Source organism: Solanum tuberosum, unplaced genomic scaffold, assembly GCF_000226075.1.
Source record: "Solanum tuberosum cultivar DM 1-3 516 R44 unplaced genomic scaffold, SolTub_3.0 scf00266, whole genome shotgun sequence".
NCBI lineage: Eukaryota > Viridiplantae > Streptophyta > Magnoliopsida > Solanales > Solanaceae > Solanum > Solanum tuberosum.
Genome location: NW_006239201.1, coordinates 273,483 through 337,907, shown reverse-complemented (window position 1 = coordinate 337,907; position 64,425 = coordinate 273,483). Strand labels below are relative to the sequence as shown.

The following is a 64,425-nucleotide window of genomic DNA, read 5'->3' as shown; positions in this document are numbered from 1 at the left end:
TATATATATATATATATACGGGTCAATAATCAACCCAAACTTAAGCGCGTTGAGCCGATTATAATTTCATGGACTAGTTTTGTCACTTCTACTTAAACCTTATCTTTTTTCAAAAATAAATCCAGCAACAATGTATATAACTTAAGCTCGTTAAAAATACATGATGGAAGCCCGTTTCTTGAGTGAGAGAGACACCTAAATCAGCCACACATGACTGCAAAATATGGTCACCTTTTAATACAAATATCCAAATTATCAACCATAGCCTCCACAAGTGCATAACTAAAAGCATAACCACCACCACCAAAAGCCATATTAAATGAATGTGCAACATTTGATGCATGTGTTTCTGAATTCATCCCAACATAAAAATATTTCCTATGATCATACTTTGACAAAACCTCAACCAAATTATCTATGAAAAAAATTGTGTCATCACCAGCCATAATGTACCATCTAGCACTCTTGTTATCCATCTTGAATGCCTCGTCTACAATGCGAGCCATTCGTATGGTTTGTTGAATCGAATGTATTGGAATGTATGCGTCCACCGATTTAGATGGGACCGGGTCCTCAGCACAATTACAATGACAAACAGTAAAATAAATGTTGAAAGTAAAGATTGCACAAACAACTTTACATGGAAACCTCCTTGCTCAAGGGAGTAAAACCACGACCTGTTCTCAACAGGACTTTTCAAACTGCTTCCACTAATCTTCTCAAGCAAAAGTAAATAGACTAAGAAATACCTCCTATCACTTAGCTAAGCCAGAGCAGATACAACACTGCCCACTATACTAATCCTAACCGATTAATATAGACTTTAGAGTAAGAAACTAAGTTATCCTTAACCTATTTCTTACAATGATTCTCACAAGTTTGAAACGTTTCTTTCACAAGTGAAACGAATCCTACAATATAAGAACTATTACAAGCAGACAAATGCAGCTGGTACAGAATGCAAATAGAAGAACTTCTATCAGGTCCCTTGCTATTTTGAAGCATGAAAATATCTCTCTTTGAATGAATGAATGAATGAATTGTTGTTTGTATGTTGAATATATTAGACAAGAAGAATTATTGTCCAATATACAAACAACCTCGTCGCTCCTGATTGGTGAAGTACTCTGTAGCTTCACCAACTTCCTAACACGGACAACTTTTACAGCTATACAACACTTTGACAACTGGACAGGTATTCATACTCTGCAGAGGATCAGGTCCCTGCACTTGTGAGGAGATCATAAAAACATCTAGGAGCATAAGCACCTATCAATTTCCCCTTTTTTGATGATGACAAACAACATGCATTATCTCATCTCATGAGTGCAATAACATTCATTCAAATAACAGTGTATGGGAACTGGTATTGCCCCTTAATCAGTTATATTCCCCCTTAATCAGTTATTCCCCCTTAATCCCTTAGCCAATTGCAACCAAAACTTCCCCCTTTTGACATCATTGAAAAGGTGAAGCAGTAAACATATCCAAGTTAAAATGTAAGGCAGTTAAGAATTCAAGGCATCAAGCCACACAAAACATGCAGATGAGAGCAGGAAGAGATCATAAAAGCACACATGAACGAGGCACAAAATAGAGAAAACATCATATTACATATACTGACCACTGTCACTTAGTCAAAACAGAAAGCCACAAGATTTTAGATAACATGAGTGAACAAAATAAAGGGAATTATAAGTAAGACACGTTTAGGACGGAGAGGGAAAGGGAGAGAGAGTGCGTATGAACAGAAGCATCCGCTCATTAGCATATTCATGAGCCTTGATAATCTGCTTATTGAGGGCCTTAATTTCCTCACTAAGTGAGGCATTTGACTTTAGCAGTAGTACATTTTCATCCCTCAATTGTTACAACACTCCCTCATCAGCATGACTGGTACCAGGTCCCCCAGAGATTGCCTTTTGAAGTTCAGACTTGAGTTTAGCAATTTCAACCTCCTTGTCATTCAGAAGACTGGTGAGATCATCCACTTTCCGTTTGAGAGTAGCCTGTTGCTCTAGAACCGCTGCTACTTGAGACCTGCCCCTAGCTGGTCCCTCCATGCACTCACATTCCAGTAGAGTGGATTTAGTGAACATCTGTTTGGTGGTACCTGGTACCCCCTTTCCTAATGGTACCTCAAAATGATTGAAAACAAAGTTCAGCAAGTACCCATATGGAATGCCATGCTTAGCCTGTTTCCAGGTCATTACTTTGTGCATGTGCTCCAACATGATAGCAAGAAGATTGATTTCTTCAAGTTCAACCAGCTTCTCCATAAGAAATAAGTCAGCAGCAGACGCAACTGTACGTTTTTCAGTCCTAGGCACGAGCACTTTGTTAATGAACTCAAACACTAACTGATATTCCCATTTGAGGTGCTTCTTGGACAGTCTTGCACGCTTAATCTCTCATCGCTTGGTGGCAAGCTTGGTGAATCCCCAGATGGTTTACATCCTTCAATGGTTCTAACTCCTTTTACAGGCACCCCAGAATGATCCCAAGAGTTTCCTTGTCCAAGCATATTTCAATGTCCTTGACAGTGGTTGTGATTCCTCTATCTTCTAGAAGTTCCATTTTGTAGAAGAATTCACGTACCTCAGGTTCATGTAGATACGAAGCAGGCGGTTTAAACAGATGACTCCATTCTTGAATGGTAACAACATCAAACAAGGTTGCCATACCAAACTTTGTTACAATGTCAGTGTCAAAGACTCTACCATTTAGCACATTTTGGTGTTCCAGTTTTGCTATTCTCTCCTCCCTCGTCATCTCCTCCATTTTGCTTTGATTTTGAACCTTGGGACCAGGTCCTTTTACGGGTTGTTCATCCACAATCTTTTCCACTTTTTCCTTCTTTACAGAAAATTTTTGTTTTGTCACTTTCACCTTCTTTGCAGGAGATTTTCTTGCCCTTTTTTGCGTTCCTTTGGATTTCACCCTTTCCTCCTCAGCTTCTCTCTTTTGTTTTGCCACAGCCCTAATAATATCCTCAGATTGGGTCTCATTGTCATCAATAGGCACATGAGTAGATGAGGATTCTACAGTCAGTGATCCCTCTTGTCTCCTTTTCCTTATTCTCTCAGTTTGAGCAGCATTTGCCTCCATAGCACTTCCTAGAACCTTTTGAGTGACACTTCTCGTTCCATACCTCTTATTTTCACCTTTTAGGTGAGCCTTGATAAGTTTTCCCTTTCCCTTTCTTTTTCTATCCTCTGCTCTATCAGCGCGTGTAGCAGGAGATATATCTTTAGACAACATTTTGGCAGTTTCCAACTCCTCACCCCTAATTTGTGAAGGGTTTATTCCTCTTACACCTCTTCTTCTCCATCTTAGTTGAGGCTCTTCTTATTCCTCCTCATCATTCTCAACACCCAAGGAAATTGGAGTTTGGTCAAACACAGGTTGACTTCTGTGTGGGACCTGATCCGGCGACTGAAGTTCTTGGTCCAACAATGTGGGTTGAGTATCTCCTCTTAGTGAGGCTGAACTTTGCACAACCACTAGTTCTGCCCCTGCTGTTAGTATACATGAGTTAGGACCATTTCCTTCTGGCAGATCTCCTTCAAACAGCCTTTCAGATATGGTAGACGACACAGCCATTTGTCCAACTTCTATTTCTTCAGAGAAAAGTTCAGCACCAGGTTTAGTCACAGATTGAGCCTCTGATTTCTGAGATTTGTTACCAGACAACACTAGAGTGGGGGTACAAACCAAGACCTTGTCAGAAGAGGGAATATGAGAGGCTACGAGTTCCGTCTGAGGAGTGAAAGACTCATCCATTTCACCAGCCGCGCAGATCGGAGTTGAGGGAGATTCCTCAGGAGTAGGAATGGAGAAGTTGAATGAACTAAGGTTTTCAACTTCTTGGGAGAGTGGAGTCATTGAAGAGGAATCTGGGTTAGACATTGTTGAAAGAAATAAAAGACAGATTTTCAGAGAGGGCAAGTGAATCTTCAAGGAAATTTGTTGAAGAACGATGAATTTGATTTACTCAATTGGGGATTTTATAACGAAAAGCTAAAAGGGTATCGGGTCCCCAACAGTGGTGATGGTTGGATTTAAAATGAAAAGACATATGAAACTAACGCGATGTATGGGTGAGTGACATGTGGCAATGATGTTGACATTTAGACAGTGTAGCATAGGTGATACTAACCTCGTGAGGATCAGGTCCTTCTTTTAGTTTGTAACTCTGTCTGTGTGATTAAATCATCCCTTCAGCTAGACATATCATGAGTGTATACATGTATTTAGGTACCTAAGACGAATCCTTTTCTGACCAACATTAAAACAAGTACAGATACCTGGCCTTCTTAGCATAGTCAGCAAGAAGGAAATTTGTACAATCTTTTTAAGGAATCATGTGATTTTGTGCATCCCCAGCCTCATCCTGTTTTTGATGAAGGATTCTTTACTTAGAGTCTTTGTAAAGATATCAGCCAGCTGATCTTCAGTCTTACAGAACTTCATCACCACATTCTGGTTTTCAACATTGTCCCTCAGAAAATGATGCCTCACATCTATATGCTTTATCCTCTTATGCTGGACCGGATTCTTGACCATATTCATGGCACTGGTGTTATCACAAATGAGAGGAATGGCGTTTGAGAGTACACCGAAGTCTTCCAACTACTTCTTGATCCACAATAGTTGTGCACAACATGATGCAACAACCACGTACTCTGCCTCTGCAGTAGACAATGCCACGGAATTCTGCTTCTTTGTTCCCCATGAAATCAAAGTTGATCCTAAGAAGTGTGCCATGCCTGATGTGCTTTTTCGATCAACTAGAAAATCTGCATAATCAGCATCAGCATAACCTACAAGATCAAAAGAGTCACCAGTAAGGTAGAAGAGGACCAGGTCCTGAGTTTCCTTCAAGTATCTCAGGATACATTTGGCTGCCTTCAGGTGAGACTTCTTTGGTGCTGCTTGAAATCTTGCACACATCCCTACACTGAACACTATGTCTGGCCTGCTTGCAGTGAGGGACATGAGTGAACCAATAATTCCCCTATACATGGTCTGATTGACCTCCACGCCATTTTCATCTCTATCAATTTTCACACTTGTGCTCATAGGAGTATCCAGCACCTTTACCTCAAGACGATTAAATTTCTTGAGCATCTATTTGATATACTTCTCTTGGCATATTGAAATGCCTTGAGAGGTTTGTTTAATCTGCAAGCCTAGGAAGAAAGTGAGTTCACCCATCATGCACATTTCGAACCCACTACTCCTCAACACAACAAACTCTTTGCACAGTGAGTCTGAAGTAGCTCCAAATATGATATCATCTACGTACACCTGCACAATCAGCAATTCGTTACCTCTAGATTTCAAGAACAAAATGTTATCAATTTTACCTTTCTTGAACCTATTGGCTAGCAGGAATTTTGATAGGCGTTCATACCAAGCTCTAGGAGCTTGCTTTAACCCATACAAAGTTTTGTCCAGTTTCAACACATAATTGGGTAGGTCTACTTCTTCAAAGCCTGGGGGCTGTTTGACATATACTTCCTCCTTCAGATTTCCATTCAAGAAAGCACTCTTAACATCCATCTGAAACAGCTTGAACTCCATGTAGGCGGCAAACGCTATTAAGATTCTGATGGCTTCCATTCTAGCTACAGAAGCAAATGTCTCATCATAATCAATCCCTTCTTCTTGGTTGTAGCCTTGCACCACAAGCCTTGATTTATTTCTAATAATGGTGCCATGCTCATTAAGTTTGTTTCTGAAGACCCATCTATTCCCAATAATAGTTCTGTCAATTAGTCTGGGGACCAGGTGCCACACATTGCATCTCTCAAACTGATGAAGTTCCTCCTGCATTGAAGTTACCCAATCTACATCCTACAATGCTTCTTTGATGTTCTTTGGTTCAATGGATGATATGAATGCTGAATGAGCAACTAGATTCCTTGATTTAGATCTAGTTTGAATTTCTGAGTCAAGTGGAGAGATGAGATTGTCCAGTAGATGTGAAGATTGATACTTCCATTTGGACTTTCTTGTAATCTCTTCTTCTCTGTCAGCATCAGAATCACCTTCACCTTCTTCAAGATTTTGAGACACTGTTTCCTATGATGAACCTAAGGGACATGTCCTCCTGAGTGTTCTGTATCCTTCTCTTTTGTACCCTGATCATCCTGCTGCTTGTTCATCAGATCCTCAAACTCATAGTCCTCATTGTTCTCATTTCTTGTACCCAATTTATCAAACTTAATGTGCATGCTTTCTTCAATACAACAAGTTCGTTTGTTAAACACTCTATACGCCTTGCTTGTAGATGAGTACCCAACAAATACACCTTCATCACTTTTGGCATCAAACTTGCCAAGATCATCATTTCCATTATTCAACACAAAGCATTTGCACCCAAATGGTCTAAGATGTGCAATTGAAGGTTTTTTTGTTATTTAATAGCTCATAAGGTGTTTTCTTGGTGATAGATCTGATAAGACACATGTTTGTCACATAGCATGCTGTATTAACTACTTCAGCCCAAAAATTCATTGCAAGTCCTGAATCGATCAACATAGTTCTAGCAATCTCCACCAGAGTTCTATTCTTTCTTTCAACCACTCCATTTTGCTGAGGAGTTCTTGGTGATGAGAAGTTGTGATTGATTCCATTTTCTGCACAAAACCCTTCAAGTAGAGAGTATTCAAACTCCGTATGATCAGATCTGATACTGCCTATCTTGCAATCCATCTTCAATTGGATGGCTTTGGCAAATGTGATTAGTTGTTCAGCAATCTCATCTTTCGTTCGCAGAAACATGTTCTAAGTGAACCTGGAAAAATCACAACAATGACAAGAATATATTTCTTACCTCCTCTGCTTTGGATTCTGATAGGTTTACATAAGTCCATGTGAAGCAGCTCTAGAGGTCTCGTTGTACTGACTCCCTTTTTGGCTTTGAATGATGACTTAGTTTGTTTCCCTTTAGCACATGCATCACAGACTTTGTCATTCGAAAACTTCAGTGTTGGCAATCCGCGGACCAGGTCCTATAACAAGTTTGTTCAGTAACGAGATACTCACATGACCCAGTCTCCGATGCCACAGATCTGCATCATCAATTTGAGCACTTAAGCAGGACAGATCATCTCCCTCAATGGAATCCAGATCTACAACATACATATTTTTAACTCTAGTGGCAGGCATGACAACCCTTTTGGTAATGCGATTTGTAACCAAACATTTATTAGCCATGAACTTGACTTCATTTCCTTTATTACAGATTTGTGAAATGCTCAAAAGATTGTATTTTAAACCCTTCACATAGTGTACATTGTTTATTGAATTATCAGCAGATCTCCCTATCCTGCCAATACCAAGGATAGGGCCCTTCTTTCCACCACCAAATGACACACCACCACCTTGGTGTACTTTCAAAGAGAGGAAGTTTGAAATGTCTCCAGTTATGTGCCTTGAGCATCCACTGTTCATATACCAGCACTGACTTATTCCTCTCTTCTTCATAAGAATCACTTGTTAGATTTAGGAACCCACTTCAAACGGAGTTCCCAATAACTATCAAAATGCTTGATAAGAAACCTTTCTGTCCAGGAGGGCAAAGTGTTCTTACTAAAACGATAACGGGGACCAGGTCCCCTGTGTTCCTTTTTATCATTGTTTTCAGATCTGACAAATTTCACATGCTTTTCTTTTGCTCTTCTCAAATTCTCACAATTTTCTTTTAGATGACCATTATGCCCACAGTGAGTGCACAACAGATTGTTAGATATAGACACATATTTGCTATGAGGATTATAGGGAGGTTTTATTGGTCTGCATCCCAGCCCTTTCTTTCCATTGAAACTTTGATTAGACAGATTAGAGAGTATCTTAGAGGAATCAGTCCACTTTAGAGAGTGGCTTAGCTCCTCCTTGATCCTACTCAAATCCTTTCTCAGTTGGGAATTAGTTTCAAGAGAAGAAACTAGCTTAGACTCTGAAATTTTAAGTTTTTCTTCCAATTCTTCCTCAAAGATGCTAAGCTTTCTCTTTCCACTCTCTGAAGTACCAGGATCCTCCTTAGGAGTTATGTTGCTAGTTTCTAGAGTACCTATCCTTACACTCATCTTAGAAACTTGAGACATGAGAGTTGAATTCTCATCCTCATACAAACTTAAATTTTCATTTAACATTAAGTTTTTAATGGTTCGTTCATCAACAGAATCAATAAGTAGGGCAGCAAATTTCCTCAATTTTTCAACATGAAAATTATCTAGATCATCCTTAAGATCAAAAAGGGTTACCTCAGCTGGATCTTTCTCATCATCAGATTTAGTCATCAAGGAGAAGATGGAGTTGAAAACATTTTCGTCATCTTCAATGGCCATCATTGATACATCCTCATGGCTTTCTGCATCTTCTTCTGAATCACTTGAATCATCTCCCCATACAACAAAGGCTTTTCTCACCAACTGATCAGCATGAGCCTTTCTCCGAACATTGTCTGGGACCAGGTCCCTCTTACGAGGTCTGGTGTCATGAGTTTCTTGCCTTTGATAGGGACAGTCCCTCATAAAGTGACTAGGCTTGCCACATTTATGGCACAGATCATTTGCAGTAGCAGTTCTACTGGTAGAGGCTTTCTTTTGGAAACCCCATGCTTCTTTATGATCTTTTGAAATCTTCTAGTGACATACGCCATCTCATCCTCTTCCTCAGTCACCTCACTTTGAGAGGTTTTCAAAGCGATGGTCTTCTCCTTATTTCCTTCCTTCACAGTCGTCCCCTGTTTCTTGTTCATCTCGTAGGTCTGAAGATTCCCAATTAGTTCATCCATGGGAAAAGTCGTTAGAACTTTGGCTTCTGTTATGGTATCCACCTTGATTTCCTAGGATTTAGGAAGCACTTTGAGGATTTTGCGAATTTGCTTGCTAACAGGAATAGGCTCACCCAGGCCTCTCAGCTTGTTGGTGATAGAGGTAAATCTTGAGTTCATCTCAAAGATGGTTTCACTTTCCTTCATAATGAAATTTTCGTATTGAGTGGTGAGCATATCAACCTTAGACTATTTCACTCGTCGGGTTCCTTCATAGGCTGTTTGAAGACAGTCCCAAATCTTCTTGGCAATATCACAAGCAAATATTCTGTTGTATTCGGCTGCTCCAATTCCACATACTAGAATATTATTTGCCTTGTAGTTCTTTTCAATCATTTTCCTATCTGCCTCATTGTAGTCTTTTCTGGTTTTGACAACAGTAGTGGTAAGCTCCCCATCATTCACCTCCTTTGTAGGAATATATGGTCCATCAAGGATAATGTCCCACAACTCAGAGTCTTCAGCGTTGATGTAGTCGTGCATTCGATTCTTCCACCATCCATAGTATTGACCATTGAAATGAGGTGGCCTGGTAGAAGATTGTCCTTCCTCCATATTGGATGGAGTAGTCATTCCTTCAGGATCTTTTCTATTCTTGGTGTTAACCAAATGAAAAGTCAAGCTCTGATACCATTTGTTGGAATGTATGCGTCCACCGATTTAGATAGGACCGGGTCCTCAGCACAGTTACAATGACAAACAGTAAAATAAATGCTAAAAGTAAAGATTGCACAAACAACTTTACGTGGAAACCTCCTTGCTCAAGGGAGTAAAACCACGACATGTTCTCAACAGGACTTTTCAAACTGCTTCCACTAATCTTCTCAAGAAAAAGTAAAAGCCAGTTTACAAAAGAAGATTAGCCTGTTAATCTCCACACTAAGCAATACCTCTTATCACTTAGCTGAGCCAGAGCAGATACAACACAGCCCACTATACTAATCTTAACCGATTAATATAGACTTTAGAGTAAGAAACTAAGTTACCCTTAACCTATTTCTTACAATGATTCTCACAAGTTTGAAACGTTTCTTTCACAAGTGAAATGAATCCTACAATATAAAAAGCAGCTGGTACAGAAAGAAAATAGAAGCACTTCTATCAGGTCCCTTGTTGTTTTGAAGCTTGAAAATATCTCTCTTTGAATGAATGAATGAATTGTTGTTTGTATGTTAAATTTATTAGACAAGAAGAATTATTGTCCAATGTACAAATAACCTCGTCGCTCCTGATTGGTGAAGTACTCTACAACTTCACCAACTTCCTGACACGGATAGCTTTTACAGTTGTACAACACTTTGACAACTGGACGAGTATTCATACTCTGCAGAGGACCAGGTCCCTGCACTTGTGAGGAGATCAAAACATCTAGGAGCATAAGCACTTATCAGGATGCCTATCGTACATTTTGTATCTCGAGGTGTTTTATGAGACCTTGAAAGAAGGACAAGAAGAGTAAGGCCATGGAAGCAATTGATGATCTTTTGGGAAGTTCTCGAGGATCATGAATACACGTGTTATGTTTGGTTTCCACCAGGATTCAACGTACAATATTCTGTTCTTCCATGTTCTAGACGAGCTTGTTATTCTGAATACTAGATGGCTAATACTGGTAGCAATATCATCTTGTGTAATGTCATGACCTTTGAAAGTCATCAAGTTATTGAATATAGTGATTGAGTTGCAACATGGATGGTTAGATAGCAAAATGTGGATTACATATATGATTAGTCCTGAAATTAACAATGATTTGCATAATTTTCCACTTAATAAAATGGATAATTGCATAGAGAGTAAGTGGTAATCGATTTGAAGGACCTGTTCCTGTGTCGTTGCTCAAGTGTAATGGTCTAGAAGTCCTTGATGTGGGGAACAATGCTATAAATGACACACTTCCAGCTTGGCTCGGAACTCTTCAAGAGCTGCAAGTTCTTATATTAAAGTCGAACAAGTTCCATGGATCAGACTAAGTTTTGCTTTCGCAAGTTACGAATTTTTTATCTTTCTCGTAATGAATTAAGTGGCTCACTTCCTGCAAAAGTTTTTGGAAACTTCAAGGCAATGATCAAATTAGATAACGAAGACACAAGAGAGATCAAGTACATTGAATCTAAGTCGAATTTGTCATTTGACACATCGTATAAGGATTCAGTGAGTTTGGTAATCAAAGGGCAGGATATTGAGCTACAAAGAATCAGCACAATTATGACAACCATAGATATCTCAAGCAACCATTTTGAAGGTGTCATTCCGAAAACACTAAAGGACCTTAGCTCACTTTGGCTACTCAATTTATCCCATAACAATCTCATAGGTCATATTCCAATGGAATTGGGGCAATTGAATACACTTGAAGCTTTAGATCTCTCCCGGAATCGGCTTATTGGAAAGATTCCGCAAGAATTGACAAGAATGAACTTTCTGGCCTTCTTAAATGTCTCTCAAAATCATCTCGTCGGACCAATTTCTCACGGTCTACAGTTCAACACATTTGAAAATGACTCGTATGGCGGCAATCTTGATTTATGTGGCCCTCCTTTATCAAAGAAATGTGAAACAAGTGGTTCATCACATGTTCCTCAACCATTGGAGTTTGAAGAAGATGAAGGTGAGTCATATTTTTTTAGTGGATTTACATAGGAATCAGTAGTCATAGGCTACAGTTTTGGACTAGCTGTTGGAACTGTCACGTGTAGTCTCATGTTTAAATATCATAAGCCAAAATGGTTTGTGGAATTTTTTGATGGACTCATGCCTCACAAGAAAAGAAGGTCAAAGAAGAGAGCTCAGAGACGAAGGACTTAATGGAAGATTGAGAGGGCTAAATTTTCTTTGTTTGATTTTGTGGACTAATAAGTGAACTGTTCTGTTTTTGTCTTTTTTAATTTTCTATTAGTTGTTTGTATATGTTAGAAACATAATTATATGTGTGTTATTTTAGTATCAATGGTTATTCAAGTTATGTTAGTTTGTTTCTGTTTCAAATTGACAGAAGTGATCTACACAGCCACTCATTAGCTATGTTACTTGGATTTTTCAAAAATGTCAACGGGTACGTGTTGGATTCTTCAAAAGTTATATATTTTTTAAGGAACCAACATGGTTGCAACATCATCATATTTTAGGAGAGTCCGAGCAACATAGCTCATTAATACAACAAAATTGGAAAAAGCAGTGCAGTAAGCATATAGAGTTTGGTTCATGATTGAAATTAGTTGATATTAGAAAGTTTATATTTGTGAAAATTGATGTAGAAGAATACTCAAAACTACAGAAGTGGCTAATAATTTTGTGGGTACTTCATCTTTCTAGTCATAAAACATCCTTAAAATGTTCCTCGTCCATTGGAGTCCGAAGAAGAAGAAGAAGAGTCGTATTTTGCTAGTGGATTTACGTGGCAATCAGTGGTCATAGTTGTTGTAACTGTCACGTGGAGCCTCATGTTTAAAGTGGTAAGCTAAAATGGTTTGTATAATTTTTTGAAGGCATCATTCCGCACAAAAATAGATGGCGAAAGAAGAGAGCTTTGAGATGACGGATTTAATTAATGGAAGATTGGAAGAGCCAACTTGTCAAGTAATATCCATTGTTGGAATAATCTCATGAATATTAGTCTTTAAATTTTAGTTGTTTTACTTAGTCTGAATTTCTCTTTGTTATTTTCATCTGTTAGATACCTCTGAATTATTTTTAGCATTTGCTTCGACTACTGAATTGAAGTCATATATTAGCTTAGGTACAAATAACTTCATGAAAGTCAAATATATTCTTAATAACAAGCTAAAAGAAAGACATATCTGCATTTGAAGTTCGATTTTTTGTGTTTAAGCAGTTGCTGTAGCAGTGGACTGTTATGTTGGATGAGTAATACGGGAAGATGTTATGTTCCGACATATTCATTCACTTCGACTTAAATGCGCGTTCATCCTTGTAATGAAAATTGAACATGAATGCTCAAGTGATGCCTGAACCTCGAGGAAGTGGCAACTTTGTGATAATGAGTTGATTTTAAACATCAAAGCATGAGTTGATTAGATCATCGCTAGATCTATAAAGGTGAAAGACAGAAAAATGTGATCCTTCAAATTTCAATACAATTAGTCTCTCAGTTTTCTTTGCTTGTGCATCATTTTTTTATTTGATCACTACACCTTTATCTTGAGTCGAGGGTATATGGAAACAGCCTCTCTACTACTTTCGTTATTTTCCATCTCTTCCTATTTGAACTGTATCATATAGAATGAATTTCCCTCATTAACTTAATGTGAAAAGTCTTGGAAAACAGCACAAGAGACAACTAATCGGAAATTTCTCTGCAGGTGGAATGATCTTCACCAAGTTATTCAAAACATAATAATTAAGCAGGAAATGAAAGACTTAAATCATGTCTTTAATTATTGTTCATTTTTTTCCTCACTTGACTTAGTCAGGCAATAGTTTCTACCATTTGAAATTTCTAAGAAGTTCTGCAGAAAATTTTTCTACATAATAGGACCAATTTCACATCATCTTGCGTAACACACACTGCAGAGATAGTTAATGAATTCGAAATGAACACAACATCTAAAGAAAATTAGAGGACATAGAGAGTATTATTTTGTTAAGTCTTCTCCGTCCTCTAACAACTCTTGTGGAACACTACAAAATATGAGTAACAAGTTAGAAGTGAGTAGTACTCATCTTGTGATTCAATTATTCATCAGTCCCGATTCATCATAATCTCTTTTTTCCTCTAGTCTTTGTGGATATTGGCTTAAAGTCTTAACAAGTCATCGTCCGCTAGTTACAATACTGTATCACTTTTTTCCTTAGGTGTAATGGAATATTGATGGATTTTCCCTTATTAACTTAATAATGTGAAAAAATATTGTGTACCTAACAAGTTTGAAAATAGCAGAAGAGACAACTAATCACTCACTCGGATTGACTTTTTCTGATTGTATAGATTTCATGGAAAAATTGCACCAAAATTTATTGTATTTGTACAACTTGGTTTGGCTTGATTAAAGTGTTCCTTCTTGTCATATGGAAGATGAAATGGAGTAACATCATCATGTCATTAGTATTTTCTAGATTGAAGTGTGTCATATTTGTCCTTTTTCCCATCTGTAGTCTTTGTGGAATCGGCTTAAAGACTTTGGTGGAATACTGACGGAGTTTCCATCAATATTCCTTACAAGTCTTGTGGAAATCATCATCAACATATATATCATATCATATATTTCTATCTATTATTTTATTATTATTATACATATATATATATTATATAGAAATGTGATGAAGAGGACGACATGGGTAAAAAGGTAATTTTATCTTGAAAAAAATTTAAAAAAAGCACTCTCTCCTTAATTTTAGAACCATCCAACGCATGATATTTTAACCCAGACGAAATCATCGGTATACAGTTATTTCTTTCCAACTAAAGCTAAACATATGGATTCTTCCCAACTCTTCCAGGTATATTTTCTTTTAGATTTTAGACTTCGCTACAAAAATTCTTTCAATTTTTACAGGCTTGAATTTACGACTCGATTTCCGGTCAGGTCTTCATAATTCTGTCTAATTCTCTTCCCAAGCTGAAATTCATGGGTGATGTGAAGGTTTATACTAGAAAATAACTGATTAATGTCTAAAGATTATCGAACATTATAGTCTGGGTTCAGTTACTCTGTACTATTGCTCTTCCTTCTCTTTGTGTCACTCCTCTGTATTTATGATATCGAAATTCTCTCTGGTTGGTTTATAGTGATTTGACCTTTCAGCATAGATTGAAATCAATTGAGGGCTCCTCTTCTGCTCGCTCTGTGGAGCTAAAACCTAACAACAATGAACAAAAAAAAGGGAGGATAGAGTGTACCCGATCTTACCTCTAAATTGTTAGATAGGGAAATTGTTTCCAATAAACCCTTGACTTAATGAAAGCAAAATCACAACATTAATCTCACGTCAAAAAAAAAAAAACTTATGTGAACTCACAAATTTGTTTTTGATATTCTCCTTTACGATAAGAAAATTATTGTGGCTAGTTCTCTTCATTACTTTTTGCTATTAATTGCTTAAAACAAGAATGTTAAAGATGAAATTTACATTCATTTACATTAATTAAGTAACAATATTGATGAACAAATTTTCCATTTTTGTATCATTTGACATTGGCAGATAGTGATGAATTGTTGGTAGCATAACATTCCAACTCAACATTTTGTCAGACCTTTCTTTAAGAGAACATGAAAGTCAAATATATTCTTAAAAACAAGCTAAAAGAAAGACATATTTGTTCGATTTTTTATTTTTTTTTTGTGTTTAAGCAGTGGACTGTTATGTTGGATGAGTAACACGGGCAGATATTATATTCCGACATATAATCTTTGAAGAAATTGGCTTAAAGACTTACAAGTCATCGTCCGCTAGTTACATTACTGTATCCCTTTTTTCCTTAGGTGGAATGAAATATTGATGGATATTCGCTCATTATCTTAATGTGATCGTAAACTATTGTGTACCTAACAAGTTTGAAAATAGCAGAAGAGACAACTAATCACTAACTCGGAATATTAACCTTTCATGATTATATAAATTCCATGGAAAAAATGCATCAAAATTTAATGTATTTATACAACTTGGTTTCCTCTATTCCGAATGTACACTAATTGTCCTCACAATTGGTTCAATGACGTGTCTTGACCTTTTATGATTATATAAATTCCGTGGAAAAATTGCACTAAAATCCTCAATTGACTTGATCATATAATAGTTTCTCTCATTGAAAAGTATTGTGAAAACAGAAGAAGAGACAACTAATCACTAACTCGGAATATTAACCTTTCATGATTATATAAATTCCATGGAAAAATTGCATCAAAATTTAATGTATTTATACAACTTGGTTTCCTCTATTCCGAATGTATACCAATTGTCCTCACAATTGGTTCAATGACGTGTCTTGACCTTTTATGATTATATAAATTCCGTGGAAAAATTGCATTGATCATATAATAGTTTCTCTCATTGAAAAGTATTGTGAAAACAGAAGAAGAGATGTTGATGGAAAGTTGGACTAATCATCATATATCTATCTATCCATCTATATTATCTTTAAAACAATATTAAATTATTATAATATTTTCAACTTAAAACACTCAATTTAGTATATTTTCTATATACTATAATATATTATATTTATTTAATTTAAAATATAGTGTACTACATGATTTGGCATTCACGTGCAATGCATCAAAATTAGTACTATCTTATAAATATGAACTATCTAACTTAAATGTTAAATTACTATAATACCCCAACTAAAAATATTCAATTTAGTATATTTTCTATATTTTATATTTATATTTATATTTATTTATTTGTTTATTTATATTATATTAAAAATAAATTTTGTTGTGACTTTCCTGATGAGTTGTGACTTTTTCGAAGAATTGTGACTCTTCTAAAGATCAGTTTCTCTATTATGATCAGAATTTCTGTTGTGGATATTGATATTTCTTTTTTAAAATCAAGAAAAAAGTGTAGACTCACACATTCTACGTGATATAATACATATATATAGGACGTTACATAGGACACAAAATTGTCATGTAGGATGAATGTGTGTATTAGATCAAATTTATATAAATTTAGTGTTTACTTGTGCATACTCAAAGTTAAAGAACATATATGTCAACTGAGGTCAAGTTAAATGTCATATTTATTTATTATAACTTTAGAAAGTCATAAACCATTTTATTGTGATCACTAGTAATTGATGAATCACACAAACATATGATGATGCTTCATCTACAAATATATAGACTCACACATCCTATATAACATAATACACATGTATAGAACGTTACATAAACACAAGGTAGAAAAACTGAAAAATGTGTACTACTCCACTAGAACTGTATCATATTTGTCCTTTTTCCCACCTGTAGTCTTTGTGGAAATAATTGGCTTACAGACTTTGGCTTAAAAGAACAAAATAAAATTCCACACGATATTATAACTATAAATGTTAGTAACACGTTTTTCTATTTTCGGATAGGAATTATATTTATAAATGTATGTCACTAAATTATTAATAAAATAATGTTCTTTAATAACATTGTAGTATTTTTTTTTCTCAAAGTATTTCTCTCTTATTTTCTTAATTTCTTTATTAAAGAACCAACATGAACCAATTTCACATCATCTTACGTAACACACACTGCAGAGATAATTAATGACCTCGAAATGAACACAGCATCAAGAGAAAATTAGGACATAGAAAGTATCATTTTGTTAAGTCTTCTCCGTCCTCTAAGAAGTCATGTGGAACACTGCTATAAATGACACGTTTCCAACTTGTTAGTTTGTTTTTCATGTTCTCTGACGAATAAAGCTCGAATATCACTTGATGAGCTTCGCTATCATTGTTCATCTTTGTTCTTCGCAATCCAATTTCAGTGGATTTTGGTGTTTAAAGTTATGGTAAAGTTGCTTTAGGAATTTGAAGGAAATGGAAGAAGAGGTTACTTTAGGATTTGAAGAAATTGGGAGAGTATAGGAGAAAGGGGAAAGGAATTATAAAAAAGATTGAAAAAAATATTAAATTAATCAAATTTCCATGTGTCAAGCGCGTGAAATTCATAGATCAACATAGATGTGGTTGTGGCCTTTTAAGGGTGTAATTATTTCAGTTTTAAATAGTTCAGGGGGGTGATAGAACTCCCGTAAAGTTAAAGTGTGTAGTTGGAAATCCGGATATAGATTAGGGAGGCTTTTGACTATTTTCTCAAATATAAATGAAATAAGAAATAAAATATAATAATGAAGAGAGAGAAAAATATTTTTTTTTGGTGTAAAATTTGGTGCAGTGGGTTGAAGTTGATTTACACTAAAATAGTGCTGACACCAAATTTGGTGTAAAATTTGATGTTTGGGTTGAAGATGTCCTTAGTCGGATTTTTTTTTATTTGACTCAATTTGCAATTTGATTTGATTTTCAATTCAATTTTGTACCTACTTTTTTCTTTTGACAATTTTTTTGTTTACTTATAGTTTTTATGTTGCAATTTTTGGGATTCGACTAAAATATCTAGTACTTTTAATTTTAAAAAGAATATCATTGTTTCAATTAAATTCTTCTGACAATTGTTATTTTTAGATGATGTTTCAGTTTACTTTGTGTAATCTTGAATATATAAATTATTGGAATTTTTTTTTCTACGCTTTGATAACATATGAGTTGAACATTATATTTTAATTAATTAATAGACAAGAAAAAGGAGGAGAGGAACATGTTTGTCTAAAGTTTACCTACACTAACTCATGTTAAAATATATATTTTTAAATGTCTATAGGTGAAACAAGTACATCCAAATAGGGTATTATCCCACAATTTTTACAAGAAAATGAAAATCAAGTCCTTACAACTCACAAATTTAGAATATTTTTTTTTGTTTTCTCATTTTATTTTATTTTTAAAATTTGTGAATTTAAACCTAAATGACATTTGTATAGCTATACCATTTCTTAAAAGTTAAAAGTTATATTATTTTCCAATTATTACTCTTTATTAGAAGTGGCACTTGAGGGTGTACGAACACTGCTATATGCAGTTGTACAAAATGCACCAATAGTTGTATTTTTTTTAAGGATAATTTCGTAATTTTATCTTATCACTCTATATTACTTTATGTCAACACCAATAGTTTGGGCTTTGTGGGCTTATTTGATTGGCTATTAGACACGTAAGTACTTCTCTTTGATGTTAGATTTTTGAGCGACTTTCACATATAGCAAACACAAAATTTATATTTGTATGTTATAGCAAAATTTGCATTGTTGTGCTCCATAGCAAACATATATATGTATAATTCGCTATACATATACAAAAAAAAATATACATATACAAAGAAAGCAGTTGTATAAATTCGCTATACATATACAAAAGAAAGCAGTTGTATACAAAAGATCAATTGTATAATTTGTGTATGTATAAAACGAGAAAGAGAGAAAGGCAAAAGAAAACTGGACAGGGAAAGATTTGTATTGTATAATTATAAGTGTATAGGACGAAGATATATGTATTTGCATGTGTATATACAATTTTCTCTCGCTTTATACAAACAGAAGCGCAATTTATACATTTCGTTTCTGTTTGTATAAACGAGAGAGGCGAGGGTGGCGAGCGAGATTTGGGAGAGTGGCGAGCGAGATCTGGGAGAGGGGAGAGAGGAACGAAAATATATGTATATATACAATTTCCTCTCTCTTTATACAAACACAAACGCATTTTATACATTTGTGTTTGTATAAAAGCGAGAGAGGCGAGCGAGACAGCCACCAAACGAGAGTGGCGAGCGAGATTCCAACAGGGAGAGTGGTGAAAATAGCAATAGTTTGCTATAGGGTACAATTAAATCAAAGTATATTTATAGCATTTAATTTGAATTAATAGTTTGATATTATATATAATTTTCCCTAGATTTTTCTCCGCACAAACATAGGTCTATTGAGGGCATCTTCAACCCTACACTCTATTTTACTCTCCAAATATAGAGTTCTCTATTTTTCCAGCCAACCAACTCCAACTAAATTCTTTATTTTACTCTCTAAAAAAGAATCTTTTTTTCTCTCCTTGATATTATATTATTATTTCTATTTCTATTTCTATTTCATTTTCTTATTTCACAATATAAATCCCTTCTCTTTTTTTTTTCAAAATAATCACCCTATATAATTTTCATGTAATATAAAATTATTATTTTTTAAAATTCTTTATTTAATATAAAAATTATATTTTATTGTAAATTTTAAAGAACAACTACGAAAAACTGAAAATAGAAATCAACAAGCACAACCGCAATCACAAACACAACAATTTTCTAGATCATACATTTTTTTTTCCAAATATTGTTAAATCTAAAAACGACCTGCCGGATTACTAAATTATTGTTGTGATTTTAAAAAACATTATGTTATGTATTGTATTGCTATCTTGTATTTAAATTATTATGTCATATATGGTATTTTTAAATTAAATTTTCATTTTATCATTTAAATTTTGTGCATTCTTCGTAGTGAAAATCAATAATAATATCAAATTATCTCTTAGAGAGCTTAGTACCAAGAGTTTGCCGCTTTAAAAAATGTTGGAAGTTTAATGAAATTGAAGTATGGGCTTCCCTCCGCTTATTGTTATCTTTTGCTTTTTATCTATAATGTTTTGTTCCCGTGTGGAGAAGGGGTTACCAGTTAAATGTTTTTTAGAATTTTATTGATCTTTTTGTAATGGTATTTCATTTACTTGCATGTGTAATTCTACAGTAGCATTACTACTATTTATCTAACTTTTTTGTCCTTCTGTTTCAGAGAAAAAAGTGGCATTCAGCACTCTCTGCATTAAGAAACATTCGGTGGAAACCATTTTTGATCGGTGGAGATAAAATTTTGACACTCAAGTCAAGGTACATGACTACATAATGACGCTAATAACTATATTAGTACTATTGTTTTCTGAAAATAATCTGAAGATCTTTGAACTTTTTTATGTTTTCGCACAAGATTGAATCAAATAGCAAGGGATCATGAAATTACTTGATCTCTCGAACTCTTTAGTGTTTGTGAATAGTAAGAAGAATGGAGTAAATGTTGCTAGCAATGCTCTTGTGGAAGTTCCCAGCTGCACCCAGGAAGCTATGATGTACACTACAACTTGCATTAGCTATGCGTCCTAGGCTCGATGTGTGAAACTACCTGTCATGGAATCTTAAGACACTGAAATGGCTGAATTAAGAATCTCTGAGTACTTTCAATTGAAAGAGGTACTCTACGATTTTGCAGTGTATGAAGTTGACAAGTCCTACATATTTTGATACATATAACAAGTGAGATTTTGAGGCAAAATATGTTTGAGTCACAGGAGACTGGTCAAAAAGTTGCAAAATTATTGAAGAAGTATATTTTGCTCTTATATTTCTTTCATGGCACGAATTGGAGTAGGTAATTGCATCCTACATGTTCTATGTTGGATTTCGCCTCATGAATCAACAATCGACTTCCCCATGTGTATGGTAAATACATTTTGATTATAATATGTTTGCGATTACATATGAATGAAGCCGGAAGGGAAATAAGGAATCGAAACAAAGGGCCCATATAAGAGAGATCACCATTAGTGGTCTGGCTAAACACAAAGCCTTAAGAATACGTAGATTCGTCAAATGAACTTTACATAAGCATCCTTATAGGTGAATTGATACTCATAAGGTTGAGATGTAGGTATTTTTATGAGAAAACCAGATATTAAGAGAATACAAAAATTACCCATTCGTCTACATTTTCAAACAGTTGTAAGGTGTCCATAAGTACAGAACATGTTTGAGGAAGAACATTGCATTAAACTATTATAAAAGTTTTACAAAGTCTGCTCCACATTTGGCCTCGACTGAATAAGCATAGTCTCTTCCTCTTTCTACTAAACTGTTGTTGTAGACTTCAAGTTCCTAGTGGTGTTCATGTTTGTTACACACTTTAATGTTCTTTGAGTTCTTTTGTTTTAAAATTAAGTAATGTGGCAGTTAACTACTCTCCAGATTGAGCATGGATAAAACTTCTATTGAAAACAGAAGGACAATAAAACGAAAAGTGGGATAACAGGTACAACCAAAATGGAAGGGGAAGTGACATAAAGGAGCACATGAAACGGTAAGACAAAAAAAGGTCCTTCTATGTGATTTTTTGTCAATTCGAATTTATGGATACGTAATTTAATCTATATATCAATTTAGTCCTAAAAAAATTATTTTGTTTAGAATTAACAGATACCCAATATAATGACCACATAATTGACACGACCATTGTAAGTTCAATTTGCAGAGAAATAACATGTGTCGTACAAGAGACCTATGCTAAGTTATAAGAAAACTAAATCAAACTCCATGATATATTTTTTCTCCCGAGGAATCATTTTGTGGGTTACTATTGCAGATAATGAAGAATATAACTATATCTCCTTTCAATTTTTGGTACTCTTTCCAAATTTGATCAGATCATATGTCATGTATGAACAAAGATGTTACCATCTTCCTTTATTTTCTTTTAAGAAAGTTGCATCATAGTTCAGGAGGAAGTAGTTGATAATCAATTGATGTTACTGAAGAACAAATCCGGGGAGAAAACTATAGTGCTACTTGATGCTAAGATGTATCTACGTATAGATTTTTCGAGTCATTTATGTATATAAATTTGCGGCTTGTGATGTTCCATTATGATAATATTATCTATCATATCATGAAAATTCACATGAGATATTATGACCAAAAACAGATTGTTCGAGCATTTAAATTAATGAAACTCTAAGTTTTTTTGTGATCAACTATAGAAAGAAAGGGGCAAAAGTTTAAAAATGTATTATGTGTGAACAGTTGAAGGATAATACAACCATTAATTTAGTAATTTCAACAGTTGAAGTTGCAAACTCAGAATAACAAGCAGGTCAAATTATACAAAAGGATTGATTTCGCGTTCTCCAATTTCCAAGCCTTCAGGTATAATTCCACATTTGTTCAGAACCTTCAAATTAATGTTGAAAGAATTTTCAGTTCTCGAGTTTGTGTATTGATAATGGACAGCGACTGATTTTGGTGTTGTATTTGTATTGGATAAAAGTTGCAACTGTAGTATTGAACACAACTTAGAGAACACTTCACCAATAAATTAAGTTTTTGTTGTGAATTGAATATTATTTAGGATTTTCCATAGGATAGTTGGAAGCAATAACTTAACACGATGATTGTTGTCATGCTCCTAATAATGAAAATTGTGGAATTGGAAGGATGATCATATTAAGGATAAGATATGATCAATTTGGTAATCTTAGATTATAACACATTATACGATGGATAAAGGCTTATATAATATCATGAAATAAGACTAAACTCTACTTTGGTGTGTGACTTTTTCATCTGAATGTAAATTCCCTTAATAGAGGTATAATGCGTGATTGTTTTAGGACAATGAGGTTGGATGCAAGTAGAATAATTTTATAGTCTATTTCAGTAAAAAAATTCAGAACACATTTTAATTGCATTAGGTAGTTCTTGTAATCTTTTAACTCAACTGTGACGTTCTTGCAAGGCTTTGGGCATAATTATATGTTCTTTTTATACTCAAATGAAAAAGGAACATGATTTTTTGGAGTCTTCATTTTTTTTTTGGCCTTACAGAAACATTATGGGCTAATTATTTGGATAACAATTATGTTCTGCAAGGGAACATTTCAAGTATCTAGCACTCTTTATTTGGACACTCCTAGCCTGAAAAATATCTTTCATAGAGATAACCTTGAGATCAGATTGGATTATGTCTTTAAAATTTGAAGACATTAAGTTATTTTTCTACACGTGAACCTATTTTTCCCCACACTATGTAACCCTATCAAGAGCAAAAAAGTTCCACCTATTAATTCGATGACCTACAACAGAAAAGGATGATGATTATTTGATGTACAACATCACTTAGGCTTAAATCAATCAAAAAACATTTGTATAGATAGATCTCTTCGGCGGACTCAGATTATGTTGATTTCTTGTGAATGTAGTTGGTGTTGCAAATTGAAAATGAGTCAAGTTACCAAAATCATTATGGATTTTAACTTTAGCACCCATTCTTGCTTTTGAAGGATGATGTGCAATTATGAGATAAAAGCTAATATACCACTAGCAAATGCACTGGCCATGTTTCATTGGAGAACTTTAATCTTATGCCTAACATAGGTTTTGTTTAAGAAAAAAACATGTATACTTCAGATTTAGTGTTTCCTCTTTTATTTCTTGCTTGACAAGCAGAGTTTTTTTGTCTAGGAATGTGCAATGATAATATGTTGATTTGGTGTTTTTCTCGATATGTTGTGGTAAACTATAATTATTATCCTACTGATATAGGAATGATGATCCACTTTGTGTATCAAATAAAATCTGTCAACTCTGACTTGTTCATAATGCCTACCTCTGTTTAGTCTGGGAAGACCGTATCAGTCATCTATGTTCTTGAAAAACATTTTGTATTATTGGCATCTTTTCATAATTTAATTAATTTTATTTTATGGTCATAATAATTGACATGAAAGTGTTGAATAGTACAATGTAGAATTGTTCCAGCTCATATTCAGTTCTTTTGATCACACTGCATATTCAATGTTAATACAAATCGAAATCACTTGAAAAAGTTGTATCCTTATTTGACGAAATATCCAAGAGTGGTATATGTTTTACGTTGCTGTAAACTCAACACTTTTAAATGCATTTGCTAAGCTTCAAATACTTTAGTGATGATTTTCAATTTCAAGCCAAAGGTGAATGATTAGAATACAATTACTTTAGTCTTTGCGAATCTAGTATAAAAATATACCATTTCTTTTCAAATAAAATTCAACAGTCTATTATGCATCAATTAAATTATTTTTCAAATGTTTTAGTTATTAATCAATTTTGTCATCTATGATTTTCATTAAGGGTATAGCAAAAGTAGATTGTATTACGTCTTGAGCCTTGAGAGGGCTTGAATTTGAGTGGCATCTTCAACGTCTGCAATCATAGTTTACTATTTCGATGTTAATGCTGAATTGAATAAGATAATAGTTAGCAAGAGGTAAGGAAATTGCAAGTTCTAATTATAAACCTAATTTTATTTTAATGTAATTAGAGAAAATAGCCAAATCACCACTCAATCTATAACCAGAGTACCAACTACACACTTATACTTTACGGGAGTCTTATTACCCCCCTAGACATTTTCAAAATGAAATATATAACCCCTTAAAATCGAACACTCAGATTCGCACTAAGTAGTGATCTGCACGCGCCCTGCCACGTAATATTACTTTTTTTATATTAAAAAAATAATTCTTTTTCTCTATTATACTTTTTCCTTTTATATCTTTCCTTTTCTACTTCTCTTTTTCATTTTCTATTCCTCTTTTTCTTTGTCTTCAACAATGCTTTTCAGATTTTAAAAAATGCATTTTTAGATAGGATACATTCCATGACTACTACATATGCTTAGACATTTAGAGGAGATTTGATATCAACAATATCTCGATGTTATTTATTGAAGCTTTAGGAGAATGGGAAACTCCATCGTCGGAATCACTTCTGCTTCCACTGCTAGTATTGAACTTAAAATAATGCTTTGAAAAATTACTAGTAAGCAACACTAGTTAGCCAAAATGACTATACCAGTGTTAGCTAGCAGAGAGACTAATGTTGATTTCGATTTAACAATGTTAACCTAAGAAGTTTGATGGATTCTTGCAACCATTTCAATAAATGGGTTTTCTCCATTAATTAGTTTGTCACCCAATGATTTTGTTATTAAATTCTTCTAAGTTAATGGGTTTGTTACCAATGATTTTTTCTCCATTTTTACACTAAAGTTCAATCCTTTTTGACCTTCGATTTTAATTTTGAGTTACCGCTAAATTTTCAAATCGGTGAGAAGTGAAGCTACGGTGACAAGTATGTGATTTGAAAATGAGAGTTGGCTTAGTGATAAATGGATGATGCGGGCCTGGTGGTGGAGGTGAGCTGAAATTGCCCTGTTAAAGAGGAAAAGAAAGAAGAGGAAGAAGGTAAAAATGGAAAAATAAATAAGAATAAAAGTAAACACAAAATTCAAAAAAAATTAATATGAAATAAAAGAAATACTTATAAATTAAAGTTTTAATTATTTTTGTTGCCTCTCACTCTCTCAAAGAGAGTGAACTACACCTTCTTTGCCACCTCAGCATTCAGGGAGCAAATACTTATATTTTAAAATAGTCTAGGGAGGTAATAGATTTCTCGTGAAGTATAAGTGTGTAGTTGGTAATCTGGTAATAGATTAAGGGGATATTTGACTATTTTCTCTAAAAATTAATTGCAAATAATCCTCATTATATATGATAAAGTTTAGAACTAGGCACATTGAGCTTTATTTTCAGAATGTCAACTCAAAAAAAATAATCTTCCATAGTCTTGGCAATCAAGGAATATCAAAATACAAATAAAAATCATGGAATTATTTCATCCAACATGCAATCTCTAAGTTTGATTTCTGTAACATTCATTTCTGCCTTGTAAACAACATCACAACACTCTCTCCTACTACCCTCCTGGAAAAAAGAAGAAAAAAAACAACTGTTAATAATATATTTTCTTCGTTTAAAAAAGAAGGATCTATTTTTCATTGTAGTGTGTTTCAAAAAGAATGACTCGTTTATGTTTTTGGCAACACTTTAATTTTGGATTTTTACGTGGCATGTTTAAGGTTACAAGATTAAATGTCATTTTAATATATTTGATAGGCATAATACATAAATGCGTCATTTAACTTGACATCATTTCACATTTACGCCCTCCAACTTCAGGCGTGCATAAGTAGACACTTAAACTTGTATAAAATTGAACAAGTAGACACATAAGTCCTACGTGAAATAATAGGACACCACGTAGGTAGCAAATTGTCTCGTAGGATGCTACGTAGGACGTGTGTATCTATTTGTTCAACTTTATATAAATTTAAGTGTGTACTTGTGCACACCTAAAGTTGAAGGGCATAAATGTGATCGATCTAAGGCCAAGTTAAAGGGCATAATTATATATTATACCTATTTGATATAACTTTGAAAAGTCTTCTTTATTTTCTTAAGTTTTGTGTCAAGTCAAACTACATCATTCTTTGTGAAACGAAGGAAGTACTCACCCAGTCAAGCTTCTTCATGGGAGAAAGGACATGAATTTCTGATATATGATTTGCAGAGTGATTGCCATTTGATAAACAAGGTGGCAATTTTCTTGAATATCTCCTAGTATAATTTGTAACCAAATTATAACTTCCACTACTGATATTCTTGATGGACTCAAAGAAAAGAACATGTGGAGCGTCACAAGGATTATTATTAGGCAACCTAGTGTTAAAAACAAAGAAAGGTTTATACAATTTGCTCCATGGAATAAAAGTTTGTAAAGGTATTTGTATAAAACTTGGTGGAAAAATGGACTCATAAATTTGAATAGAGTAACCCCATGATATTGAAAATGTCCAATTTTTGGGCTTGTGATAACAAATGCTTTGTTGTAAGAGTCTTGATTGAAATTGTCCATTTTTTGCAACTTTCATTAAATGGTTAAGTGATTGTGAATGATTCATGAAGGGAAATATGGGGTCTACATAATCAAGATGGTGAAGGGAAATTAAAGGAGATTGTGGATGTGCTGAGAGAAATCCAGATATGTCTCCATGTAGGTCTATCTGCAATAACAAAAATATAATATGCTATATATGAATTTAACTTATAAACACTACAACAATCTTTAATTATAGGTCTCGAGATTTTAAATATTACTCCCTATGTTTCAAAAAGGATGACATACTTTCTTTTTTAGTCTGTTTAAAAAAGAATGACCTCTTTCCATTTTTTGTAACATTTTAATTTCTGCTTTCCACGTGACATGTTTAAGACCACAAGATTAAATGATAATTTTGTACATTTGACAAATATTTAATTTAGGAACACAAGATTCAAAAGTTTTCTTTATTTTCTTGAATTCCATGTCAAGTCAAACTAGGTCACTCTTTTTAAAACGAAGGGAGTAGAATATTGGAGTTGTCTTTGGTAAAGAGCGGTTTATCCTGGATGGGATTTTCGGACATAAATTTATATAAATTGGGTCCAACATGTGAGTCAGACACAAGACGAGGAACAAAAAAAGGGTAAAAAACAAGATAGATAAATTTTAGGGAAAAGACTCAAACATGTCATCAAACTTTGAGAAAAGACTCATCTATGTCATTCGTTAAAGCTTGACTATTTATGTCATTTCCGTTTGAAAAAAGGTCCATCCATGCCATTATTCGCAAATGAAAATGGCATAGATGAGCCAAATTTTTAATAGATGGCATAGAGGAACCTTTTCTCAAAGATCAGTGACATATTTGAGCATTTCCCCTATATATTATAATCTTTTAGTTGCGTTATTTTGTTCTTACAAAGTCTTCTAGTATTTTATAAAATGATTATTTTTCTTTATTGTGACTATATATAACATATCAAATAAAATAAAATATCTTTTTAAAAATATTTTGATAAAGTTTCTCATAGATCAATTTGGGTCACATATATACCAGCCCAGCTTTTGATAGACTAAAATGACCTGTACTAATATATGTATATACGAGTCAATAATCAACCCAAACTCAAGCATGTTGGGCCGATTATAATTTCACGGACTAGTTTTGTCACTTCTACTTGAACCTTATCTTTTTTCAAAAAAATTACAATAACGATGTATATAACTTAAGCTCGTTAAAAATACCTGATGGAAGCCCTTTTCTTGAGTGAGAGAGACACCTAAATCAGCCACACATGACTGCAAAATATGGTCACCTCCATAATAAGTTTGATACCTTTTGATACAAATATCCAAATTCTCAACCATAGCCTCCACAAGTGCATAACTAAAAGCATAACCACCACCACCAAAAGCCATATTAAATGAATGTGCAACATTTGATGCATGTGTTTCTGAATTCATCCCAACATAAAAATATTTCCTATGATCATACTTTGACAAAACCTCAACCAAATTATCTATGAAAAAAATTGTGTCATCACCAGCCATAATGTACCATCTAGCACTCTTGTTCTCCATCTTGAATGTCTCTTCTACAACGCGAGCCATTCGTATGGTTTGTTGAATTGGATGCTTATCGTACATTTTGTATCTCGAGGTGTCTTCTGAGACCTTGAAAGGTGGACAAGAAGAGTAAGGCCATGGAAGCAATTGATGATCTTTTGGGAAGCTCTCGAGGAACACGAATCCACGTGTTATGTTTGGTTTCCACCAGGATTCAACGTAGGATATTCTGTTCTTCCATGTTCTAGATGAGCTTGTTATTCCGAATACTAGATGGCTAATATTGGTATGAGTATCATCTTGTGTAATGTCATGACCTTTGAAACTCATCAAGTTGTTGAATATAGTGATTGAGTTGCTACATGGATGGTTAGATAGCAAAATGTGGATTACATAGAGGATTAGTCCTGAAATTAACAATGATTTGCATAATTTTCCACTTAATAAAACGGATAATTGCATAATCTTACGTCGAATTAGAGAAATCAAGTTTGTGAAAACCATCAAGGGATACCAATTTCTTGAAGAAAATAATGTGATTTGATGTAATTATAAGTAATGAGTGAAAGCTTGAAAATTTAAAGTAGAATTTTATGGGGTTTGGTCATAAGGATAACACAAGGTTCATGTTAATAATGAGACATGTTATTTTTCTCGTGTAAACTATCTAATAAAGTAAGGTGTTGAATTAAATGTGAAAAGGTAACAAAAGAGATGTGTAGTACTAAAAGTAGTTCAGTTTTTCTCGTGCCCTTAAGCCAAATGCACGAGTTATACACACTTTTTTTTTCCGAGTCTGACTAATCCAGAATTGTGCGCTACTTTGGGAGATAAAGGATTTCCTACCAAAGGTGACTCCATATTATATATCAGGGACTAAAACCCGATACTTCTATTTAAGAATGGAGGAGTACTTACGGATTCATGAATAACTTCTTCTTGTTGCTATGAACACTTTTAGCATTGAACATTGCTTATTTTAGTGAGATTTTGGAAAATTTGCCAAAGGTAACTTTATATTGTTAACTAGCATAAATCTGACTAGGGGTGTACAAAATCGAACCGAAAACCGAACCAAACCGTAAATCGAGTCAAATCGGAAAAAAAAACCCGACTAGTGGTTTGGTTTGACTTGGTTTGGTATTGGAAAAAAAAATCCGACTATATTTGGGTTGGTTTGGTTTTAACTTAAAAAAATCAACCCGACATTATATATGTAATTTTAAAATTTTATTTTATACATAAAATTATTTACTTTGATATAATTTTAAAATATTTCTTATACTATTTCATAGTTTTATCTTTTAATATATTATTTCAAGTTTAAAACTTAGAATTCGGAATGGTCCAATAAAGATTATAGTTCATAGATGTTGATAATTATAATAAAACTTAAATCAAAATCAAATTAATACTAATGCAAAAAGAAAATCAATTCAACACTAAGAATTGGGGCATAGGCTGGGGGGTACTTATGCATTTTTCCAACTTATTTTAGCATGATTTAGTACTTTTAAATTATGATCATTTTCATTACGACTTTGCAATATTTATTTTATATGATGATTTCATTATTATTTTTTATTGAATATTTTTGTGTCATCAGTACACATCTCATATTTTGTGTTATTTTTTTAAGAAACACCTTAGATAATTGTATTTTGGTTGGACTAAAGAAATATTTGGAGCACAAGTTAATTATATGTTTGTATGCAAACTTTACCAAAAAAAATCCAAAAATCTGAAAAATATGCGGTTCATTAGTTTGGTTTGATTTATAAATTTAAAAATTCGACACAATGGTTTGGTTTGGTATTTGAAAAACTCGAACCAACCCGGTCATGTACACCTCTAAATCTGACTATTGCCAACAAGAACATAGGGTAGGACTTATAAATTATAGGGAAAAGGATTTGATATATCCTTCAACTTTGCGAATTAGAGCTGATATACCACTTATTATAAAAGTGGCCACATATACTCCTTCCGTTACACAAATGGTCCACATATATCCTTTTCGTCTAATAAAAGTGAAAATGTTGATTTTAAATTTATTTTCTTGATTTTTTTTATAAAAAAATATACATGTAGGGGTATATTTGACTCTTTTCAAGGTATATAATTTGATCTTTGTCACATGTGAATTTTTTTTTTGACTTCTTTGATTGAACGGCTAATTTTCATTCAAGAGTACTCATGTGCCTAATTTAAAGTTGCGGGGCTCAATCAATCTAATAGTTGACTAATATTATTTTCCAATATAAAGATACATTAGTACACCCTATGTAGCTTCTCCATTGATTAGCGATAATTTAACTTGTTATAGCAGGTTACTTACTACCTACCTACAATGAGTTTAAGTTCTATGTATCGATCGACAGAGTAAACATTATTTGAAAGTGATCGACAAAAATGAACAAGTGCCTTAAATGTTGCATTTGAGGCAAATATACACTAAGATCCACAGAAAATGTGCAGGGATTTACATGCTTTCTCACTCAGCCTCAGTTAAGCCATTGTTTTAACCTCATAATTAGGCTAAAATGATATATAGAAAATTAATATTTTGTCCTTCTCTTATCCATTCATCTTAATCATCAACATAGATGGTTTCTTGTTGGAACAGTCCACCAAAAATCTTCCTCTTCTCTGTTGCAGCAACCTCTGTTTGTTTAGCTGGTTTCGGAGCCTCCTTCGTTTTCGAAGCAAATGGATTCCTTGGAGGAGTTTTCACCACTGCTTTCTGAGCAGGCAAATTCTTGGCCTTGGCACGTCCCCTAACGGTAGCAACTTGAGCGTCTGATTCCTCGTTGGCCTTTTCAACAGCTGATTTGAGTTGTGAGCTGAATTTTTCAAATGAAAATCCTGTACTTAAGCCTTTTGCTTTGTCTAGTAGACTTTCAACAGAAGGAATGGAAGGTGATGACGCCTTCTCTTCAGGTTCCTTTGCAATGCTAGCAGCAGCCTTTGCTTCTTTCTTTTCGAGCTTCTTTGCTTCTTGTTCCTGCCTCTTGGATGCTTCAGCAGCTCCTCGAGCTTCTACCTCAGCTTTCGATTTTTCAAGGGCTTCTGCATAGGCCTTTCTCCGACCATCCTCAGGAATGACGCTGTGTATATAATGTTTCACTCATTTAGATTATATGGCATCCAGAACTGGTACAAAGAGGATAAATCTCTGTATATACTTATTGTATTGTTTTGTTGTAGTTTCTGTTCTGTTACTATCTGTTGTTTTTGTTATAATTTGTTGCTTCTTGTACTTCCGTTATTTCTTTCTTTGAACTTTTTTTTCCTTGAGCTGATGGTTTATCGGAAATTGCCTCTCTACCTATATAATAAGGTAGGGGTAAGTTCTGCGTACACTCTACCTTCCCTAGACGACACTATGTTGGGACCATATGTTGTTGTTGTGCTGACAGAGTGAAAAGAAATAGTTTAACCTGTTTTATAGCAGGAACTCTTATCTTATTTTCCCCATTACTAATCCCACTTTTTATGGACGCTTACTTGTAGCTATCTTTTAGATGATCTGATGATTCGTTTACACTTTCAGATTTAGTACGTAAAAGTTAAACACCTAGAGAAATCATTCTTACGAGCACTAGTATCACCGAAATTTGGAAATGCAGCAATTGAGGAAAAGAGGTATTTACCTAAAAAGTTCATCCACAGTCTTTGATGGTGCTGATGGATCAGCAAAGACTTCCACAACCTGTACAAAGAAATAATTCCAGTGGTTGAACATCCACATTATAACTAAAGAAGACCAGTAAAGGTTCACTTGCATAAATTCATTTCATTTGAACTTTTTCTTATCTTAGTGAACTTGTCAATTTAAATCCGGTAATCAACGTTTATTGTAATGTTATAATATTGGACTAAGACGGGCTTAATTGGAGCAACATGAGAGTGAGACTTCATATAACCGACCCCAACTTGTAGTTGTTGTAATGTTGCTTTACTTAAAAGGAGGAGCAGTCACTACCTTATTTTCTGCCACCGCTGTGTTGGAGAAAACATCCACAACGAGCTTAGCTATCTGAGACTTCCCCACCTGATGATTGACATAAAACACGAGATCATAAGTGATGACTTAGCTTATTTCGATCTATTTAACATGTGTAGAAAGCAGAAAAAGGAACCAATAAACCGAAGAGTATGTCATGTGACTAAATCCACAATAGAATATATGAACATGTTCAACATTAAAAGAAATTGCATACATTACATTACTTTATAGGCGTCAGCACCAGCACTTCCTTCAGCTGAAACAACAATTTTGTATGAGCTCTCAGGGGAGAAATCCTCTGTTAATTTGGTTTTTATGAGTGTATAGCTTAGATCTGTCTCCACTATCTTCTGCAGAAACTCTGCTATCGTCAACGGTTGAGATTTTGAGAACAGATTGTTGAAGAAAGATGTAATTCCGTCGAGCACATTGTATGTAGAACCTCCTGAAGAAGATTCATCATAGACTATGGCCACATGCCCAACACCAGCTAATTGTGCAGCTTGTATAACTTGTACAGCATCTGTTGTGGTGACTTCAGTCGCAGGACCGTTTTCTCCCTTACCAATAGTAACCACAACTTTGCTAGCATTTCCGATTGCCTTTGCAATCGATTCTGCATCTTGAAATGTGGATGCAACTGCATTCAGGCGTTTTGACTCATCGTTAGAGATTACCTGCAATGATGCAACATGTATAGTCAGAAAACAACAACCCATTCCCTCAACCAATGTGAGACACTCTAACACTCCCTCTCCCCTCCCTCACGAAGTTGGACATCTAGATCGTGGACGATATAACATCCAGGATCAATATTGTGAAACACAACAAACAAAGATGACTCTGATAGAGAAAAATGGACCTTGAACCTAATTCAACCAAAACGTTAGCTCATGAGTTAATATTTCCCAAAACCATATATGACAATAGTTCATTCCCACAACCAATGTCCAGTACTCTAACAAGTTCCGTATTTTGCAAGGACAAAGAGACTGACCTTGTAGCTAACGGCTAGACGAGCTAGCTCTTGTGCAGCACCAAGGTCAGAAACTCCAGCTCTGACACTATAACCTTCACGCAACAGCAACTGTGCAATGCGGATACCAGCTTGCCCAGTTGCACCAGCAACAAACACTGTTCCAGGATCCTTTGCCCTTTGCCTTCCAAAAGACAATCCAGAAGATGTGTTCGTGCTAGCAGGTATCAAAGACGTCACATCAGGCAACTTACCTGTTGAAAACACAGTATAATTAAGTAACTAAAAGTGTGCTCGTCTTCTAATCTTTTAGATAATACCAGTAACACAATTCAATAGACACCAGAGCACACTTTTACGGACATAATTAAGTAAATCCAAATGAAATGGCCGCACAATTCAATATAATATTAGAACAAGCAGACATCTACTGTTCAAGTCTTAATACGACATTAGAGCAAACAGAAGTCCTGCATTCAAATCTCACTGTCACCCATAATCAAAAAGAAACTTTACAGAAATAATAAAGTCAATTTAGATGAGACGGACACTTAATTAAACATGGTATCAGAACAAGCAGACGTCTATTGTTCAAGTCTCAAATATGGCATTAGAGCAAACATAAGTCTTGCGTCCAAGTCTCATTGTCACCCATTATCAAATTAAAGAAAGACTTCTACAAAAATAATTAAGTAAAGTTAGATTAAATTATCGCACAATTCAACATGGTATCAGAACAAGCAGACGCCTAGCGGTTCAAGTCACAACTATGACATTAGAGCAAAACATAAGTTTTCCATTCAAGTCTCAGTCTCACCCATTATAAGAAAAACACTAATTAAGTAAATTCAAATGAAACGGTCACACAGTTCAACATTACGAAAAATAAAATAGATCAAATATTAGATGAGATGATCACACAATTCGAATTTTAATTACCGAAATCAAAGTTGAAGGGGTTGCCAGAATTGTTTGTAGTTTCTTGATTTTGTCCAGATTTTTTAGCAGAAACAGTGAATCTTGGATTTTTGAATGATAATCTTGGATGAGGTGTAGTTGAAAGGAGAAATGAATTTGAAGTAAGAGTTGGAGCCATGAGATATGAATTTTATTTTATTTTTGGAAAGAGATAGCAGATGAATTGCTAACTCTTTCTATTTAGTTACTATATTTTGCATGAAAATTTTGTGTTTTTTTAAAAATGAAATTCTATATCTGTGGCATTTGATTCTGGTCTCAGAACACAGTTTTTGGATTGAACAATTTTGTCCATTTGGATGGGGAATAAAGTGGATTTCCAATGAAATAATGCCACGTCAAATTTTATCTACAAAAGAAAATTTCAAGCCAGTCGTTTCTAATTGGTACAAAAATAATGCAAATTTTCCATAACATTTTGTTAGATGCTAATGCAACCTTTCAAATTTTAAGATTCAACAAATTATTTTTTTAATGTAATTTTTTCATTTATTATTGGGATATGGTAGAAGTATCTAGACTATGACCGAAATCTCAGACACGCGCTTTAACTAAACAAAGGTCCTATTACCCTCTCAACCCCATTTTTTTTGTAATTATATTTTTGTAATTTGGTACACCTTTTTGGCTTACGTGACATTCAAATATCTCTCACGCGCCTCAACTACGTGGAGTCACGGAGTGTGCCACGTAAGTCAAAAGATATACAAAATTACGAAGAAAAAAAAAGTTAAGGAGGTAATAAGACTTTAGTTTAGTTAAGATGTGTGTCTAGTATTTCGATCGTAGTCTAGGGGTACTTGTGCCTTATCCCTTATTATTTGAATATCTTGAATTATCAATTACTATAGTTTAAAGTACTTTTTTATGTAGTTTTTAAATATGTAAATTTTAGGTTAAAAAAACTTGAAAAGTTCAAGCTCAAACTCATCGTTAAAATTAAATTGTTTGACTCTCAAAATTTGAATAATTCTTCCCCGGGGGAGATACTGTACTTTGTTTTGGTCTTGGTTTTGATTTTATTTTATTTTATTTTATTTTTTGAGGAATGATTAGATTTGGTTGTGGTAAAAATTGTTTTTAAATTTACCTGTAAAGTTTCTTCGTTTTTCTCAGGTTGCTGAGTAATAATTATCAATTAGATTTTTTTGCTCACCTACGGTACTTTGCCTCAATATTTTTATTTTATGTTATTTTTTGTTCGGCGTCTGGAATCTGGATCGCACATAGTAGGAGCACATTCGGGAGTGACGCTCCTAGCATGATTTTTTTTCATATCCAGAGTTCGAACCTGAAAACCTCCAGTTAAGGGTGAAATAATCTCACCACTTCACCTTCAAACTACTCCCTTCGTTCACTTTTATTTGTTACATTTTTCTTCTCGAGAGTTAAAGTGCATGAACTTTGATTAACATTTTAAAATGTATTTTTTTTCATCATATCAAATTATCAATATGAAAAGGATTACAACTTGTAGTGCTTTTCTTATAATATTTGAGCATCTAAATTAAGAGTTAAAAATATTAAATTAATCTAATTCAATTTAACTCTGAATATTAATTAAATTAACTTTGATAAAGTGTAATACGACAAGTAAAAATGAAAGAAAAATAAGTACATAACGTTTTCTGGTGCCATTTATTTTGGTAGTTGACCCTTATCTATTTGAAAAAACATGTGATCCAGCTTTTTTCTGGAACAGATAATAACTAAATATCTGTTGAAAATAATTATGCAGAAAGTGATTTAAATTTTGCGCGATAATGATATTATTGATACTGTCCTTAAAAGTATCTGACCTATAGTAAAATAATTAAAAGTATCTTTGTTACTCCTCGAAATTTAACAAGATCTTCTAATTATAAACTAGGAGAGAAACAACAGAAAAATTAGAGAATCTTAAATTCCAAAGAAGCAGAGAAATAAAAGTACAAGAGAAAGTGTGTCATGTTCATCTACAAATTGAGGGAATGGTGTCAAATGGTCGAGTTTGATTGAATTTGAATGGATAAAAATGAATTAATTTAATAAATAAATGGGTTATTGATCCACTCAAAAGTTACTTAGACTAAAATAAATTAGGCTAAAATGGGCTAAAAAAGTGGATCAAAACCCAATGCATCCATTTGTTACTAAGTTTTAATTGATTTGTTCTTTTATAATTTTTAGTACATAATAAAAAATAAAAAAAAGGAGTTTTTTGAAAGAAAAAAAAAACTTGACAAAAATTTCCGTGGATCAATTTGAGTTAGAGAGTCCAAACGGATTGAGCTAATAAATGAACAAGTCAATAATCAATTCAAACTTGTACGGATTGAGCTGATTATGATTTCATGAGCTACTTTTGCCACCTCTAGATATAAAGAATTAAGAACTCACCCTTCTCTCATTGTCAGCCTAATCAACATGTACCTACAGGAATCAAATGAGAGTCTAGTATGTACAGATTGGTTCCAATTTTAGTAGCCTACAATTGTTGAGACAAAAAGATAATTGAGAAATCTCCGAGAGCCAGTGTTGCACGAATGGAAACTCGGTGGATAATGGACCTGACCGTTTATCTTTCTTCACTTAAATACCAAGTTTTTGTCTGCGGTAGAATTCGAACCATGTCAATTGGTAATGATACCACCCTATTGTGAATTATAGCCAGCTATAACCAGGTTTCTTACTCAATCCTCTATCCAACATAAGCTTGCGCTGTCCCTCCGCGTCCTTCCAATTCCCTTCCAATGCTAACACATTTGCTAGCAATACGTACGTTGCAGGATCGTTGGGACAAAGTTCAACAAGCTTCTTGGCAGAAATCACAGCAAGTCCCTTATTACCGTGTAGTTGGCAAGCATTCAGTAGACTTTTATAAACCGAAGGTCCTGGTTCTATTGGCATATTGTTGACGAAGTCCTCTGCTTCACGTAGATGACCAGCACGGGCATACAGGTCGACTATGCAAGCATAATGCTCTAGCTTTGGTGGTGGTAGAGAATTGTCATTCTTCATCAGATCAAAATATTTAAGCCCTTCGTCGAGCAGGCCAGCATGTCTACATGCCGAAAGAACAATAAGGAATGTGGTTAGATCTGGTTTAATACCACATCTCCTCATTTCTTCAAACATTACAATCACATCCCTACCATAACCATGATGTGCACAGCCTGTAAGAAGTGAGTTCCACGATATGAGGTCTCGTTCCTCCATTGATGAGAATATTTTCTCGGCATCTTCAAGTCTACCACATTTTGTATACATGGAAAGAAGCCCATTTTGTATGATAACTTCAGAAGCATATCCTGTTTTCAGAGCTAGACAATGGATCAGCATTCCTTCCTCCAGGCCTGAAATGCTCCCTATTCCTTTCAAAATGCTCGCAAAAGTGTAATGATCAACAGTAAAACCAGCCCACCTCATTCTTGAGAAGCAGGAGAACGCTTCTCCACCGACTCCTAAATTAGAGAAACCGGAAATAACTGCATTCCAGGAGATCTCATCCCATTTCACAACGTTAGAACACAACTTACGGAAATCCTCTAAGCTACAGCTACAACCTGAGTAAGCAGACAGCAACGATACCACCAAGTAATGGTTAGTCTTACAACATTGATGTATTACATGACAGTGTACCTGCTCACAATGAACCAAGTAATCTGAACAAGAAAACGAGCTTAACAAACTCGTATACGTAACACAATTAGCTCTAATTCCCAACCTCAACATTTCCTTGAACAAAATCACAGCTTGAAAAGGACACCGGTTTTGCGCATAACCAGTAATCATTGATGTCCAAGTAATAACATTCCTTTCAGTCATTTGATCGAAAACTCTCCTCGAAGTCTCAAGATCAAAACACTTCAAATACATATCAATCAAAACAGTCCCTACAACAAGATTCAAAGCAAAACCAACTTTCCAGCTCAAACCATGAAACTGAGCCCCAATTTCACATGCTTCTAACTGAGCACAACCAACCAACACAGCCGAAACACTAGACGGGGTCGGTCTAATACCCTCTCTCAACATTTCAAGAAACAACACAATCGCATTTTCAGGGTAATGGGTGTCCAAATAACCAGAAATCAAAGCATTCCATGACACCACATTTCTTTCAGGCATTTCATCAAACAGTTGCTCTGCTTCTTTAACATAACCACATTTTCCATACAAATCAAGAAGAGCAGTGTTAATAAATACATTTGAATCAAACCCCATTTTAATAATCTGGCAATGGGTTTGAATTCCAAGTGAAAAAGAACCCATTTTTGCACAAGTGGAGATGATTTGATTGAGGCTAAATTGGTCATGTAGAAGACCATTTTGATGTAACAAGTCTAAATTAATGTTATTTGATTCATTATATTTGTCTTTGAAACTATGATAAAAGATTTGGTTGGATAATATATTTGCTCGTCTTCCTATGTTGTAGCATAGGTGATTTGCAGGTGTTCTTAGAATCATTATATGTCAAATCACTCCTTGTTTGAGAGGTTGTCCATTTGACTTGCAAGGACATACTTGGCTCTCGTTTGATCCTAGATTTTGAAAAAGAGACAAGTATTAAAAATACTTAAATTTGGCGTGAATTATTAACAAATTTAAAAATTGACCTGCACCAATATATGTTAATTTTTTGTCTCAATTTATGTGATATCATGGAATTTGAGAAGTTATCGAAATTTGTATATGATTTTAAAAATATTTTAAGTTGTTAATTATGATAATTTATATTTTTACTTAATTTTAAAAATAATATATATTACTCTCTTTGTTTCAATTTAGGTGGCATATATAAGATTTCAAAAATTGGCCATTTTTTATGTCTTTTAATATATTCAATTGTTAATTATTGTAATTTATATTACCCTTTTAACGTAATTTTCAAATAATACATGTCATTTCTCATGTCCCAAATTATGTGGCATTGATAAATTTTTTGGAGTCAAGTAATTTTTTTATATGTATTTTAATTTTTTTAAATTGTTAATTATTGTAATTTGTAGTACTTTTTACGTCAATTTCAAAAAATATATGTTTATCATCTAACCCATTTTATGTGGTGCCAATAGAATATCAAGAGTTAATCGAATTTTTTTTATATAACTTTTAAATATTCAGGTCAATTTCAAATAATATATATTTATCATTTAACCCATTTTATGTGGTACCAATAGAATATCAAGAGTCAATCGATTTTTTTATATAACTTTTAAATATTTATATTGTTAATTATTGTGATTTATAATATTATTTATATAATTTTTAAAGTTATAACCAACAAAAAGAATAAGAGAAATAAATTTAATACAAAAAAAAACTAAATAGTAATGAAAAATATTACTCCCTCCGTTTTGTGAGCCCATGAGTTGGGCCCACACAGTTCAACAAAACAGTGGTAATTTTTTATAGGACATATGAGTCATTATGTAAATGTTAATTGATTTTTTGGTCTAATAAAGAAAAGATACACCTTTAAAGCAAGAGATTACAAAGGCTGAAGGAAGGAAAACATAGAAAATTTCAAAAATACCCTTGTCATACTAGACATGCCTGCTTGTAGACTCTTCTACTATGTAGTAATATTGAAGGGAAAAAATCATGTGTAGTTCGTGAATGACACGTTTTTGTGTATGAAATGAGAGGGGTGTATTAAAGCTTAATTTGTCAAGTATAGATGTGTTTTTAAAGTTATCAAAAGTTTAAGGACGAAATTAATAATTTGTGCCAAATTTAGAAGTGTATTCAATACTTCTCTTTTTAGAAAATGAAATTTGAAACCACTTGAAGATTAGATTTTCAAAATCTGATCATATTTCATGGTCAACCAGATACTCCCTATGCTTCAATTTTATTGTACTACTTTGACTTAACACGGATTTTAAAAATAATTATCTTGTGGTTTTAAATTAAAAATATGGAGAATGTATTAAAATATCTTTCAATCTTAGGGTCCTAAACATATAATGTGGAAAAGTTTAGATTAAAGAATTTAAAAAAAAGGAAAGATATATTTTTTTAACTAGATTGAAAAAGAAAGTATGACAAATAAACTAAAACGGAGAGAGTATTTCAAGATAAGTTTAAAAATTTATAATCAAATGCTAGCTTACTATATTTATTGGCATATCCTACAAAAGGTTTTAAAAAAAATCACCGGACACCAATATTTATATGTATCTGAACTTCAGTCATATAAAATTTTAGACATAGCAATTCTGAACTTAACCCAAAATGAAACACGTGCAAGAAATTTTCAAAAATGGACACAAATGAAATGACAGCATTAAAATCAAGTATATGTACACTTTACTCCTAAATTTGTGAAGGCGTGATCAATCGATCGATCACGCAACACATTATCTCCCATAGAAACTCAATACATTCGATGCAATATTTAAGCTATTTTAAGCATAATAAGATGATCCAACTATAATATTTGGTCGTCTTTTGCTTTCATTATGAAATTTTAAACAAAATATGAGTTTCAATCATAAATATCATATAAGTATCCATATAAAATACAAATTCCACCAATTAATGTATATGGAGCATCTATAACAAATTAGATGAAAAACAAGGCGGTGCCAAAAGAATTAAGGTCTCAAGTAATCACTGAATGTGTGTTGGGATAAAAAAAAAAAAGAGTTTTTTGATTTGTGTGATATATAGAAATAGAGTCAGAATTTAAAGTTTGTGGGTTCAATTTTATTTTTTTAACGTTAGTGGATTCTAAATTAATAATTTATTACATATTCAATGTATTTCTTTTTACAAATTCAAGATATGAACTAAAGTTATTGAGTTTGACTGAACTTGTAACTAACAGGTTGGATCTTCCCCTAATGATGCATCTGGATACATGTATTAGGCTAGATACATGCTAAGTTAGTCCTATAAATACCTAGATACTATAAAACAAAATGTAAGTTAAGTTGAATTGATTGAACAATATATTCCCACTCATCTTAAAAAGAATTATCCTTCCTCGATTTTGCAACAAGAACATGTAATATAAACATACATCAAAATATATAGTATTTTACGAACATTAAGATGTCACCTCGTATACTTATATAGTTGGGGTGATTGCGACGCAATCGAGCTCCATTCGCACCTTAATCTTTGTTCTCATAACACATCACGATGCCATTATGAATAATCCTAATATATTTCTAAAAGACCTTCCTTTAAAAAAAAAATATCGTGACATGAAGCCATCACAAGCATACCTTAATGATTTTAGTAGGTAATTTCGCAATGCAAGCGGACTCACCTTTAAAGTTGGGGTGCACATGTAAATATACTTTTAAATTTATAATTTTTAGGGATAATGCATAAGTACCTCTAGACTATGACCGAAATTTCAAAAACACATTTTAACTAATCTAAGGTCCTATTACCCCCTCCCCTTGAACTCATTATTTGTGTAATTTTGTACACCTTTTGGCTTACATGACACTTTTGTGACTCCACTTAGGTGAGGCGCGTGGGAGATGTTTGGAGGCCACGTAGGCCAAATAGGTGTTCAAAATTACTAAAAAAATGAGTTCAGAGGGTAATAAAATCTTAATTTAGTTAAGGTGTATCGCTGAAATTTCGGTGATAGTCTAGGGATACTTGTGCCTTGTCACTAATTTTTGAGGTTATTATTGTCATTTCGGTAAAAGAACAACTTATCAACCTTATATTTTCAATTTCAGAATTTATTTACAATCAACTAATCCAAATACTTTTCTCTCTCTCTCTCAAAATGCAGTTCAATTGACTAAAGAATTTCTACTTATCCAAAGCATATGAGAGAAATGGTGATTGGCACCAAAGCAACAGACATATACACAAAACTTTTCGAAACCTATGCTCAAAATGGCGTTTTGCAATTAGGCAAAGTATTACATGCACACTTAATCATCAATGGATTGGCTCAAAGAACTCATTTTGCTTCAAAGCTTATTGCTTTTTATGCAGAATGTAAACAGTTATCCCATGCACGTAAACTGTTCGATAAAATTCCCAAATCAGATTCTCGTCGTTGGATCGTTCTCATTGGGGCGTATGCTCGTCGTGGGTTTTACGAGGAAGCAATGGGTGTTTTTTATGAAATGCAAAGGGGTGGAAAGAAGCCGAATAAGTTTGTTCTTCCTAGTGTACTTAAAGCTTGTGGACGCTTCAATGATTTTCGAACAGGGGAGATATTGCACGGTGTGATTCTGAAGAATAAGTTTGAATTTGATTCGTATGTGGTTAGTGCATTGATAGATATGTATTCAAAGTGTGGTAGAGTTGAGAAGGCGAAAAGGGTGTTTAATGGTACGGTGAATAAAGATTTGGTCTCGTTGAATGCTTTGATTTCGGGTTGTGTACAACAGGGGATCGTAAATGAAGCGTTGGATTTGGTTGAGGAAATGAAAGTTCAAGGTATGAAGCCTAATGTGGTGACATACAATACTCTGATTGCAGGGTTTTCGCAAGAAGATGATCGAGGTGTGGTTTGTAAAGTTGTTGAATTGATGCACGATGATGGCCTTGAGCTAGATGTTGTTTCTTGGACTAGTATAGTTTCCGGGCTCGTGCAGAATTTTCATAACAAGGAAGCTTTTGATACGTTTAAGCGAATGTTGGATGATGGGATATGTCCAAGTTCAGCTACGATTAGTAGCATATTGCCTGCTTGTGCAACTGTGGTAGATTTGATTCGTGGGAAGGAGATACATGGTTACGCGGTAGTGATGGGGATCGAGAAGGATGTATACGTAAAAAGTGCCCTCATAGACATGTATGCAAAATGTGGATTTATATCTGAAGCAAAGCACTTGTTTTCTAAGATGTGTGAAAAAAATACAGTAACTTGGAACTCGATGATTTTTGGCTACGCGAATCATGGGTATTGCAGCGAAGCAATTGAATTATTCAATCAAATGTTAAGAGAGGAAGAGAGGAAACCAGATCACTTGACTTTCATAGCAGCTCTCACTGCTTGTAGTCATGCTGGACTTGTGCAGTATGGAGAAAGTTTGTTCAAACTGATGCAGGAAAAGTACACGATAAAGCCAAGATTGGAGCATTTCGCGTGTATGGTGGATCTTCTAGGGAGAGCAGGGAAACTCGATGAGGCTTACGATTTGATTCAGACCATGTCAATTGAACCTGATTTATTTGTTTGGGGAGCATTATTAGGGGCATGCAGGCAGCACGGAAATATGGATTTAGCAGCGGTTGCAGCTGAGAAATTGGCTAAACTTGAACCTGAGAGTGCTGGAAGTAGTGTGTTGCTATCAAGTTTATATGCTGATGCAAATAAGTGGGTAAACGTTGCGAAGGTAAAAAGGGTGATCAAGAAGAAGAAACTGAAAAAAGTTCCTGGCTGTAGTTGGGTAGAAGTTGCATAAGTTTTCAGATGGCTAGAGAAGCTGAAGATCAGTTGAGTATGCGATCTTGGATTGAAGGCGTGCCTCGAAGGGGAGGTGTTGATAATCAATGGTTGGTTTTGCTCCCTAGTCTCAACTGATACATACAAAGGGAAATGCACCATTCAACAAAGAGGCAAGCAGTTTCTTTACTGAACAATGCCTAGAATCAAGGTGATCACAACATAGATTCCGCGGGATTCAGGATCTGAGTTGAGTCATTACATACCATCTTGAGTACCAGTTCGGTTTCTAAGGACGCTACAAAGTGCTGGAAATGAAACAGTTTGTAGAGGAAATCAAAGAATATACAGATAGGCAAAGCATTACAGAAATCCCATGCACTTTGGGTCCTCAAAGGCTTGTCCAGACTTCCTATTAAAGAAGGACCCTACGTCTGAAGAGGGGTTGTATGGTCTGAAAATCAGAAGTCTTTCGGATGATAGGCTAGTATTTTCATGCTGCATTCAGCTCGGTGCACTAAGCTCCCGCTATGCACAGGATTCGGGGATGGGCCTGACAACAAGGGTCTATTGTACGCAACCTTATCTTGCTTCTCTGCAATATGCCATTTTCACCGCTCAAACTCATAAGCAACAACTTTCTTTATCAGCTACCCCTTCCTCGGCTTTGAGCTTATATATTGCAGAATACATGTACCGGGATTTGAGAAATTAATATTACTAATATGTTTTAGGGAACCTTGAAGGAACGGTAAAGTTATTTGTGTGAGTGGAAATATGTGTTTCGTCTATGCAATGATATGAGGAACCAAAATGAAACAATTAATCTATATATGTGCTTTTAACAGAAACTTCTCTTGTATTGATAGAACACATAACATAAATTTTTCATGGTGTTTGACTACCAAAAAATATTTTTCAAGAGAAGCATTTTTCCATTGAAAGTGAATAGGGAGAAATCATTTTCTTTTCAACTACCATATTACTTGCTTCAACTCATACTTGGACATTACAATTAGTAATTAATACTCACAAATTTCATCCAACACCTTCCTCTATGGTCATATTATCATTAGTAGCAACATACTTTTCCAGTCACCAACCAAGTCCTAACACCAGAAAGTGGAAACAATTTCCTAGAAAATATTACCAGACATTTTTACAGAAGGAACTTCTCATTAGAAATGACTTCCATCATATCAAACGCACTTGATTAGAAAAGGGCAGCAAGAAAATCACAACATAAAAGAGTAGAAATTCGATCAAACCAGTGATACCAGTAAGTTACAAAAAAAGGACGTGCGATCCTTGTGCAGGAGGCAAATCCAGCAAGAGACTGCAAAACCCCTCTGTCATGGAGGATGAAATAGGTTATACCTTTGATCTTGTGACTTCTCTGGATTACAGTTATCCATTGCTTGATAAACCGCACAGCACAGAGATGACTACATACCTACAATCAAGTTCAACAATATGGTTTCTATCCATCCAGAGAATAAGCAAAAGGCAAATGAAAAGCGGTCAAGAAAATAAATGGACACAGGATTCTATACTGGTTCTATCCTTCATAATATCTCTATGAAAAATGGCATATCTAGTAGAATAGCAGAGCAAGCACAAATTGCAGATGTTCGTTGTACAAAGTATACATGATAAGTAAATTTACCATTTGTATGATAAAGAAACATAGCAACTACCCACGTAGGATCTTCTACCAAATAAGTAACCAGAATACAGAAAACACCTGAATGAGTCAATTACCATCCAACAAGAACAAGAAACATAGGGACTGTATATTTCATCAAGAACAACTGTGCATACCTAACCACGACATGTTTAATAAGCAAAACCTAAACATGGTCTACTAATGAGGTAGTAAAGAAAAATCAAAATATTCAAACTAAGACAAAATAGAAAATGAGTTGTTAATAAAGCCAAGAAAATTGAAGAAAACCATCTCCCTTGGAAATGGGGTTGAGATAGTGTGAACAACATTGATACCTACATCAATCTAGATGACCTACAAGATCGAGAAGAAAGGATGTCAACTTCCACTCATTTTCTAAGCAGCCACCATCACAAGTGGTTACTTTACAAAAAGAGGTCCAAATTGCACAAGTTATCAGAACCATTTCAAATTCCACATTAATTCCACGAGTTGTGATTCATTGCATCAACATGTACATTTTAGACTAATGCAGAAAGACAAATAGCATCTATTTTAGCTGGATTCAGTTATAGTATTCAGACATTTTTCATAGTTAAATTATTTTTACATCGGCCATTAATCCTCCTTTATCTGAGCTTAGGACCGGCTACAGCCTGCAAAGCTCACATGGTCAGAGTTTCAAACCGACAGAAGTTGCATAAAATATATTCTTCAAATTTTAACACGAAAGGAATATTAAGAAGAGAAAGCACTAAAGAAGGTGCAATACAACATCTTACAATCAGCCGAATTTTACCTATTCGCTGAACTAGCTTACAGAAAGGAAAAGTGCAGACAAACACATTTACATAGTCCATAGCTAACATATACATATAAATCACAAGGAGGAAAGGCTACACATTCACAATATAAGGCTTCAAGCTCAAGCAACACTACCAAAGAAGTTACTAGCAGTATCTTGATACTGTGAGCCAAGTGATGCACAAAAGGTATTCATCAAAAGCTCCTCATATCCACATGATTTCTGTCACACCTTTGATGGTCAAAAATATATGTATGTATATTAACAATACAAAGAAGACACAAAATTGACTAATTCATCTAAGCCAAAATAAGATATTCAGTTAATGAGTCCTCCCAAAGAATATTGTATCATGTTCGTTAAATAAGGGGAAACATGGCAGCAGATTATGGTTTCTTCCCATTTGTCCTAGTCATGATGGACAGAGTAACCTAGTACCTGTTGCTGGTGGGAGATGATGGTATTCCATGGAATTAGTCGCAGTGTGCGAAAGCTGGCCCGGACACCACGTTATCAACGACAAGAATAACAGGGCAGCAGATTATTTAGGTGTATTGGAAAACTTTAAGCCGCCTTAGAGAAAATGTAACCACATGAAATGTTTGTCATTTGTACGTAAAATTTAATATAACACAACCACTTATGGTACAATCAATTACTGTGTTAAGAAAGAAAATATAACCGTGAAGTGGTGAAGTAGGGTATTTATGCTTCATATACCATGTTAGGCAGCAGACAAGTTCCTAACGTATTATTGAGCCTTTGATCACAACTGGAAACAAATATCTAATACTAACAATAAGCAAAATGCGAACACTTATCATTAAATGCCATATGTAGTGTAACACTTGAGATCCAATAGAAACAAGTAACTCATAATGTATATCTGGTAGAACATTAGATACAGCAGAAACATTTCTAGAATGCAGAAATATGATCGCAAGGACATCAATATCAACTAAAGTGTTACAACAGCTACCGCTACAATATGTTAGAGGCTAAAAAGAAGGAATTTTTTTTTGCTTTACTAGCTTCATTACAAAGTTAGAACGGGTAGATCCCTCTTGAAGTGCTGGTTGTGGCGCAGAAAAGGCATTATATGTTCTTACTTGACCATCCACCTTAGTTTGCATCAATTTCAAGAGATCAGCAAATAAACTATTCTTTTCGTATCTTAGTTTCTGCAGCTACAGAAATTAGATTAGGATTTTTTATCAGCAACAATACACTTCCAGGACAATGAAGATCAGTGTATGACCACCAGATATCCGTTACACGCCAATAATTTATTAAAAAGTTCGACTCATACTATATCGCCACTCTAACTGCCAGATAAAATGTTCTATGGCCTGAAAATTCTTAGAAGTAGTTTGCTTTTTGCCATAGTAAAATTTTTGCAATCGACCAAAAAGGGGTAATAAAGAAGATGTAAGAGTCAGCAGTCACTCCTACATCGTCTACACCCACTTCTAGGAAAAAAACTGGTTTTGCCGTCAATTCATCTATTAAAAACACATCGGCACACCAAAAGATACGTTACAATACTTACCAACACAAAAAGAAAAAGAGAATCCCGTTATTTGTACTACTTTTCAAGAAAAGTATGATCAAAACGACAATTTTATCATGTATTATGTCTTAAAGCTCCTTTCTGAATAAGAAGCTACAATCAGAAATGACCTAGCTCTAAGAACTTTAGAGCAATTTATGAAACTTTTTACCTATAAATCTACCAAATCTAAACAAGTAGTAAGAAAAAGGCCTAAAGGGTTTAACTGGAATTCCTAGTTTGCATTCCACCAAATGAGATTTCTGACGAACAATCCAGTGTTCAACCCTGTACAAATAATTAACTATTGTAAGCATACAAAAAGTTATCAAACAGTAGAGTTGCGGCAACTTGTATAGAATCAAGAATCTAACCTCCTTTTTGTGTCTACAGCTATTTTTCACCAGGAGCAACATGATGATAAGAACCAAATTTATTTCCAGACCAGTCCCGCGGTTGCCCCATATTATACTGATGATGAAACCCATGTCCTGACATTCCCATCATAGGCATTGGCACCATTTGCGGCGGATACATCATTGGCATAGGCATAGGCATTGGCATATGTCCATTACTACTATGACCATTACCACTGTGTCCATTACCACCGGACTGCTGCAAACTCTGTGGCACAGGCGTGGAAGCGAACAAATGATCAGACGACGAAGGACCCTCATTCGATAACCCTTGCATTCTCTTCAAATACAACCTATACTTCTGTAAATGACTAGCAACATTTTCCCTTGTTAGTCCTTCCACATTCATCAGCTGCATAATCGTCTTCGGCACAGCATTTTTAATCCCTAAATGCGCCACAACATCCACAAATCGCTTATGCAGCTGTGGCGTCCAGACTAACCGCGGTCGCTTCTGCATCTTAGCTGAATTATCATCTCCACAATTCTCATTCCTCAATGCCGAATCAGCCTCTTCAGTAACCATCTCCGGGTCAATTCTCCGTGTCTTCCTCGACTCGGATCCATCTCTTGTCAGATCCACCTCATCATTCTCATGATTTCTATCTCCATTCCTTCCTTCATTAAAATTATACTTCTCCGACAACAAATGTAACTGTCCTGCACGGAGAGACGAAAAAGCACTCTCCGAAGCACGATTCACATCCGTCATCGTCTTCACCGGCTCCGGCGTAATTCTAAACGCCGACGCTAGCTCCGGCGGGATTAAAGCCTGAGATAACGGCGTCAGATCGTCAAAACTCGGAAGTCCATCTTCCCACTCGACAACACGATTATCATCTCCGGCGAAACCATCACCATCCATAATTGTCACTTCTTCACCCATAGAGAACCTTCTCGAATCCCAATTTTATTTTATTTTAATTTATTTTTTTCGAGTTAAATCCAATCTTCCGTGATATCAGTAGAGGATTGGATCAGAGTAACAGGATTTTCCGGTGAGTTCACCGGCGGGAAGAAATTGGGGGTGAGGGGGTGGGGTATGTGGCGGTGGAAAATGAGGAATATAGTATTAAATAAAGGGGGAAAAGTGTGAGAAAAAGTGCAATATCTGATTCTAAATTGGCCCAGCAATCGCCAGCGTGGATGATTTAGCTAGATATTTTTCCATCTTTCTTACTAGAATCTTATAAATATCTATTTCTTTTTCTCAACTTTACTTTATTTTTTTCTTTTTTGGTTGAAAAGATGCTTATATTAAATGTTTTTTTTTTTTTAAATCGTTATTTTGAAATTCTAAAATCATAAAATTGAAATTGTGATTTTGCTTCTATAATTATATAAGTATAAGAATGTGTTATTGTTTTTTTAAAAAGAACTAATGAATAAAAATGTCAGAAATGAAATCAAAGAAGTACTAATTATTTGACAAAATGTATCTTAATTATTTTACTTTATTAAATTTTGTGTTAAAGTTAAAATTAGAAAAATATATTAAAATTGTGTGAGCAGTAAGTGTTCTCAATTCTTTTATTTTTACTTATTTATTATTTTTTAAAATTACTTATATATTAATTAATATAGATATTATAATAAAATATTTATTTTTTAGGAGATATGTTAAATTTAAAATAGACAAAGAAAAGTGAACAGAAAAAGTAATAAATATCTAAATCTCTTTCTCACTTTTTACTGATGAACTTTCCAACTGGAATGTGTCAGGTGTCTATTTATAGATTTTTTGTCCTTTTCTTTTGGTACTTTTTGCAAGAATCAGTAACTAATTGTCCTAAATACACAATCTTATTTATGAATTCCTACTTAATTTTCTCAAAGAAAATAGAACTGAGTAGGCATTTCAATATTGAATTAGGAGTTCAAATTTGAAGTTTTAACTTGAAATAAGTAATTATTTATTTTATTTTTAATTTAATTTTAATTTCATATTATAATTTGAAATCTCAATTTCTTCAAAAAGTGGAATATTCCATTTTATTTTATTTTTAAATGTTAAACTCGGTCCATATAAATTTCTATTTGCAAAAAAAAGACTCACTTTTAGTTTTTGAAAGAAACGTCGCAGTTGATGTGAAGAAATTGTTTTTACCAAGTGGGCGGATTATAATTTTTAAAAATAGTTAGTTATTGCAATTGTTGATTTATTGGATAAGTGGATTTTTGTAAAAGTATGTGTCTTAGAGATAATTTAGTACTTTATTTATGAACTATGTTTTGTTGATTTAGTTAGACTGTATACAAGTTTGGGAAGTTTTGATAGATAATGAATTTTTTATGTTTATGAGAAAAAATACAAACTTAAAATATTCAAATTTCATCTTCAAACAAAATTCAACTTTGAATTCACCCATTTTCATATCAATCATTTGAAATAATGTTAAATAGGGCCCCAAGTACTCTATACTCCCTCCCATGTGAAATACGATTCTATTTGAATTTACGTGATATAATTTAATTGAACATAAATTTAAGTAATAAAAATAAACGTTTCAATGAAGTGAATGTCATGGACAATGAGACCAGCTTTGCCATGGAATTTGGAGGTACAATGGAGTGTGAACACACTTGTTGCTATAGTCTACGAGTTTTGGATGGAACAACCTATAAATTTAATGAATTTTTGTAATTTGAAAAAGAATAGGAATATGATGTAATTAAATCTTAACATTATAAGATCTATGTAATTTTTACCATTAAAATACCCATGAGTTTGACACAAAATTTTCATTTTTATAATGAATTACTCTCACTTGAATCGAAACCTTTATGTGTAGGTAGGCTTTTATTAAATCTAATTGCCTACCTATCAGAATAATTATTCAAAAACCATCACACGAAATTTGAATAAAAACTACTAATAACACAATTATCAGTTATTACAATTTATAAAAGATAATAGCAAAAATAGAAGACATACAAAATTCAAAGATTGCATGTACAAATTTTCAATCAAACTTAAACTTGTGACTCTTGAAAAATGAAAAAACCCACATAAATTGAGGCAGAAGTAGTAGTAGTTATGATAACAAAGGAAATTAATGATAATGGCATTGTGAATAGAGTGATAGGTGAAAATTATTCATACAAAAATATTTCTTATTGATATTTAAGATTTTGTTCTGAGATATTAATAATTAAAATCTACTCCGACAAATAAGTGCATAAATCATAATATAAAGCATATAAAACTAATGACCCAAGAGCAAATATATAATATGAAAGCTTAAATCAATCAACAAAAACAACAAACAGCGACACATATCCCTTCCACACTTAATCAGAAGTCTCAGATTCAAGTCCCGAGTATGAAAAAGAATCTTACTAAGATCCCCTTCTACAGATCATATGCAGCAAATTCAGATTAGTCGGGGCTCCAATGCATACACCAGACATGCATGGGAAAACAAATAAAATCATGATTCCACGTCACCAAATGGACAAACATAAGCAAATCCAATTGCATATTAAAGAGTATCAAATAAATCCACATAAAATGATAAAAGAGTAGAAAACTGAGGATCTGAGATGAAGGAAAATATACTTGGCCATAAAAGAAAAATTGTCAAATACCATACAATAAAATTCTGACCTTACCCTAAAACATCAACTCTCCAACAAAGGCAACATTTTGTACAGTCGCGTCGATGTAAAACTACCTCGCCTTTTTATCTTCCATTTTTTTACACCCTTTCGGAAACTCAACTTCCCTCTGCACAGCCATCTCGAATATTTGACATCTGAGCTTCAGCATACCTGATATTTATGTTTTTAACTACACAATGTACATCTCCTCTAGTACATGCAACAACTTTTATTTGCAAATAACAAAACACAGATGTGGAAGATAGGTAGCTCAAACTAGCCTCAGTTAGCTGTACAACTTTCTTTTCCTACAAGACTAAGCAGTACTTAGGGACTGCGCAGCAATCCTCCTTTCTGCAAAACAGCATAGAAAAATCATTTAGCAGATGTTCGGACAATATTCAGTTGAAGGCTGAAAAAAAAACAAGTTATTGAAGTCGAAGTTGGAGAACGAGTCTTTGCAAGTTGAATTGTATCTGGACATGAATCACTTGGAAAAAAGGTTGGGAGATTTATAAGTGAAACAAATTTTTCAATAGTGTGCATGTAAAGTCATGGCCAAACACCATATAGTAAGTACTAAAAGCACAAATGGATTCAGTGCTCTAGACAAGTACAAACAGAAAAAGAGCTCACCCCCAGCAGCAACTAGCTTTTCAACACGGGCGACAATATGCTTTCCGTAAGTGTATTTCTTCAGAGCATTCAAGTGAACTTTTATTCTCGACATGATCAGCTCGCGTTGCTGATCACTACAAGTTTCCAGAACTTTCTGTACTACATAATTTGCAAACTGATCTTTCATCATAGCCTGGACAAAAACAAGAAAGATGTGAAAAAACAATGCACAACTCAACGAGATGATTTCAATTAGAGAAAAGAGAAGAGAAAGAAGACTATTTAAAAGTTTATATGTTACAGCTGCTATCAAAATCACAACCATAGATACATGAGGTAGTACTTCTTAAGATAAACTCTATTCCCAAAGATGCAAAAGTTAAAGCATAGATATTGTTGAGATCCAATAATTATATAGAAAACTCGGGGTATCTTGACATAGAAAACACTCCGGGCGAACCACCACCACCCACCCCACACCACACCACTTGTTCCATCTTTTTTTGATCCAAAATCAAGTATTAATTGGTCACAAGACTTTAAAAAATTTCTTTAAAGGGGACCAAACATGTCAAGATGTCAAAAAGCACGAGCAAAATACAAAGGTCAGAAGAGCCAGTTACCCTCTGCCGCCAACCATGATATGTCTGGAATGGTGAACAAATTAACACCTAAAAACTTACGCAACATCACCATGCGCCATAGTTTCTAATGTCTTTTAGCAACATGTCAAGGGTAAGTCCAATGCTCATCCAGCAAGTGTTAAGAGAAGTTTAGAAATTATAGCTAACACCTATCATTTCTTGTGCTTAATTTCGAATTCAACATAATCCCATTATTTTGGTTTGAAATAAAGCAATAGAGTTCAAGATCTTATCTTCAATTTGGCAACGGTTGGTTTACAGATTTTTCTGGGTTAATTTTGGAGGTAGGAAACCAAATAATAGAAGAATCAGGATTGATGAATGATCGTTTGGTAACTTCATCTTCAACCACTTCTTGCTTTTCAAAAACATGTGCCACAAAATATCGGGTATAAGCTATGACTTGTGATCATACCATCTAGGCTACCTATCTTTTCTTCCAAGTTCAACCTTTTTAAGAGACTGATATCCCATTCAAGCTAAGTCCTAAAAATAAAACAGCTGGCTGCCTTAGCGATTAATCTGAGACTGCAACGCCATGCGTCTCAACAGGAACAAGAACAGGAACATAAACAGAGGTAGTGAACTTGATAGGGTACGTATGTCAATAGAGGCCCACCAAAAGATAACAATCATTAGTTCAGCAATCTCTAGGTTCAAACATCCTATCCAGAAGCTTCAAAATATCCTCAACCAAGCTTGCTACCTCAGGATTTGGAAATCCAGGCAGGTGCATACAAGAGTTTAAAAGTTCAACAAATGCACAACATAGGTGGTTTATACTCCATCCTGACACAACAACAACATCATACCTAGTGTAACTGGGTCTGCGGAGGGTGATGTGTAAGCAATCTTACCCCTATCTTGTGAAGGTAGAGAGGTTGCTTCCAATAAAAAAATTAAAGTTTCCATATACGTAATCTTGAAGCAGTACTGAATATTATGAACCCAGTAGCCATATGCAAATCAAAATCCTGCTTAAATGGTAAAATATTGAATAAAATTTAGACAAACCTGAAGAGGCTCATTTTCATCAGTTGTGCCAAGCATCTCATTCACCAATAGCTGTCGTTCACTGGAATTACAGAAAGTTAAACACTTCTCAACAACGTTAGAGGCAAACTTCTGCTGGCTCATTTGCACGATCTTCCCAGCCAGTTCCTTAATTATAGTAGAGCGCTCATCCGGCTTCCCGTGCTCCAATACATGCTGGAAGTATTGCATTTAAAACAACAGAGGGATGAATAAGTACAAGGGGAAAAAAGGTCGAATTGTACCTCAGTAAAGCGATGCAAGACATCTTTGCTACATTTTTACAAGAAGCAAACTTTTAACCGACTAAAAGAGCGCTTTCATTCACTAATACTCTAGTAAAACAAAATCAAAGGCAGCAAATAAGAACTCAAGAAGGGCTTCTGTCTTATAAAAGAGGGGAATACCATTACTTAATAACTTTTTCTTCCAGCCAGAACAGGTACTAGGTTCCCCATTTAGCATCCTGTTAAAGGTGGCAGCATATATTGGTAACCCTAGAGAACCACGTGAATGTGTATGTGCGTGCATATGGTTGAACCTTTTGTAAATAGTTTTTTCAATTTTCGAACTTCTAGTTTTCAAAGAAGTAAAAAATATTTAAACAACTTAGCAAACAACTAAAGTTGCAAAACTGACAAAGCTTTTTGCAAAAGATTGCACTTCACCAACCAAACATCTTCACAGTAAAAACTAATGACCTCAATTTTTGGTACAAAAGCGATGAGGTAAGTATTTTTCTATAGATTATAAAAAAGGCAAGACAGAGCCATCAATCAATGGAATGAAATGTGCGATATTGCATATTTAAAAATAAGCAAAGTATATGCTCATAACAGAACTTCTTGCATCTGCTGGGAGGGTTAGATGTTTAGGGAGTTTTGTTTTTCCCTGTAATGTTTTTGTACATCTTGGTACTTTATTACAGTAATAAACTTTTACCTTATCAAAATAAAATCAGGAATTGCCAACTCAGGTACATTTTATGCATTGCTCCATACTAGTCAAGAAGTGAGGATATTGTGTACAAAAAACAACTAATTCAAGAAAAAGAACTAAAAATAATTACTTCTAAATCCGATAGTCTACACTCCAGCAGCAGCAGCTTGCTGAGTAGTGAATATTCCATACCTGAACAACATAATTGCCATATTGATCTTGTGCCAACATGCTTACAGATCCAAGGATTTCTTCCATCACTTTACTTTGAGTTTCTGGATCGCCAGAGTGTTCCAATACTCTCTGAAAGATCAAGGAATATTAATAATATATCAAACTAAATTACTATGACAAATGGATAAGAAACATCACTGATCTACCTGTATTACTCGACAGCCATATGGATGAGTAGAGAGAGTAATAACTTGTCCAAAAAATGTTGAGACGATAAATTGGATATGAACTTCTGGTACACATTCAATACATTTCTGAATGACATGATTCCCATTCTGATCTCGTACACAGCGCATAACATGACCATCAAGCTCCTCAACCATTTTAATCTTCTGGTCCACGTCAACTACTTCTATTGCCTGCAGAGTCAACCATACCACAATTTTCATCTCAATATAACTCAAGTTATTGAGAAGATGCTGATAATCAACCCCGAGAGCCCACTGGTTGGTGCTAGATTTAGTGTATCAGAATAGAAACCAAAACAAAAGATTAATCTAGCAGATAACACTTGAGCATTTCTAGATTCACTTTGGTATACCTTTTGTATCACGCGACAACCATACATTTGAAGGCTCAGTGTTAGAACATGCCCAAAGAGTATGCTAGCCAATTCTCTCCTCTGAGATGCCATTCCATGTTCAAAAAACTGCACGAGAAATAGATACATTATAATCCATTTAAAGAGAAACAAGGCAGACTTGGAAATCATGCACCTCAACATCAATATATACTCCATAGAACAACCAAAGTTAGACATACCTTCTGGATTACGTAATTCCCAAAGACATCAGTCATCAAAGTAAGAGCTTGGGGAAAAATTTCCTGGAAAACCATGTTTTTCTCCTCAGTGGTTGCAGTTTCAAGTTTTTGCTGAATGAATCGGCTCCCATACTGGTCAGCACTGATCACAGATGACATATATATAGTTTAAGAAGTGAGGCTAGTTTAAGTAGGTAAAGACCTAGTAGAACGAAATTTCCGATACATACCTGAACTCAACAACGTGACCTGCAATTTCTGAAAGTTCAAAACACTTGGCCTTGTTGCTTTTGAACTCTTCCAGTAGGGAGGACGCGACGCTGTTCTCCATGTTATCCAAGTGATATGGTCCCATGACACCTCCAGCTATGTTTCTCATTCTACCAGGAAATCTCATATTATAATCACTATGCCTCATAGGACTACCAGGTCCTACTGGAGAGACTGGACTTGCTAAAGGACTCCCAGGATATGATAAACCAACTCCAAATGCAGGATTTCCATAATAGCCATGATGACCTGAACTGCTAGTTTTGCTATTCAATGGAACCCCATATTGAGATTTCTGAGGTAGCACATTACTGAGATAAGCTTTCTGAAGCAAGTCCACATATGAATTACCCATATAGTTCCTGTCCAAGGAAGGATCATTAAGAGCAGCAACCTGCGCAGCATATTCAGCTGACAAGTACTGAAGATACATAGGATCCACGTATGATGCTGGCAGAGCATTTCCTCCCATTTGATTTCCCATTCTGCTGAGAGTCTGCTCTGAGGTTGCAGCGCCTAAATTAGATCCCCCCAACATTCGAGAGTCCAATCCAGGTACAGCCATCGCTGATGCTGCAGCAGCATTTCCAAATAAAGGTGGCAAATTATAGTTGCCAAGATGGCTTGACATTGGACTGAGAGGGTGACCACTTAATCCATAATTAGAAAAGGATGAATTTGGACTATCCAAATGGGGATACTGAGACAGTACGCCACCTCCACCATTCAATCCCGACGTTGGGGATCCTTTGAGGTATGAACTACCGGAGCCAGTAACAGCAACAGAATATGGTACTTTTGCAGACTGAGCAGTAGAAGCCATATTAAACTGGGGGGATTCGGATTGTTTCAAGAAATCATGCTGCTTCGTATTATTCTGCCCACCTGCAAGATTGTGAGGATCGTATTAAAACCAATATCATGTTCAATCCAAGAAATGATCTCAACTAACGTACCATTAGATATATTCATGCCAGATAAAGCAGCAACAAGCTCTGCAGACTCGGTTCTGTGAGACGACACACCATTAAACGGATTTGGACTATTAACACTTCTCTTCTCTGAATTGACTACCCTGCCTCCACCAATAGGTGTGAGGGAAGGGCTAGGAGCTCTCGCAATGTGTTGGGGATCAGGAGTGGTACTTCTTGATAAGGAAGCCCCCAAAGCAGCAGCATATGAATAGGAAGTAGGAACCTCATCATGTTGAGCAGCAGATGGGATTTGTGTGCTTGATGCAGACCTTATTGGCTTTGAAGAAGAAACCTCGTGACGAAGATGAGAAAGCTCAGCTTCTGCTGAACCTATTATATCACCATTTCCGTCAAAAGCATTTCGGCTAGCTGGACGTGAAGGGTGACCAGGAGCAGGAGACACGCGGCTAAAGTCATCCTGGATAAAACATGGTTTAAAACCCATCAGATGATTGTGTAAAATTATCTTTTTGAGATTAAACATAAGGGAAATTTCCCATTAGTCGAAATAATAACAAATATCGTCACTCAACTTTTACATGTAAGGGGAAAAAAATTAACTTTACAAAAACAAATGTATGTTGATTGAAACTCAAAAATTCTGTAACCCAAAAAAAATGAAAATGGTAAAAAGAAACGAGATTGACAACACGACAACACATATAACTCAGATGCCAGACAGCAGACAGATCCATTTCACTTAAGAAGATTAAAATTTGTAAGGTTCAGAAAATCATCCAAAACGACCCTTTATAGAGTACAGCAATTCCATTCAGCTGGAAACACATATAATATAAAGAGAAACTATAGATCACAGGAGATGGGAGAAGGATGGAGCACAACATCCACCAACCAGAAAAGCAGATTTGAAATGTCGGACCAGAGATCAAACATGGCTTAGTGTACTCGAAGGGGTAAGAAATGAACAGAAGGCATTTTCATACCACTAAACAAAGAAATGCAACAACATTTCTAGAATATTATTAATTGTTACATAATTTTGCTCTTACCACGCGAATGCTAAAAACCAATATCATATAGGAACCATATATACACACAAACATACCAATATCAGGATCTTGTATTCCTTCTCAAAACATCAGGATCTTGTATTGCTTAATGAACTAATGGTCATTTTCAAATCCAGAAAACAAGAAAGGCAACATTCTTCCAGTTGACAAGAGATGCTTGCTTTTATTGGAGCACAAGCGCACCATTATTAGGGTCTTAATCATTTATGGGCTAAAGGGTGTTTTGTACCCAGTGAACAAGAAACACAACATTGTAAGAGATGGTTGCTCTTATTGGAGTATATGCACAGCCCACGTTTCCTCAAAGCCAATCCCGCACTTGATATGATTACTTGTTACACTCAAAACAACAACAAAAACATATCAAATGTAATCCCACAAGTAGGGACTGGGGAGGGTAGAGCGTACGCAAACCTTACCCCTACCTCATAGAGATAATTGTTACACTATTTTGCTCTTATCATGTGAATGCAAAATAAGTCTCATATCTGGAACAAAAAGTATCCATTCATCCAGATGGTCAGTTAATTTTAACTTTGAAGGAGCCTCCTTTAATTATAATGTTAAAATGTTGGCCTTGAAGATGTAGAACTGCCCCAAACCTAGTCAACTTAAGAAAGATGATTGACAGAAGAGTTTCATGTCTACCAAGACATCTTGCAAACAAAGTGGTTTAACAAAGAGTATCACAGACGAAAAGAATGATTTCGAACACACAAATTTTAAGCAACTTTAACGATAGGAGACCTTCCACGAATGATTCAAAATATTATCATGAAAGGCTTGTGCTGCCAATTGTTACCATTCAATAGAACCAGTTTAGATGAACATGAATCAACTATCATGTAGAATTCATGCCACACAATAACAAAAAATTCCACAAACTAAAAATACCAAGTCCAGATAAAACAGCTCAGGGAAGCTTGTTGAGAGTAGTTTCCTTCTGAGTTGAAACATTCTGGTTGAGAAGTAACATAAATGAGATAAATTCATGAAGCATTAATACCAAATGTTAATTATTGCACTTTCCAAGCGTTTAATAGGTAAATTTGGGATCTAACAACCATTAGCCAAAGTTGAAATTGTAAAAGATGCACTAGATAAAGTTTCAAGTATGCACCTGGAACATTTCAGCAATGCTCTTCTTCTTACTACCTAATCCTAGTCCTGGCAAACCAATCAGCCCATCACCACCCCATTCCACTGAACCCTGCAATTTATCAGTCTCATTCTCGCTCTCTGCTTTTTTCGAGTTAAATCCCGGAGGCATCGGAAAAGGTGACCTCCCACCATTACCATTATCATTCTTGTTTACCTTCCTCCTATCACCAATAGCAGAGCTCCCTCCTTGCAACCTCTGTGAAAAACGCCAATCTTCTTTGGACAACAGTGGTGGAGGCAACCTAGGATTAAGATTTACGTTCGAGTAATAGTAAGATAAGTAAGCAGGATCAGACCTTAGCTCCTCCTCAGACATGAAACCACTATTATTGAACAATCCACCCACTGCATTCAATGAACCCTCAACAGTAGGTGGAGCTGACCCACTTCTATACATATTCAGCTCCTTTTCACGATCATCAGCTTCTTGTCGTCGCTGGTCACGAAGTAACATCCCAATCTCTGTCTCAAACTCATCTCCAAACGAATTTTCATTGTTTCCCATCATTGGTCTCCTACCTAATTCAGATACCATATTCACAAACTTAACACAACCAATAACACACGCATCCCACAATCCTTCACAACCCAATGAAGTTATCAAAATCAAGACTTTGGTAAACCTTAGAATCTACAAACCCCAAGAAGACAACCTCACAATCCAATATTTGATCAACTAAAATTCCAAGAAAGCTCTTTTCTCAACATCCCCTAATCAAACACCAATTACACAGTCAGTCCACAACAAATATAATCACTACCCACAATCCTTAACAACCCAAGAAAGCTATCAAAAATCAAAACTTTTATCATATAAACCTATAAAAACCTACAAACCCCACGTATACAACCTCAAAATAAAATCTTTCAGCTCATAAAAACCAAACCTTTGATCAAATTAAATTCCAAGAAACCTCTTTCCTCAACATCCAGCCTCCAAGACCTCCATGATCAAACACCAAATTACAGTCAGTCCACAACAAAATATAATCAACACCCACAAACCCTACCAACACAAGATAAAAACCCAAAACTTTTTTTCACATATAAACCTCAAAACTACAAAACCCACATGAAAACATAAAGATTTAAGCTCATAAAAAGCCAATCTTTGATTACAAAACTTCAAGAAAGTGTCTTTTTCTCAAGAAAGTGTCTTTTTCTGAACAAAGAGTGAGCAAATGTGAGAGATGATGAAGGTTTAAATGGGAGAAAAGAGAGAAAAAAAAATCTGGCGGCGAATCAATCCTGTTTTAGGGTTTTGTTTTTGAAGTACTGTTAGGGAAGAGCTGATTAAATGCAAAAAAAATAAACAGATACTTTTTATTCAATATAGATGTTTTATAGGAAGCATATAGAAGAAAATATTCTTTTTTTTTCCCCTTGTTTTTAGAAAACTAAGTTAAAACATACCTAATCATTAATATTAATAATATTATAATTATTATTTTTATTTTTATATGTGAGAAACAACAAAAATGATTTTCCCTTTCATAAATTATAAAAAAAGGGTTTAATCTTTCTTTTTCTTTTTCTTGTTAGAAGGAAAGGATAAGTTTGAACATAACAAGTCAAGAGACTATTTTAATCCAAAAACTTATATATTAAACACATGATCATTCTATTATCTATTTTTTTAATTGCATTTCATTTTTATATATATTTTACTTAAATCAAGAACTTATTGAAAATAGTTCATTACAGGATAAAAATAACAAAAAAAAATTCAGACTTATAAAATTATATTAATTATTTTATTATTATTATAATTTATATGACCATTAAATTATATGTTAAGACATTTACAACAATAACAACGTATCAAGTGTACATCAACCATAACAATAACAATGAACTGAATGTAATATTATAAGTGAATATGAAAAAATAAATTGTGTATAGGCCTTATTCAAATAAAATACTCTAGTTGTTCATAAATTCTCAGTTCAGAGATATTTAAGGCATTTATATAGCTATATTAATTTATTTTATTTTATTTAAAAAAAAAAAAGAGAGAAATGGAAAATATATTTATTTTTTTAAGTTAGATGTATGTAGAAAATATAAAGTGACGTTTGTTTTGTATGCCTAGTCTTCACAAAGAAGAATCTGAAAATTGCCACGTCTCCTCTTAATTAGATTGGGGACTGCCATTCTTTAAATTCTCTGTCCTTCTCGAAAGAAATTTCATATTTTTGGTAAATATCTCATCTTTATTCTCTTTTATATTTGAAACAAAAAAAAACTTGAGAAATGATTTTTACAGAAAAAAAATAAAAGACAAGACAAATGAATTTGTTTTTTTGACAAGAGAGTATTTTACCTTTCTTTTTACTTTTTACGCTTTAATTTATGTGATAATATTTAATTTGTTATGAAATTAAACTTTGTTGTTCAAAATAAATTTTAGATATTGAACAACAACAATAACAACATTTAATTAAAATGTAAGTTTTAAAATTAAATTATTGATGCATTATTAAATTAAGCTAAAAGAAAATAATAATATTAAAATATATTGTAGATAATTAACGAAAGTTTTTCTTTATCTTTCCAAGCGTATTCAAGTGCGTATAATATAATTCTCAAAATCTCTATTTATAAAGTTATATAAAGAAATACCAAAGAGTGTCATGAACATGACATTAATCTTTGATGTGATGAAGGTTATGAGAATGTGAGAGATCAGTCATAAAGGTAAAAATTACACCTACGAGTTATAAGTATCCATAATAATACTAATACTTATAACACTCCTTGGAAGACCATTGATTGATAATACGCATTGATAAAATCTTACTAAGAAATATTTTCCCAAAGAAAAAAGAGAACACGTATTTTGTAATGTACGTTATTTGTTGACTCGTTAAAAAAATTCTAGAAAATTCAATTGGGACAAAGTTAACTTCACTTAAAAGAAAAAGTGTGCACTGTATTTATCGTAATCCATCTTATGCAAACATCATTTTAATTTTCGAAGATTATGCATTTCAATCTTGTACGACAACCTCTCAAGTGTTGAAAGTTGGTAATACTTTAGTGAACATATCTGTCAAATTATCAATCGAGCGAATTTGTTGAAACATTTATTTCACTATTTTATTGAAGATTGTATATAAAAAAGAATTTTGGTTAAGTGTACTTTATTTTGTCTAATTTGATATATTTTCTTTCAATGTGGATATTATTTTTTTAAGTTTTCTTATGTTGTAGTGGCAATTGGGATAGTTCTATCAAGTTTTAGGCGATAACATCAGACATCGCATAAAAAAGATATGTTAAGATCATTTTATTTTTAGACATTTTTTCTCAAAGCCTAAGTACAATATGGCTAGTATATTATTATCGGGGTACTCATAGTCATAATTATTGTGTTGTCTATTTGAATAACATATTTATCCCTCCTCCAGACTCTTATTCAATAGATAGCGACCCCATATTAGATACAATTTAAAATTACATGTACGGGTTGCTCAAAGCTGGACCCCTTACCTTCATACTACTTACTTGTCTATTATTGCTTTTGAGATTGTTGTGATGCTTCAGGCACTTTGACATATTAGGGCCTTAATTATTATCTTATTACTTTTTCATTAGTTAAATAATTGCTATTTAATGAAACAATTTTTACACTTTTAGTGAGTCAGTTCAAATATTTGACAAGTTTGATCATCTTTTCCATCTTTACAATTAGTAACAAAACAATTTATCAAACTTAATTACTTGTAACGACTCAAAGTATATCCTAGGCATAACATGGCGTATAGGACCCCGAAAGGCCCTATAAAAGTCACTTAGCATACATCATACAAGTTAATAGAAATAAAGTTTTAAAAAGAAATAGTCGTATATCATAAAAGAATTTGACAAAACGGAAGTCTAACATAGTCTCAATAAGCCATCTACTACATCAAAGGAAGTGGTTGGGACATAACTCATACCACACGCAAAGTCTGAAAACTGAAATGACAGAAAGTTATAAAAGTGTCTCAACCCTCGGATCATGAGGACTTTACTAATCTTCAAGTGTCAAAGGGATCAACTAGCCACGAGTGTGGGAGGTAGGAGCGTCAGACCCTACATTAGTGAAACAATGTAGGCACAAGTATGCACTAGTACATGGAATATACTAAGTATGATAGCTATTTATAATAGTTATGAAATCATGCTGAAAAGGACTTTACATTATATGCAATGACCAAGCTAAATCATAAGATAAAAGGGTAGAAAACATAAGTCATAATCTTGGTCAATGCAAGCTTAACATTTTTAAAACACTTGTGAGATACTTTAAAAGTAACCTTAGTTCATTATTTGTGGGAAGTTTACCATATAGCCGACATAGACCATGTGAGTTATAAACATGGAATCCATTGTACTGCTCTCACACCGAAACGAGAGTGCCCTACTTGCCAAGGTAAGGACCATGAGTCTGAGCTAAGGTGGATCCACTAGTTAATGTCTAGCTGAGACAACATCCTATGGTGGCACATAGTTCTGTGACTAAGAGTTTGATACTAAAGGTCCACAGACGCTAAACATAAACCTTCATCCCAAAAGCCCATTTGGTGCTAAGTAAATTCTCACGGAACAGTTATTAATTATATTCGTATTATCATCCATGGAAAAACATAATTAAGTTACTAATTCAAGATAGAAATATCATAGAGTAGCTCCTTAAACCACGTGTGAGAAACCTTTCACCATTTATGATCTTTTCATAATAGCTTTATAAGGCCAATAATCATTAACTTCATACTAAAAGTGTCATACTACTAATGATATAGTTTTAGAAAACTTGATTCATGATCATTGAAGGAATATCCGGATACCATACTAATCAAGACCTAATATAGTAAAATAAATCAAAGCATTAAAAGCAAATTTAGATATCATTCATGTC

General features: G+C 34.2%; 7 protein-coding genes, 1 long non-coding RNA gene and 1 pseudogene across 9 annotated transcripts; 3 read left to right on the top strand and 6 right to left on the bottom strand.

Moving 5' to 3' along the window:
• LOC107062877 (uncharacterized) overlaps positions 1-506 on the bottom strand; it is an 11,831-nt pseudogene extending 11,325 nt beyond the window's left edge.
• Positions 507-10,801: 10,295 nt separating this feature from the next.
• Positions 10,802-12,709, top strand: LOC107062876 (receptor-like protein 12). Its single transcript, XM_015314060.1, has 2 exons — positions 10,802-11,453; positions 12,678-12,709. Exons 1-2 carry the CDS (start codon positions 10,802-10,804, stop codon positions 12,707-12,709), a joined length of 684 nt encoding a protein of 227 aa, XP_015169546.1.
• Positions 12,710-20,192: 7,483 nt separating this feature from the next.
• On the top strand, positions 20,193-21,762 carry LOC107062883 (uncharacterized). Of its 2 annotated transcripts, none has more exons than XR_001474911.1 (3): positions 20,193-20,292; positions 21,421-21,532; positions 21,704-21,762. It is a non-coding gene; the product is annotated as an uncharacterized lncRNA (long non-coding RNA). The 2 variants fall into 2 exon arrangements; XR_001474912.1 differs by having other exon boundaries at positions 21,692-21,751.
• A 4,098-nt stretch (positions 21,763-25,860) lies between these two features.
• LOC107062885 (uncharacterized) lies at positions 25,861-28,919 on the bottom strand. Its single transcript, XM_015314071.1, has 3 exons — positions 28,180-28,919; positions 26,567-27,115; positions 25,861-25,976 (listed from the first exon to the last, which is right to left on the bottom strand). The coding sequence occupies exons 1-3, from the start codon at positions 28,828-28,830 to the stop codon at positions 25,875-25,877; spliced, it is 1,302 nt and encodes a 433-aa protein (XP_015169557.1). The 5' UTR covers positions 28,831-28,919; the 3' UTR covers positions 25,861-25,874.
• Positions 28,920-30,870: 1,951 nt separating this feature from the next.
• LOC102588617 (protein plastid transcriptionally active 16, chloroplastic) lies at positions 30,871-34,709 on the bottom strand. The gene is made up of 6 exons (XM_006358640.2): positions 34,425-34,709; positions 33,507-33,739; positions 32,734-33,186; positions 32,486-32,554; positions 32,154-32,212; positions 30,871-31,607 (listed from the first exon to the last, which is right to left on the bottom strand). Exons 1-6 carry the CDS (start codon positions 34,579-34,581, stop codon positions 31,091-31,093), a joined length of 1,488 nt encoding a protein of 495 aa, XP_006358702.1. The 5' UTR covers positions 34,582-34,709; the 3' UTR covers positions 30,871-31,090.
• Positions 34,710-37,106: 2,397 nt separating this feature from the next.
• Positions 37,107-38,669, bottom strand: LOC107062875 (pentatricopeptide repeat-containing protein At1g11290, chloroplastic-like). Its single transcript, XM_015314059.1, has one exon. The coding sequence runs from the start codon at positions 38,667-38,669 to the stop codon at positions 37,107-37,109; it is 1,563 nt and encodes a 520-aa protein (XP_015169545.1).
• Positions 38,670-42,155: 3,486 nt separating this feature from the next.
• Positions 42,156-44,612, top strand: LOC102595806 (pentatricopeptide repeat-containing protein At5g59600). Its single transcript, XM_006358657.2, has one exon. It carries the CDS (start codon positions 42,248-42,250, stop codon positions 43,838-43,840), a length of 1,593 nt encoding a protein of 530 aa, XP_006358719.2. The 5' UTR covers positions 42,156-42,247; the 3' UTR covers positions 43,841-44,612.
• Positions 44,613-47,091: 2,479 nt separating this feature from the next.
• On the bottom strand, positions 47,092-49,320 carry LOC102588078 (transcription factor LUX). The gene is made up of 2 exons (XM_006358639.2): positions 48,216-49,320; positions 47,092-48,129 (listed from the first exon to the last, which is right to left on the bottom strand). Exon 1 carries the CDS (start codon positions 49,141-49,143, stop codon positions 48,235-48,237), a length of 909 nt encoding a protein of 302 aa, XP_006358701.1. The 5' UTR covers positions 49,144-49,320; the 3' UTR covers positions 47,092-48,129; positions 48,216-48,234.
• Positions 49,321-51,796: 2,476 nt separating this feature from the next.
• On the bottom strand, positions 51,797-60,830 carry LOC102587757 (pumilio homolog 2-like). Its single transcript, XM_015314073.1, has 10 exons — positions 59,482-60,830; positions 57,313-57,748; positions 56,317-57,241; positions 56,087-56,228; positions 55,866-55,973; positions 55,471-55,683; positions 55,283-55,393; positions 54,134-54,328; positions 52,494-52,668; positions 51,797-52,211 (listed from the first exon to the last, which is right to left on the bottom strand). Exons 1-10 carry the CDS (start codon positions 60,055-60,057, stop codon positions 52,174-52,176), a joined length of 2,919 nt encoding a protein of 972 aa, XP_015169559.1. The 5' UTR covers positions 60,058-60,830; the 3' UTR covers positions 51,797-52,173.
• Between the last annotated feature and the right edge of the window lie 3,595 nt (positions 60,831-64,425).

Coding starts and splice junctions, on each gene's coding strand:
- LOC107062876 (XM_015314060.1), top strand. CDS start 10,802: ATGGATCAGACTAAGTTTTGCTTTCGCAAGTTACGAATTTTTTATCTT. Junction 11,454..12,677: donor GGAGTTTGAAGAAGATGAAG/GTGAGTCATATT, acceptor GTGTTTAAGCAG/TTGCTGTAGCAGTGGACTGT.
- LOC107062885 (XM_015314071.1), bottom strand. CDS start 28,830: ATGAGTTTCAAAGGTCATGACATTACACAAGATGATACTCATACCAAT. Junction 27,116..28,179: donor AAGAAAAGGGCTTCCATCAG/GTATTTTTAACG, acceptor TTGTTATTGCAG/ATAGACCTACATGGAGACAT. Junction 25,977..26,566: donor CCATGAAGAAGCTTGACTGG/GTGAGTACTTCC, acceptor TCTTTTTTCCAG/GAGGGTAGTAGGAGAGAGTG.
- LOC102588617 (XM_006358640.2), bottom strand. CDS start 34,581: ATGGCTCCAACTCTTACTTCAAATTCATTTCTCCTTTCAACTACACCT. Junction 32,213..32,485: donor CAGCGGTGGCAGAAAATAAG/GTAGTGACTGCT, acceptor TTCTTTGTACAG/GTTGTGGAAGTCTTTGCTGA. Junction 31,608..32,153: donor ACTGTGGATGAACTTTTTAG/GTAAATACCTCT, acceptor TTATATACACAG/CGTCATTCCTGAGGATGGTC.
- LOC107062875 (XM_015314059.1), bottom strand. CDS start 38,669: ATGGGGTTTGATTCAAATGTATTTATTAACACTGCTCTTCTTGATTTG.
- LOC102595806 (XM_006358657.2), top strand. CDS start 42,248: ATGAGAGAAATGGTGATTGGCACCAAAGCAACAGACATATACACAAAA.
- LOC102588078 (XM_006358639.2), bottom strand. CDS start 49,143: ATGGGTGAAGAAGTGACAATTATGGATGGTGATGGTTTCGCCGGAGAT.
- LOC102587757 (XM_015314073.1), bottom strand. CDS start 60,057: ATGGTATCTGAATTAGGTAGGAGACCAATGATGGGAAACAATGAAAAT. Junction 55,394..55,470: donor ATGGCTGTCGAGTAATACAG/GTAGATCAGTGA, acceptor TTGATCTTTCAG/AGAGTATTGGAACACTCTGG. Junction 52,212..52,493: donor AAAGCTAGTTGCTGCTGGGG/GTGAGCTCTTTT, acceptor GCTGTTTTGCAG/AAAGGAGGATTGCTGCGCAG.